General features: G+C 34.1%; 2 protein-coding genes across 7 annotated transcripts; one reads left to right on the top strand and one right to left on the bottom strand.

The window, feature by feature from the left end:
- Nucleotides 1-29,434: 29,434 nt before the first annotated feature.
- Nucleotides 29,435-48,673, top strand: LOC139872050 (uncharacterized). Of its 6 annotated transcripts, none has more exons than XM_071859851.1 (12): nt 29,435-29,550; nt 30,362-30,672; nt 32,055-32,132; nt 32,216-32,739; nt 33,710-34,336; nt 34,426-34,592; nt 39,026-39,195; nt 39,261-39,394; nt 39,493-39,755; nt 39,859-39,940; nt 48,034-48,055; nt 48,269-48,673. In XM_071859851.1, exons 2-12 carry the CDS (start codon nt 30,381-30,383, stop codon nt 48,337-48,339), a joined length of 2,430 nt encoding a protein of 809 aa, XP_071715952.1. In that variant the 5' UTR covers nt 29,435-29,550; nt 30,362-30,380; the 3' UTR covers nt 48,340-48,673. The 6 variants fall into 6 exon arrangements, with proteins under 6 accessions (XP_071715952.1, XP_071715949.1, XP_071715948.1 ...); XM_071859848.1 differs by having other exon boundaries at nt 29,435-29,689; XM_071859847.1 differs by having other exon boundaries at nt 29,435-29,689; nt 30,325-30,672.
- A 1,249-nt stretch (nt 48,674-49,922) lies between these two features.
- LOC139872305 (2-oxoadipate dioxygenase/decarboxylase, chloroplastic/amyloplastic-like) lies at nt 49,923-53,085 on the bottom strand. The gene is made up of 7 exons (XM_071860153.1): nt 52,438-53,085; nt 51,565-51,714; nt 51,254-51,469; nt 50,920-51,041; nt 50,682-50,845; nt 50,411-50,568; nt 49,923-50,301 (listed from the first exon to the last, which is right to left on the bottom strand). The coding sequence occupies exons 1-7, from the start codon at nt 52,579-52,581 to the stop codon at nt 50,206-50,208; spliced, it is 1,050 nt and encodes a 349-aa protein (XP_071716254.1). The 5' UTR covers nt 52,582-53,085; the 3' UTR covers nt 49,923-50,205.
- Between the last annotated feature and the right edge of the window lie 19,004 nt (nt 53,086-72,089).

Raw genomic sequence — 72,089 nt, 5'->3', positions numbered from 1 at the left:
TTAGGTAACGATTCCAACCAATCTTTGGCTTCTCCCTTTAAAGTCCAGGGAAATAACATGAGATATATCTGTTCATCCTCCACTTCTCGGATTTTAAATAGTGTGCAGATCCTATTAAAGGTACGTAGATGTTCATTTGGATCTTCCTTCGGCGCACCACTAAATTGGCATTGATTAGTCACCATGTGTAGAATTTGTCCTTTGATTTCATAATCTGGCGCATTAATGTCTGGATGAGTAATTGCGTGACCTTGGCCAGTGCGTTTAGCTCTCATTCGGTCTTCCATACTTAAAGGTTCCAGATTCTCCATAATTGAATTTGTTGAATCGGTATCACTAGATGATTCTGATTTAATGGTTCGTTCCTCAACAATCTCTGTTTGAATAATTGGTGGCTCCGGAGGAATTGTTAGTGGTTCAGGATCTACGAACCGTTCCTGAATATTCTCCGGATTCTCAATTGTGAGGTTGGGTTCAAAAAATGGATTATCGGAAATTTGAACTGAAGTACTTGGTCTACTGAATGACGATTCTAAAGAAAAATCAACGGCGGTTATATTTGCTAAATGTCTTGATCTAGTTACAGGTGGTGAACGTACAAAAGGTGGTGAACGTCTTGCTCGGTGCATTCACTGAATATCCTATTAGTTTTAAAAAGGAAAGAAAAATTATAATAAGTTATCCAATTAATAGACTTTTCTGATTTTACCTACGTTTCGAATAGCCAAAAGATGCAGCAGAGGGGCAGGATTCGTTTGGTCTCAATATAATTGAGGACTGTTTGGCTCCAATAACCCGGTCCACGTACAAATCCAACTATTACTACGAACCAGAAAATTTTGATGTCTATTAATTTAACCACTTAAAATAAATTTTCGTAATTTTAAGAAATTTAGATAAGAAGTAGAATAAAAATCTATGTCCTAAAAACTAGAATAGCGAGAAATAAGAAAGAAAAAGAGTTCGTCGGAAAAATGTCGAAAAAGAAAAATGGTTGAAAAATAAAAGGTGACGAAAAAATAAAAGAAACTTATAAAACTTAAAAATACTTGACTAACCTAACCTTATTACTACAACTAACTTAAAATTATAATCGCAAATTGAAATTACTAATTGGAATGATAATTGATACATAGGTAAAAGTCGTCTAAAAATATTAAAGCTTACAAGAAAAACTAAATCCCAAATGGAAATAACTTAAAAAGAAACTAAAACTTAAAAAGGCGTCGCAAAATTCTAAAGTACCTAAATCTTAATCTAAGAAAAAGCACTTAAGAAATTCTACGGCAAAGCCTAAAAATCTAGGAGTAAAAATAACTATAGCAAAAACTAAGTTTAAAATTAAATATGAGCGAAAAATACAAATATTACGCTACAACGATTAAAAAGGGACAAAATATAAAAATATACAAAAAGTTGTAAAAAGTACAATTTTTATAAAAATATTATTTTTATATTATTTATTTAATAAAACTACTAATTTTACAATTTAATTAAACTAATTTAACTAAAATATAAATTAAATAAAACTTAAATTAAAAATAAACTTAATTATAATAATAATAATAATTAGGGTTAATAATAATAATAATTAATAATAATCCGTAATAAATGCAGGATTAGGGCTTCCTGTTCGTGTGTCAGGTCCCCTCCGCGACTTGCGGTGTTCAAAGCTTCAAACCCCGCTAGTCGCGGGGTTCAGAATTTCAGATGACAGATTTAATCTTCGACGCGTTTTTCTTTATTTATTTATTTATTTATTTTTTTTTGTTTTCTGTTTTTATATAAATAAAAGATATTTAAATAAAACTTATATTTTTATAAACTAAAATAAAAATAAAGAAACTTATAAAACTTAAATATTTAACAAAATCTTAAAAATACTTATATTTTTGTTTTTCTTTTTATATTTTCGAATATTTAAAACGTATTTTTACAAAAGCGACTTTTAATAGAAGTAAACTAAAAATCTCCTTCTTTTTTTTTATATTAGCGTTGCGCTTCCGGGGTTTAGAAAGTTCCCCGGCAGCGGCGCCAAAAATACTTGATGTGCAGCGGGGCGTATATAAAATAGTTATTAATTTTAGCAGGAAATACTATTAAATACGATACAATTTTACACAAGATATTTATTTATTTAGAGAACGGATATACTTAAACCTTGCTACAACACTTATAGGCAGTGTACCTAATCGTACAGTAGTGTAGTTTTTAGTAAGTTCGGTTCGTTCCACAGGGAATCTTTTTTAAACAAAGCTCAACGCTATATTAATTTACTTTTATAAAAATACAAACATATATATAAGTAATATTATTATTATAAAGGGGGGTTTTTACCGTTTAATGACCGGTTTGTCGATTTTAAAACTTTAGTCGCAGTTAAAACCTAATGTAAAATATTAAATAAATAAAAGACTTAATTTAAAGCGTAAAATAAATAATGATAATGAAATTGCAATAAAAGTGCGATAAAATAAAATTGCGCTAATTAAAAAGTACGATAATTAAAAGTGCGATTAAATAACAATAAATAAAAGTGCGATAATTAGAAGTGCAATTAAATATAAAATAAAGGAAATTAAATATGAAATAAAAGAATTATGCTTATTTAAACTTCCGTAATCATGATGTTTGACGTGTTGATTTTAGTTTTATGCCCATGGGTTAATTGTCCTTTGTCCTGGATTATTTAATATGTCCGTCTGGTTTTTGTCCATAACAGTCCATCAGTCATAAATATAAAGTGCGAGTGTCCTCATCAAATTATTCTTATACCCGAAGTTAAATATTCCAACTAATTGGGGATTCGAATTGTAACAAGGTTTTAATACTTTGTTTAATGAATACACCAGGTTATCGACTGCGTGTAAACCAAGGTTTTACTACTTTGTTAACAATTACACCAATTACCCTTAAATGTAATTCACCCCTGTTTCAACAAGTTTATTAACTATTAATCCATTTCCGTGTCCGGTTAAATGAACGATTATTCGTACATATAAATACCCCGCTCATCGTGTCCGATTGAGTGTATATGGTAATTTATAGGGACGCCCAATTGTAAATCTATATATTAACATTAACAAACTATCATTTAGTTAAACAAATATAAAGCCCATTAATAGCCCATAGTCTAATTTCCACAAGTGTCGTTCTTTTGTCCAAACCCCAATTATGGTACAAAGCCCAATTACCCAATTTTAGTAATTAGCCCAACATCATGATTACTTCGTTTTAAATAAGCATAATAATAACTTAGCTACGAGACATTAATATAAAAAGGTTGAACATAACTTACAATGATTAAAAATAGCGTAGCGTTACACGGACAGAATTTTGACTTACACCCTTACAACATTCGCTAACATACCCTTATTATTAGAATTATAATTAAAATTAAAATATAAATTATAAATATATATATATATAATTTACGTATGAGAAGAAGAAGAAAAAGATGATGAATTGCGATCAGAATTCGGTTGCTTTTATAGGAAAAGTCGACTTTTGGGGCTCCGCGACTCGCGGCATTTTTGGCCTTCAAACTCCGCGAGTCGCGGAGAATGAAATTACAGCTCACAGCTTTGGAGTCTTTCTCTGCCGACGGTTTTTATTTATAAATATAATATATATAATTAATATAATTAATTATATATTATATTATATTTATATACATAGTTAACTTGTAATTTTTAGTCCGTTGCGTCGAGCGTTGAGAGTTGACTCTGGTCCCGGTTCCGGATTTTCGAACGTCCTTGCGTACAATTTTATATTTTGTACTTTGCGTTTTGAATCTTGTACTCTTGTAATTTCGAGACGTTTCTTATCAATAATTGGAACCTCTTTGATTGTCTTTTGTACTTTTGAGCTTTTTGGTCGTTTGCGTCTTCAATTCGTCGAATCTGTCTTTTGTCTTCACCTTTTATTATTTAAACGAATATCACTTGTAAATAGAACAATTGCAACTAAAAGCTTGTCTTTCTTGAGGAATAATGCTATGAAATATATGTTCGTTTTTAGCATTATCACAGATTTATTTCAAGATTCTGGCAGACATTACAGCAAGCATTAGGAACTCGTCTAGACATGAGTACTGCCTATCATCCACAAACTGATGGCCAGAGTGAAAGGACGATACAAACGCTTGAAGACATGCTACGCGCATGTGTTATTGATTTCAGAAATAGTTGGGATCGACATCTACCGTTAGCAGAATTTTTCTACAACAACAGCTACCATTCAAGCATTGAGATGGCGCCATTTGAAGCACTTTATGGTAGAAAGTGCATGTCTCCGATTTGTTGGAGTGAAGTAGGGGATAGACAGATTACGGGTCCGGAGATAATACAAGAAACTACCGAGAAGATCATCCAAATTCAACAACGGTTGAAAACCGCCCAAAGTTGACAAAAGAGCTATGCTGACATTAAAAGAAAAGATATAGAATTTGAAATTGGAGAGATGGTCATGCTTAAAGTTGCACCTTGGAAATGTGTTGTTCGATTTGGTAAACGAGGGAAATTAAATCCAAGGTATATCGGACCATTCAAGATTATTGATCGTGTCAGACCAGTAGCTTACCGACTTGAGTTACCTCAACAACTCGCGGCTGTACATAACACTTTCCACGTCTCGAATTTGAAGAAATGTTTTGCTAAAGAAGATCTCACTATTCCATTAGATGAAATCCAAATCAACAAAAAACTTCAATTCATCGAAGAACCCATCGAAATAATGGATCGTGAGGTTAAAAGACTTAAGCAAAACAAGATACCAACTGTTAAGGTTCGATGGAATGCTCGTAGAGGAACCGAGTTCACCTGGGAACGAGAAGATCAGATGAAAAAAAAATACCCGCATTTATTTCCAGAAGATACGTCAACACCTCCAACTTCTTAAAATTTCGGGACGAAATTTATTTAACTGGTAGGTACTGTAGTGACCCGAACTTTTCCATGTTTATATATATATTAAATGAAATTTTTATTTACATGATTAAGTGTTTCCAACATATTAAGCAATCAAACTTGTTAAGACTTGATTAATTGAAATAGGTTTCATATAGAAAATTGACCACCCAAGTTGACCGGTGATTCATGAACGTTAAAACTTGTAAAAACTATATGATGACATATGTATGTTATATATATAGTTAACATGATATTATGATAAGTAAAAATATCATTAAGTATATTAATAATGAACTACATATGTAAAAACAAGACTACTAACTTAATGATTTTGAAACGAGACATATATGTAACGATTATCGTTGTAACGACATTTAATGTACATATATCATATTAAGAAATATTCGTACATCATAATATCATGATAATATAATAATTTAAAATCTCATTTGATATTATAAACATTGGGTTAACAACATTTAACAAGATCGTTAACCTAAAGGTTTCAAAACAACACTTACATGTAACGACTAACGATGACTTAACAACTCAGTTAAAATGTATATACATGTAGTATTTTAATATGTATTCATACACTTTTGAAAGACTTCAAGACACTTATCAAAATACTTCTACTTAACAAAAATGCTTACAATTACATCCTCGTTCAGTTTCATCAACAATTCTACTCGTATGCACCCGTATTCGTACTCGTACAATACACAGCTTTTAGATGTATGTACTATTGATATATACACTCCAATGATCAGCTCTTAGCAGCCTATGTGAGTCACCTAACACATGTGGGAACCATCATTTGGCAACTAGCATGAAATATCTCATAAAATTACAAAAATATTAGTAATCATTCATGACTTATTTACATGAAAACAAAATTACATATCCTTTATATCTAATCCATACACCAATGACCAAAAACACCTACAAACACTTTCATTCTTCAATTTTCTTCATCTAATTGATCTCTCTCAAGTTCTATCTTCAAGTTCTAAGTGTTCTTCATAAATTCTACAAGTTCTAGTTTCATAAAATCAAGAATAGTTCCAAGTTTGCTAGCTTACTTCCAATCTTGTAGAGTGATCATCCAACCTCAAGAAATCTTTCTTATTTACGATAATATATCTTTCTAATACAAGGTAATACTCATATTCAAACTTTGATTCAATTTCTATAACTATAACAATCTTATTTCGAGTGAAAATCTTACTTGAACTGTTTTTGTGTCATGATTCTGCTTCAAGAACTTTCAAGCCATCCAAGGATCCTTTGAAGCTAGATCCATTTTTCTCATTTCCAGTAGCTTTATCCAGAAAACTTGAGCTAGTAATGATGTTCATAATATCATTCGATTCTTACATATAAAGCTATTTTATTCGAAGGTTTAAACTTGTAATCACTAGAACATAGTTTAGTTAATTCTAAACTTGTTCGCAAACAAAAGTTAATCCTTCTAACTTGACTTTTAAAATCAACTAAACACATGTTCTATATCTATATGATATGCTAACTTAATGATTTAAAACCTGGAAACACGAAAAACACCGTAAAACCGGATTTACGCCGTCGTAGTAACACCGCGGGCTGTTTTGGGTAAGTTAATTAAAAACTATGATAAACTTTGATTTAAAAGTTTTTCTTCTGGTAAAATGATTTTTCTTATGAACATGAAACTATATCCAAAAATCATGGTTAAACTCAAAGTGGAAGTATGTTTTCTAAAATGGTCATCTAGACGTCGTTCTTTCGACTGAAATGACTACCTTTACAAAAATGACTTGTAACTTATATTTCTGACTATAAACCTATACTTTTTCTGTTTAAATTCATAAAATAGAGTTCAATATGAAACCATAGCAATTTTATTCACTCAAAACGGATTTAAAATGAAGAAGTTATGGGTAAAACAAGATTGGATAATTTTTCTTGTTGTAGCAACGTGAAAATTGGTAACAAATCTATATTAATCATATCCTAGCTAACTTATATTGTATTATACATGTATTCTAATATATTATGTAATCTTGGGATACCATAGATACGTATGAAATGTTTTGACATATCATATCGACCCATGTGTATATATTATTTGGAACAACCATAGACACTATATATGCAGTAATGTGGGAGTTAGCTATACAGGGTTGAGGTTGATTCCAAAAATATATATACTTTGAGTTGTGATCTAGCCTGAGACATGTATACACTGGGTCGTGGATTGATTCAAGATAATATATATCAATTTTTTTCTGTACATCTAACGTTGGACAACTAGTTGTAGGTTACTAACGAGGACAGCTGACTTAATAAACTTAAAACATCAAAATGTATTAAAAGTGTTGTAAATATATTTTGAATATACTTTGATATATATGTACATATTTGTTATAGGTTCGTGAATCGACCAGTGGCCAAGTCTTACTTCCCGACGAAGTAAAAATCTGTGAAAGTGAGTTTCATTTGCCTTTTTACCCTTTATATTTTTGGGCTGAGAATACATGCGCAATTTTTATAAATGTTTTACGAAATAGACACAAGTAATCGAAACTACATTATATGGTTGAATTATCGAAATCGAATATGCCCCTTTTTATATAGTCCGGTAATCTAAGAATTAGGGAACAGACACCCTAATTGATGCGAACTCTAAAGATAGATCTATTGGGCCTAACAAACCCCATCCAAAGTACCGGATGCTTTAGTACTTCAAAATTTATATCATATCCGAAGGGTGTCCCGGAATGATGGGGATATTCTTATATATGCATGTTGTTAATGTCGGTTACCAGGTGTTCACCATATGAATGCTTTTTATCTCTATGTATGGGATATATATTGAAATATGAAATCTTGTGGTCTATTGTTACGATTTGATATATATAGGTTAAACCTATAACTCACCAACATTTTTGTTGACGTTTAAAGCATGTTTATTCTCAGGTGAATATTAAGAGCTTCCGCTATTGCATACTAAAATAAGGACATGATTTGGAGTCCATGTTTGTATGATATTATGTAAAAACTGCATTCAAGAAACATATGTCGATGTAATATATTTCTATTGTAAACCATTATGTAATGGTCGTGTGTAAACAGTATATTTTAGATTATCATTATTTGATAATCTACGTAATGCTTTTGAAACCTTTATTGATAAAATAAAGGTTATGGTTGTTTTAAAAATGAATGCAGTCTTTGAAAAACGTCTCATATAGAGGTCAAAACCTCGCAACGAAATCAATTAATATGGAACGTTTATAATCAATATGAACGGGACATTTCAGTTGGTATCTGAGCGTTGGTCTTAGAGAACCAGAATTTTGCATTAGTGTGTGTTATGGAGTTTGTTAGGATGCATTAGTGAGTCTGGACTTCGATCGTGTTTACTTGAAAAATGATTGCTTAACAAATTTTGTTGGAAACTATATATTTTTAACATGTGAATATTATGTGATATATTAATCTCTTAACGCGTTTGATATTAGGTGATAGATGTCTACCTCTAGAACAAGTCCCATTGACTCACCTAATAATAATGAAGAGTCAAATGTAAATTGGAATGATTCGTGGACTGATTCACAAGTTCCCGAAGAGGAACCGGAAGAAGAGTCGGAACTGGAAGAAGAATCAGAACCGGAAGAAGAAATAGAACCAGTGGGGGAAATAATAAAACGGATAAGTAGAAGAAAATCCTCAATCAACCGACCAAAGTTAATTATGGTCAATGGTGTTTCCGCCAAGGAAGCAAAGTATTGGGAGGATTACCAATTCTCCGATGAATCGGATCCCGACAAGGATTCGGATGATGTTATAGAAATTACCCCAACATAATTTAATAAGGAAAAAGAGAACAATAAGGGAAAGGGCATAAAAATAGAGAAATTTGATTCCAAACCCGATGAACTTTATATGTATCGTCAACACCCGTATTTCTTAAGTTGTGACAATAACCCGGGAACCTCTAAACCACCAGGTTTTTCTAAACCAATGTGGAAAACGATGGCTCGTATTAGGGGAACATCATATATCCCTAGAAACTTGGCAAAACGAACCAAAATCGAAGAAGAAGAAACGAGCGAGTCAGAATAAGATAGTTGTATTCGTGTGGTGTAATATATGTAATATAGTGTGCTTATGCTTTATGATATATGTAAAAATTGCTTGTATTAATAAGTATTTTTTTTTATGAATCTAACTCTTGTCTATTTTACAGTATAAAAACACAAAATGGATAGACAACCCAATATTTTAAGAGACCTACCCGGAGACATGATTGATGAAATCTTGTCTTGAGTCGGTTAGAATTCCTCGGCACAACTATTTAAGGCGAGATCAGTTTGTAAGACATTCGAAAAACGTTCCAAGAATGCCTTGATTTATAAAAGGCTTTCGTTCGAAAGATGGGGGATATCACATTGGGAAATCCATAAGTTACGATGTGTTTACTTTGACGCATATATTGAGGGGAACCCAAATGCTATTTTACGCAACGGGTTAAGAAATTATTTTGATTCAATATATCCGAATATAGGACTTCGTGATTTAGAAAAAGCGACTAACATGCAACATAAAGAAGCATGTTATGCTTACGGGTTAGTAATGTTCGCTTCTCACCAAAGTGAGAACAAGAACATCGGGCTACAACTATTAAACAAAACGTTCCCACAAGTGACGGAGTCGGCAATTGGGGTAAGAAATGAGGTTTTTAGGTTATTACGAGACTGTTGGTCATTACGTAACCTTCATCCTTTTGACGACCTTACAACACATTGTCTTACTATCGGTCACAACGGTTATGTTCCACAAAACCAAGGATGGGAAGTGGTATTAGTAAAACCAGAATGCATGACTTGTTTCTGGACGTATGAATTACGTGTCTTTATTGCCTTTGTTGAACGCCTTATTTATTAACTAGAATTATCTTCGCAACTACTTTGTATCAAAGTTTTATGTGTTATATTTCATGCTATATGTAAAAAAAAAAAAAAAAACGGTATTGTAAGTTTGCAAGTTATTGTATAAAGATTAGAATATGATATTTTTTTTTTGTGATTAGTTTTTCATATAGAATTGTAGTAGTTAAAATGGTATGTTAGCTACTAAGTATGAACTTAACGGGTAGGTACTACCCGAATTAAAGATTATAAAATGCTAATATGAAGAAAGAGCTTTTATAAATAAGTTCATATTACGCTACGAAATACTATTGACTACTCTTGATATTCTATATGATTAACTCGTTTCATTTGACTATTTTGAAGGAAATGGCACCGACTACTCGACACACCTTGAATATGAGCGAAGAGGAATTTCGTGCCTTTCTTGCTTCAAACATAGCCGCAGTACAGGCTGCGCTACATACCAACAATAACCTTGGATCTAGCAGTACAGGAAATCGTGTAGGATGCACCTACAAAGAATTCACTGCCTGCAAACCTTTGGAATTTGATGGAACCGAAGGACCGATCGGATTAAAACGGTGGACCAAGAAGGTCGAATCGGTGTTTGCCATAAGTAAGTGTACTGAAGAGGACAAAGTGAAGTACGCTACGCATACCTTCACAGGTTCTGCATTAACATGGTGAAATACCTATCTAGAGCAAGTGGGACAAGATGATGCTTACGCACTACCGTGGTCAGCATTGAAGCACTTGATGAACGAGAAGTACCGTCCCAGAACCGAGGTCAATAAGCTCAAGACAGAACTTAGAGGGTTACGAACCCAAGGATTTGATATTACCACGTACGAAAGACGATTCACAGAATTATGCCTATTGCGTCCGGGAGCGTTCGAAGATGAGGAAGAGAAGATCGACGCGTTTCTGAAAGGATTACCGGAAAGAATCCAAGAAGATATAAGTTCACACGAGCCCGCCTCCAGACAACAGGCATGTAGAATGGCTCACAAACTAGTGAACCAGATTGAAGAAAGAATTAAAGAACAGACTGCTGAAGAGGCCAATGTGAAGCAAGTCAAAAGAACAGAATTGAAGATTATGCGTCTAGACAATTGAAGATTCACGAACAGAATTATACGACGCATGATTTGGAATTAGGCACGGTTGTTTTTGCATTAAAGACTTGGAGGCACTACTTATATGGGGTCAAAAGTATTATATATACCGACCACAAAAGTCTTCAACACATATTTAATCAGAAACAACTGAATATGAGGCAGCGTAGGTGGATTGAATTGTTGAATGATTGCGACTTTGAGATTCGTTACCACCCGGGGAAGGCAAATGTGGTAGCCGACGCCTTAAGCAGAAAGGACAGAGAACCCATTCGTGTAAAATCTATGAATGTAATAATTCACACTAACCTTACTACTCAAATAAAGGAGGCGCAACAAGTGGTTTTAAAAGAGGGAAACTTAAAGGATGAATTACCCAAGGGATTGGAGAAGCATCTTAATATTCGGGAAGACAGAACCCGGTATAGGGCTGAAAGAATTTGGGTACCAAAATTTGGAGATATGAGAGAAATGGTACTTAGAGAAGCTCATAAAACCAGATACTCAATACATCCTGGAACGGGGAAGATGTACAAGGATCTCAAGAAACATTTTTGGTGGCCAGGTATGAAAGCCGATGTTGCTAAATACGTAGGAGAATGTTTGACGTGTTCTAAGGTCAAAGCTGAGCATCAGAAACCATCAGGTCTACTTCAACAACCCGAAATCCCGGAATGGAAATGGGAAAATATTACCATAGATTTCATCACTAAATTTTCATCACTAAATTGCCAAGGACTGCAAGTGGTTTTGATACTATTTGGGTAATAGTTGATCGTCTCACCAAATCAGCACACTTCCTGCCAATAAGAGAAGATGACAAGATGGAGAAGTTAGTACGACTGTATTTGAAGAAAGTCATCTCCAGACATGGAATACCAATCTCTATTATCTCTGATAGGGATGGCAGATTTATTTCAAGATTCTGGCAGACATTACAGCAAGCATTAGGAACTCGTCTAGACATGAGTACTGCCTATCATCCACAAACTGATGGGCAGAGCGAAAGGACAATACAAACGCTTGAAGACATGCTACGAGCATGTGTTATTGATTTTGGAAACAGTTGGGATCGACATCTACCGTTAGCAGAATTTTTTTAGCGACCCGACCAAATCATGTTTGACGGCGCCGACTACTTAGGTCCCGTTACGTGGTCATAAGTCTTTATCATGACGTTTGACCAAAATATGTCGCATTTCTTTTATAAGTAAAAGGATGTTTCAAGTTTACAAATGTAGTTCAAAAGATTAGTTACAATACAAAGTTTAACGTACGAATGAAACCTATGCGACACAATTTAAAGTAGTCAAAAGACGCTCCAACTATGCATGCATACTCGACATCCAAGCAAGTATCAAAAAGAGTGCGGAAGCATGTATCAAGTAGCTTTCAAGGACCTGAGAAAACATATAGAAAACTATCAACGAAAACGTTGGTGAAATCATAGGTGTTTTAGTAAACGTTGCATTTGAACCACAAGATTTAATATAATATGATTATCAAAATCATTTGCATTCCAAAGTTGTTATTTGTTTCGCGGGCACCCAATTATCAAACTTAACTGTTTTGCACCCTTTGCGTAGTGTTAGAACATACACTAGACCCGAAAATATATTTCATCCGCTAACGGTAGCGAACCGTCCGAATGAGGCTCGTCAAGCCCATGTGATCACATAATATAAGTTCACGTTTACACCCTGCAAGTGTAACTAATGATAATTGAATTGAGGATTTTTGTTCAAACCCGTACGTGGAATGTTCGTTTTCGTACTTGTGTTCAATGTATAAAAGTATGATACGTATATGTTTCTCATCCCATAGTTTAAAGCATAAAAGTTGTTTGAAAGATGGGACTATGATCTCACCTTGAGTGCACGTACGAAAAGTACTTCACAAAATAATGTGTGCGAAGGATAGTGCTAGTCTTAACCTAAACAAATAGGTCGTATCAATAACGGTAAACACGATAGGTCAAAGATGTTCAATTAGTCCTATGGCTCGTTACGACTCGATTATGTAGCATGTGAAATCAAATTGTCAAGTTTCATGCAAGATACAAGTATAGAAACAAGTTAGGAAGGTTGCATAATCATTTGGTTAAGTTTGACAAAAAGTCAAACTTTGGTCGGTCAAAGTCGAAGAAAAAGTCAACACGTTCGGGTCGGGTCCCGAACTATTTTTCTGAGGTTTTTAATCATGTATGAGCATGTTAGAACAAGTTACATGTGAATCGGAGGTGCGTAGCATAGCAAACATTATTCAAAAATCGACAAAGTTGGACAGACCACTTTGGCGCGCCGCGCGGGTATATGGCGCGCCGCGCCATTACCTGTGCAGAGAATTCTGGCAGTTTTTAAGTTTTATGCACGAACCTAACTTCAACCAATCACCATTTATGACCTGTAAACAACCAAAGCATGTATCTTATATCATCGGAAAGGTATTTTGACAAGGAAAACAACTAAACACATTTCATCCATCACATTTACTTTTACAACAACCAAAATCACATTCAAAATTCCTCATTAAATGCACTCAAGTTCTAAATGAAATTCGATGATTCGGTAACCAATTTATATGAATGATATGCCGTTTCTAAGGTGATCAAGCATACAATACAACCTAACACTTACAAATAACATTTCATGTCATTCAAAGCATCAAAAGTTCATTTCAAGTTCATCAAACCCTAACCCAAATCCACCAAAACCAATAATCAAGTTTATGAAGTTTTCTAAAAAACAACCTACACATCAAATTGAAGCTAGTGTTACTAGTAACACATTTAATACTTGCACTTTACATAAAAACAACATTTAAGCAACCAAATTACCAAATCAAACACACCAAAGTTCATATTCAAGCTAGTTACTTCAAATAACGAAATCGAGCATATAAATCATATAATCATGTTAGACTTGAGCCATAGACACTAATTAACAACTTTATAAGTTAAAAACATCAAGAACACAAAATCTAGTGATTTTAGAAAGTTACCCAAATGAGATGTAATCGGTATGGAATCGAAGAGGAAGTTGCAAGGATTCCAAATATGTAATTAGTTTAGATTGAAGCTTGCTAGATTTTGATTAGATGATGAATCTTTGAAATGGTGTTTGAGAGAATTTGTGAAAGTATTTGAGAAAAATGGAAAAGAAAAGAAATAATGAATGGATGAGAGTGAAGGGTTGACTAGTTGACCTAGTCACCTCTTTGCTCTCTTGGCAACAATGGTCCCTCTAGTTCGGTTGCGGGTGCGTGAATTACCTAAACGAGATATTTTAAAACGCGTATTAATGAGGGATGTCATAATCATATAACGGACTTTAAATAGTTAAACGGAAAAGTAAACGGAAAAAGGCGGGATGTTACATTACCTACTCCTTAAAAGAAATTTCATCCCGAAATTTTAAGTAGGCGTAGTAGTCGTTGTTTCTTCCTCGGTATCTTGCGTTTCCGGAGCCGGGAATAAATGAGGGTATTTCTTTTGCATTTGATCTTGCCTTTCCCAAGTAAACTCGGGTCCTCTTTTGGCATTCCAACGAACCTTGACAATCGGAATTCGGCTTTGTTTCAATGTCTTGACGGAGGTGTCCACAATTTCAACCGGTTCCTCCACAAAATGAAGTTTGTCATCAATAGTAAGTTCCTCGAGAGGGATGACGATATCGGGTTCGGCAAGACACTTTTTCAAGTTAGATACATGGAAGGTAGGATGAACGGAGTTCAATTGAGGCGGAAGATCTAAACGATAAGCAACGGTTCCAATACGCTCCAAGATTTCGAAAGGACCAATATACCGCGAATTTAGCTTCCCGCGTTTCCCAAAACGGATTACACCCTTCCAAGGTGCGACTTTTAACATGACGTGGTCACCGACTTGAAATTCAAGGTCGTTGTGTCTTTTGTCGGTATAGCACTTTTGACGACTCAGGGCCGTCCGAAGCCTATCTCGGATTTGAACGATCTTCTCGGTGGTTTCGTGAATGAGTTCGGGTCCGGTGATTTGTACGTCGCCTACTTCGGCCCAACAAAGAGGAGAACGGCATTTTCGGCCATATAATGCTTCGAATGGGGCGACTTTTATACTCGCGTGATAACTATTGTTGTAAGAGAACTCGGCGAGAGGTAAGTGCTTGTCCCAAGCTTTTCCAAAATCAACCACGCAAGCTCGTAACATGTCCTCTAAGGTTTGAATTGTACGTTCACTTTGTCCATCGGTTAGAGGATGATATGCGGTGCTCATGTCTAAACGCGTTCCTAACGCTTCTTGCAAGGTACGCCAAAATCTAGAAACAAAACGGCCATCTCGGTCAGAGATAATCGATAAAGGTACACCGTGTCAGGCTACGATCTCCTTGATATAAAGTCGTACAAGTTTCTCCATTTTGTCGGTCTCCTTCATGGTGAGAAAGTGTGCGGATTTGGTGAGACGGTCAACAATAACCCAAATGGTATCATAACCGCCCGTCGTTTTTGGTAGTTTGGTGATAAAATCCATTGTTATTCTTTCCCACTTCCATTGCGGGATTTCGGGTTGTTGAAGTAATCCAAACGGTCTTTGGTGTTCGGCTTTGACTTTGGAACATGTCAAACACTTGGAAACATAAGTAGCTACGTCCCTTTTGATGTTCGGCCACCAATATAGTTGTTTAAGGTCGTGGTACATCTTATTGGCACCGGGGTGAATCGAGTATCGTGACTTATGGGCTTCATCTAAAATAAGGCTTCGTAGGTCCCCATAACTAGGCACCCAAATACTTCCGGTGTAATATCGGAGTCCGGTCTCCCTAATTTCGAATCGAGAGACGAGAATGTTCAAGAGCTCGTGTGAAAGGTTTTCATCCTTGAGAGCCTCATCTTGGGCTACCCGAATTTGGCTATTAAGGTTTGTGTGGATGGTGATGTTTAAGGCTCGGACACGAAGAGGCACCGCTCTTTCTTTTCGACTTAAGGCATCGGCTACTACATTTGCCTTTCTGGGATGGTAACGAAGCTCGCAATCGTAATCGTTTAAGGTTTCAATCCACCTTCGTTATCTCATGTTTAGTTGCTTTTGATCGAAGATGTGTTGGAGACTTTTGTGATCGGTAAAGATAGTACTCTTGGTTCCATAAAGATAGTGTCTCCACATTTTAAGTGCAAAGACAACGGCTTCGAGTTCGAGATCATGTGTCGTGTAGTTTCGTTCATGAATTTTGAGTTGTCGAGAAGCATAAGAAATGACTTTCGTTCGTTGCATCAACACACACCCAAAACCATGTTTCGAGGCGTCGCAATACACAACAAAATCGTCATTGCCTTCGGGAAGTGACAAAATAGGAGCGGTGGTTAGCTTTGTTTTCAAGATTTGAAATGCGGATTCTTGTTCGGTCGCCCAATTGAATTTCTTTCCCTTGTGAGTTAAAGCGGTTAGAGGTCGAGCAACCAAAGAGAAATCCTTGATGAATCTACGGTAGTATCCGACGAGACCCAAGAATTGACGAATGTGAGTAGGAGTAGTGGGAGTCTCCCATTTACTAATGGCTTCGATTTTCGTTGGATCGACTTTAATACCTTGGTCACTTACAACATGACCAAGAAATTGAACTTCCTTCAACCAAAATTCACACTTGGAGAATTTGGCATAGAGTCGTTCTTGTCTTAAAAGTTCAAGCACGAGCCGGAGGTGTTCCTCGTGTTCTTCTTCGCTTTTAGAATAAACCAAAATATCATCGATGAACACGATAATGAATTTGTCAAGATACGGTTTTCACACACGGTTCATAAGATCCATGAACACCGCCGGTGCGTTAGTGAGACCAAATGGCATTACAAGAAATTCATAACTACCATAACGAGTTCGAAAAGCGGTTTTGGAGACATCTTCCCCCTTAACCCTTAATTGATGATAACCCGAGCGGAGATCGATTTTTGAATATACACAAGACCCTTGTAGTTGATCAAAGAGGTCATCGATGCGAGGAAGAGGATATCGGTTTTTAACCGTCAATTTGTTTAGTTCACGATAATCAATGCACATTCGTAGGGATCCGTCTTTCTTTTTAACAAACAAAATCGGAGCGTCCCAAGGTGAATGGCTAGGTTGGATAAAACCACGATCAAGTAGTTCTTGGATTTGACTTTGCAATTCTTGCATTTCGGATGGAGCGAGTCTATATGGTGCACGTGCTACAGGTGCGGCTCCCGGAATAAGATAGATTTGGAATTCAACCGGTCGATGAGGTGGAAGACCCGGCAATTCGTCGGGAAATACATCGGAATAGTCACTAACAATTGGCACATCATCGATGTGCTTCTCATCGGACTCGAATTTCTTAACGTGAGCAAGGATCGCAAAACAACCCTTACGGAGTAGTTTTCTAACTTTAATACACGAAAGGAGGTTGAGTCCGGTGCAACTCTTATCGCCATAGACGATCAAAGGTTCACCATTCTCGATAGGAATTTGGATTGTGTTAAGATCACAAAGGATGTGAGATTTCGTTTTGGCTAGCCAATTCATACCGATTAATACATCGAAGCTTCCTAGTTCCATGGGTATCAAGTCAATTTCAAACTCATTACCCAAAATGTTTAACGTACACCCCCGGTAATATGTGTCAGCACTCAATAGTTTTCCGTTGGCCACTTCAATGGTATAAGTGGTATCTAGTGGGAGTGGTGGAGTATTAAAAGAATGAGTCAAAGTCTTGGATACAAAACTCTTATCGGCACCCGAATCGAATAAACAAGTAACATAAGTGTTGTTGAGGAGAAATGTACCCGTGACTAATTCATTATCATCTCGGACTTCCTCGGTGTTGATGTTGAAAGCTCGGCCGCGTGTGTTGGGGTTGGCTTTCTTCTTCGGACATGCATTTCTAAAATGTCTCGTTTGGCCACATTCATAACAAGTACCCAGTTTTGGTGCATTGGGCACCTTTTGAGCGACGGGGGCGGCACTTCTACAATCGTTGGCCACATGACCACCCCTTTGGCACCGGTGGCAAAATAGATTGCTACATTCACCATAGTGGTGCTTGTGGCATTTGTTGCAAAAGGGTTTATTTCCGCCCTAACTTTTCTTGGCGTCGGAGGTGTAAGGCTTCTTAGTAAAGTTGTTGTTGCTTGATTGGGAGGGTTCCCACTTTCTTTTGTTGCCGCCCGATTTATCCTCGGCCTTAGGTGCCGGAACTACGATTTCGTCAACCGTTTCGATCAATTGGCGAGCCATGTTCAATGCTTGTTGTAGGTTAGCGGGTTTGGATGACATCACCCCTTGTTTGATGCTCTTTGGAAGACCATACATATAAAGTTCGACCCTTTGAGATTCGGGGTTCACGAGGTTGGGACACATCAAGGATAGTTCGGCGAATCGTTGATTATAGGCCTTGAGATCGTTTCCGACCGCCTCTAAGGTTCTTAGCTCTTGTTCGAGCTTTCGGGTTTCTTCGCGAGGGAAATATTCGATGACCATCTTTTCCCTTAAATCGGCCCAAGAGAGGGCGTGAGCTTCATCGGTATCCACCGATTGTACATAAGTATTCCACCATGTAAGAGCGACACCGGCGAAGGTGTGAGTGGAGTATTTGACCTTGTCTTGGTCTCGACAACCGCTTATGCTAAAGACGGCTTCCGTTTGCTCAAACCATCGGGTGAGCACGACCGGTCCCCCGGTTCCATCAAAAGTGTGAGGTTTGCACCCCATGAAGGATTTGTAGGAGCACCCTTCGTTTGAGTTACCGGCTCCATTGTTGTTGTTGTTGTGGTTGTTGTTATTGTTGGAGGAGTGATCGGCCATGGCCGCTTCCACGGCGGTGGCTATCATTCGTTGTAGAGCTTGTTCGGGAGTCTCATGGCGTGGCACACGACGAGGAGGCATTGTTCCTTCAAAATACAAGAATACCGTTGATTAGTATTCTTAATAATACTAACCATGATATGGAATAAGGATAGAGAAAAAAATTTCCTTGACTCGCCTTAAATTCTTTATGTCATAATGTCTGAATGTTCATATGAGTCACTGTAATATAATCCCGAAATTATATTACCCTAATTCATATGTTCATTCGACACTAATTCATATAGTCAAGGTGGCGCGTCAATTAAATTAAGTAACGTGAGATTAAGATTGAATAAGAATTTGATGTGATAGACGAGTTCGAGTAAAATGCACAAGTAGTCAAGTAATTCCTACTTCAAGTCTATATGCCGGTTGTAGTCTAGACTCACCAATGTACCCTATGACTCGGGGTTGACACCAATGAACTCTAAATCCCTACAACCAACGCTCTGATACCATCTGTAGCGACCCGACCAAATCATGTTTGACGGCGCCGACTACTTAGGTCCCGTTACGTGGTCATAAGTCTTTATCATGACGTTTGACCAAAATATGTCGCATTTATTTCATAAGTAAAAGGATGTTTCAAGTTTACAAATGTAGTTCAAAAGATTAGTTACAATACAAAGTTTAACGTACGAATGAAACCTATGCGACACAATTTAAAGTAGTCAAAAGACGCTCCAACTATGCATGCATACTCGACATCCAAGTAAGTATCAAAAATAGTGCGGAAGCATGTATCAAGTAGCTTTCAAGGACCTGAGAAAACATATAGAAAACTGTCAACGAAAACGTTGGTGAAATCATAGGTGTTTTAGTAAACGTTGCATTTGAACCACAAGATTTAATATAATATGATTATCAAAATCATTTGCATTCCAAAGTTGTTATTTGTTTCGCGGGCACCCAATTATCAAACTTAACTATTTTGCACCCTTTGCGTAGTGTTAGAACATACACTGGACCCGAAAATATATTTCATCCGCTAACAGTAGCGAACCGTCCGAATGAGGCTCGTCAAGCCCATGTGATCACATAATATAAGTTCACGTTTACACCCTGCAAGTGTAACTAATGATAATTGAATTGAGGATTTTTGTTCAAACCCGTACGTGAAATGTTCGTTTTCGTAATTGTGTTCAATGTATAAAAGTATGATACGTATATGTTTCTCATCCCATAGTTTAAAGCATAAAAGTTGTTTAAAAGATGGGACTATGATCTCACCTTGAGTGCACGTACGAAAAGTACTTCACAAAATAACGTGTGCGAAGGATAGTGCTGGTCTTGACCTAAACAAATAGGTCGTATCAATAACGGTAAACACGATAGGTCAAAGATGTTCAATTAGTCCTATGGCTCGTTACGACTCGATTATGTAGCATGTGAAATCAAATTGTCAAGTTTCATGCAAGATACAAGTATAGAAACAAGTTAGGAAGGTTGCATAATCATTTGGTTAAGTTTGACAAAAAGTCAAACTTTGGTCGGTCAAAGTCAACGAAAAAGTCAACACGTTCGGGTCGGGTCCCGAACTATTTTTCTGAGGTTTTTAATCATGTATGAGCATGTTAGAACAAGTTACGTGTGAATCGGAGGTGAGTAGCATAGCAAACATTATTCAAAAATCGACAAAGTTGGACAGACCACTTTGGCGCGCCGCGCGGGTATATGGCGCGCCGCGCCATTACCTGTGCAGAGAATTCTGGCAGTTATTAAGTTTTATGCACGAACCTAACTTCAACCAATCACCGTTTATGACCCGCAAACAACCAAAGCATGTATCTTATATCATCGGAAAGGTATTTTGACAAGGAAAATAACTAAACACATTTCATCCATCACATTTACTTTTACAACAACCAAAATCACATTCAAAATTCCTCATTAAATGCACTCAAGTTCATAAATGAAATTCGATGATTCGGCAACCAATTTATATGAATGATATGCCGTTTCTAGGGTGATCAAGCATACAATACAACCTAACACTTACAAATAACATTTCATGTCATTCAAAGCATCAAAAGTTCATTTCAAGTTCATCAAACCCTAACCCAAATCCACCAAAACCAATAATCAAGTTTATGAAGTTTTCTAAAACAACCTACACATCAAATTGAAGCTAGTGTTACTAGTAACACATTTAATACTTGCACTTTACCATAAAAACAACATTTAAGCAACCAAATTACCAAATCAAACATACCAAAGTTCATATTCAAGCTAGTTACTTCAAATAACGAAATCGAGCATATAAATCATATAATCATGTTAGACTTGAGCCATAGACACTAATTAACAACTTTATAAGTTAAAAACATCAAGAACACAAAATCTAGTGATTTTAGAAAGTTACCCAAACGAGATGTAATCGGTATGGAATCGAAGAGGAAGTTGCAAGGATTCCAAATATGTAATTAGTTTAGATTGAAGCTTGCTAGATTTTGATTAGATGATAAATCTTTGAAATGGTGTTTGAGAGAATTTGTGAAAGTATTTGAGAAAAATGGAAAAGAAAAGAAATAATGAATGGATGAGAGTGAAGGGTTGACTAGTTGACCTAGTCACCTCTTTGCTCTCTTGGCAACAATGGTCCCTCTAGTTCGGTTGCGGGTGCGTGAATTACCTAAACGAGATATTTTAAAACGCGTATTAACGAGGGATGTCATAATCATATAACGGACTTTAAATAGTTAAACGGAAAAGTAAACGGAAAAAGGCGGGATGTTACAATTTTCCTACAACAACAGCTACCATTCAAGCATTGAGATGGCGCCGTTTGAAGCACTTTATGGTAGAAAGTGCATGTCTCCGATTTGTTGGAGTGAAGTGGGGGATAGATAGATTACGGGTCCGGAGATAATACAAGAAACTACCGAGAAGATTATCCAAATTCAACAATGGTTGAAAACCGCCCAAAGTTAACAAAAGAGCTACGCTGACATTAAAAGAAAAGATATAGAATTTGAAATTAGAGAGATGGTAATGCTTAAGGTTGCACCTTGGAAAGGCGTTGTTCGATTTGGTAAACGAGGGAAATTAAATCCAAGGTATATTGGACCATTCAAGATTATTGATCGTGTCGGACCAGTAGCTTACCGACTTGAGTTACCTCAACAACTCGTGGCTGTACATAACACTTTCCACGTCTCGAATTTGAAGAAATGTTTTTCTAAAGAAGATCTCACTATTCTGTTAGACGAAATCCAAATCAACGAAAAACTTCAATTCATCGAAGAACCCGTCGAAATAATGGATCATGAGGTTAAAAGACTTAAACAAAACAAGATACCAATTGTTAAGGTTCGATGGAATGCTCGTAGAGGACCCGAGTTCACCTGGGAACGAAAAGATCAGATGAAGAAGAAATACTAGCACTTATTTCCAGAAGATACGTCAACACCTCCAACTGCTTAAAATTTCGGGATGAAATTTATTTAACGGGTAGGTACTGTAGTGACCCGAACTTTTCCATGTTTATATATATATTAAATGAAATTGTTATTTACATGATTAAGTGTTTCCAACATGTTAAGCAATCAAACTTGTTAAGAATTGATTAATTGAAATAGGTTTCATATAGACAATTGACCACCCAAGTTGACCGGTGATTCACGAACGTTAAAACTTGTAAAGACTTTATGATGATATATATATATATATATATATATATATATATATATATATATATATATATATATATATATATAGTTAACTTGATATTATGATAAGTAAGTATCTCATTAGGTATTTTAACAATGAGTTATATACATAAAATTGAGTTTATTGAATTAAGAAACTCGAAGCGATATATATAACGATTATCGTTATAACAACGTCTTACTAAATACATATGAATCATATTAAGATATTGATACACTATGTTTAATCATGATAAATGATAAGTAAACATGTCATTAAGTGTATTAACAATGAACTACATATGTAAAAACAAGACTACTAACTTAATGATTTCGAAACGAGACATATATGTAACGATTATCGTTGTAACAACATTTAACACTATATATATATATATATATATATATATATATCATACTAAGATATATTAATATATCATAATATCATGATAATGTAATAATTTAACATCTCTTTAGATATAATAAACAATGAGTTAACAATATTTAACACGATCGTTAACTTAAAGGTTTCAAATCAACATTTACATGTAACGGCTAACGATAACTTAACGACTCAGTTAAAATGTATATACATGTAGTGTTTTAATATGTATTCATACACTTTTGAAAGACTTCAAGACACTTATCAAAATACTTCTACTTAACAAAAATGCTTACAATTACATCCTCGTTCAGTTTCATCAACAATTCTACTCGTATGCACCCGTATTCGTACTCGTACAATACACAGCTTTTAGATGTATGTACTATTGGTATATACAATCCAATGATCAGATCTTAGCAGCCCATGTGAGTCACCTAACACATGTGGGAACCATCATTTGGCAACTAGCATGAAATATCTCATAAAATTACAAAAATATTAGTAATCATTCATGACTTATTTACATGTAAACAAAATTACACATCCTTTATATCTAATCCATATACCAACTACCAAAAACACCTACAAATACTTTCATTCTTCAATTTTCTTCATCTAATTGATCTCTCTCAAGTTCTATCTTCAAGTTCTAAGTGTTCTTCATAAATTCTACAAGTTCTAGTTTCATAAAATCAAGAATAGTTCCAAGTTTGCTAGCTTACTTCCAATCTTGTAGAGTGATCATCCAACCTCAAGAAATCTTTCTTATTTACAATAAGATATCTTTCTAATACAAGGTAATACTCATATTCAAATTTTGATTCAATTTCTATAACTATAACAATCTTATTTCAAGTGGAAATCTTACTTGAACTTGTTTTCGTGTCATGATTCTGCTTCAAGAACTTTCAAGCCATCCAAGGATCCTTTGAAGCTAGATCCATTTTTCTCATTTCCAGTAGCTTTATCCACAAAACTTTAGGTAGTAATGATGTTCATAACATCATTCGATTCATACATATAAAGCTATCTTATTCGAAGGTTTAAACTTGAAATCACTAGAACATAGTTTAGTTAATTCTGAACTTGTTCGCAAACAAAAGTTAATCATTTTAAATTAACTTTTAAAATCAACTAAACACATGTTCTATATCTATATGATATGCTAACTTAATGATTTAAAACCTGGAAACACGAAAAACACCGTAAAACCGGACATACGCCGTCGTAGTAACACCGCGGGCTGTTTTGGGTTTAATAATTAAAAACTATGATAAACTTTGATTTAAAAGTTGTTCTTCTAGGAAAATGATTTTTCTTATGAACATAAAACTATATCCAAAAATCATGGTTAAACTCAAAGTGGAAGTATGTTTTTCAAAATGGTCATCAAGACGTCGTTCTTTCGACTGAAATGACTACCTCTTACAAAAATGACTTGTAACTTATATTTCCAAATATAAACCTATAATTTTTCTGTTTAGATTAATAAAATAGAGTTCAATATGAAACCATAGCAATTTGATTCACTCAAAACGGATTTAAAACGAAGAAGTTATGGGTAAAACAAGATTGGATATTTTTTTGATTGTTGTAGCTACGGAAAATATTGTAACAATTCTATACAAATCATATCCTAGCTAACTTATATTGTATTATACATGTATTCTAATATATTATGTAATTTTGGGATACCATAGACACGTATGCAAATGTTTTGACATATCATATCGACCCATCTATATATATTATTTGGAACAACCATAGACACTCTATATGCAGTAATGTTGGAGTTAGCTATACAGGGTTGAGGTTGATTCCAAAAATATATATACTTTGAGTTGTGATCTAGCCTGAGACGTGTATACACTGGGTCGTGGATTGATTCGAGATAATATATATCAATTTATTTCTGTACATCTAACTTTGGACAACTAGTTGTAGGTTACTAACGAGGACAGCTGACTTAATAAACTTAAAACATCAAAATGTATTAAAAATGTTGTAAATATATTTTGAAAATACTTTGATATATATGTACATATTTGTTATAGGTTCGTGAATTGACCAGTGGCCAAGTCTTACTTCCCAACGAAGTAAAAATCTGTGAAAGTGAGTTATAGTCCCACTTTTAAAATCTAATATTTTGGGATGAGAATATATGCAGTTTTATAAATGTTTTACGAAATAGACACAAGTAAATGAAACTACATTATATGGGTGAATGATCGAAGCCGAATATGCTCCTTTTGTTTGGTAACCTAAGAATTAGTAAACCGATCTACTAATTGACGTGAATCCTAAAGATAGATCTATTGGGCCTAATGAACCCCATCCAAAGTACGGAATGCTTTAGTACTTCGATGTTGTTTTTATCATGTCCGAAGGATTTCCCGGAATGATAGGGGATATTCTTATATGCATCTAGTTAATGTCGGTTACCAGGTGTTCACCATATGAATGATTTTTATCTCTATGTATGGGATGTATATTGAAATATGAAATCTTGTGGTCTATTATTATGATTTGATAATATATAGGTTAAACCTATAACTCACCAACATTTTTGTTGACGTTTTAAGCATGTTTATTCTCAGGTGATTATTAAGAGCTTCCGCTGTTGCATACTAAAATAAGGACAAGATTTGGAGTCCATGCTTGTATGATATTATGTAAAAACTGCATTCAAGAAACTTATTTTTGATGTAATATATTCTTATTGTAAACCATTATGTAATGGTCGTGTATAAACGGTATATTTTAGATTATCATTATTTGATAATCTACATAATGCTTTTTAAACCTTTATAGATAAAATAAAGGTTATGGTTGTTTTAAAAATGAATGCAGTCTTTGAAAAACGTCTCATATAGAGGTCAAAACCTCGCGACGAAATCAATTAATATGAACGTTTATAATCAATATGAACGGGACTTTTTAGCTTGCACGTACGAAGTTTATATGCTTGGTGACTACACTAGCATGGTCTAGGACCGACAATAAACTAGGGGTCTAGTTAGATGTTTCACTACGAAAGAGTCCTCAGACGGAATCCAAGGCTCGGTGGACTTACTACAACCGGTGTTCCTCAGTCAAACTTACGTTGTATCTGATAGACTTCTCTTACCAAGGGGTGACACAGATAGTGTGCTCTAAATCGAGGTTCGCGGCTTCCCAATAATAGAGCTGATAACTATGTTCTATTAGTTGGAAAAGCGATTGAGTTTAAAGTATAATCGGAAAGCATTTTAATAACATACACAACCCATAATAGTATTTCGGCATTATAACTGACTACATCATAGCATACACTAAAGATAACTATTCGCTAATCATGGTAACAATATCAATTATAATGAAAGACATTATATAAAGACAAAGGATAGAAGTATCAGTAGATTAAACGATTTCCGAATACAAAAGTGACAACTTCAAACTCCAGACCGCTCCTAATACAATCTTTGGTATTCTTCTCCGGATACCAGGTTTCCCGCACGGAGTCGAAGACCTTGAAAGTATGACTAATATTGTAGAGAGAGAGAAGTGAATTGAAGTGTGTGTAAAAATTGATGACAAATGGCCTTTAAATAGAAGTGAATTTTGCCTGCATACGGCTGGCAGACCGTATGGCCTGCCCGTATGGCATGGTAGCCCGTTTATTGTGCCCAAATATATGGTAGGCCGTTTCCCTTTGTGGCAGGCCATATGGCCTGCCCTGTTCTGCTGTTTTTGCTGGATCGTAACTTGATTTTCGGGGTCGTAACTCGTCTTTCACCGTTTTCGCTCTAGAATCTTCGTTTTATCTCCGATTCTTTTGATTCTTTTTTCACCGACTTCGTAATCACTTGATCTCCACTTTTATCCGACAAAGCGAGTATTTTGGCGATAAAGCTTACAACTTTATTATTTTTGGGCTTCAATACCGGGGTGAAAACGTGACTTTTTAGCCGATATCAGTCGAGTAATACAGAAAAACGTTGATGATGAATGAAGGAGGCTAGGGCTATATTTATAATAAAACCCTAACCCTAGTTTACTTGTTAATTCCTTTCTAGATTCTTCCGAATAACATCCATAAAACAAATGTCTGATATATATATATATATATATATATATATATATATATATATATATATATATATATATATATAAAACATAATAATTCTGAATTATATTATTAAATATAATCCCACCTTTTGCTGTTTGGTTGTTCAATTCATTACCCTAACCGCTTGTGCTAGATCCCTTGGCATTGTTCGTGCCAAAATAAACCTTGCAATACTTTTTCAAGTGTCCAGATTTACCACACTTCCAGCAAGTCAATTTAGACTTCTTGTTCGGATTAGCTTTGTTAATACCTTGATGCTTACGTTTGCCCCTTTTGTCATTATTACAAGTGAACCTTTTATGTTTTACCATATTGACAACAGACGTACCAGCAACTTCGTTGCTCTTTGGCTTGTCATTATCCTACAACCTGAGACCTTCATCAATACGCAGATGACTACCCAACTCAACAAGAGTTCCTTCTTTTTATGTTTCAAAGAATGTTTAGATTCTTTTCAGGAATGAGGTAGTTTGTTAATGATGCTTGAGAATTGAATAGACTCATCATATGCATCTTGTGTTGTGTGAATTGACCAAGTATACCAATGAGCTCATTGTATTGTTCCAAGATCGGTCTAGAATCGACCATCTTATAATTATTAAAATTACTTACTAGGAACTTTTCACTAGAAGCATCCTCAGACATATACTTGGTTTCCAAACAGTCCGATAGTTCTTTAACAGATTCAACATTCTGATAAATATCAAAAAAGAGAATCAGCCATACCATTGAGGATTAAACCTCAGGCGATGTAGTCATCGTTGTCCCACTTGCTCCTTTGACAAATCTGTTTAACAGTAGCATCATCACCATGATCTTCAAGAATTGGTGTGCTAAGTACATACAACACACTCATACTGCCTAGAAGGAATTGCATCTTCTTCTGCCATATCCAAAAATCAATTCCTTCACATTTATCAAGTTTGACGAAATTCGTCGTTATATGCTTCATCGTAGCCGCCATCGATTATAACAGATAATTACTTTCGATTGTTGAAGGTTTTACATTTTTCGTGTAGGGTAAAATAACCGATAGTCAGATAAATAACTGAACCGTGGTATCACTTTCCGAAAGTAATTATATGGGTTACACGGATATTACCTTGGGATAAGACAAAGATTACGTTGTTGTTTTTAGCAGAAAACAAGAACCTATTGTTAGGTTTACGTATTTTGTGTTTCTCATAAATAATTCGTCTATGTATTTATAGGCATCCGTAATTATGAGAGAATATATATTTGAATCAATTGGCCGATTGAATCTCCATAAATATCTCTCATATTATTCAAAGTGGTTAAGATAGTAATTTTTTCCATAAACAAGAATTATCCTTTTCACAAATATAGCATAAGTGCTTACAGGATTAATCCTTCCGTATTTACTAAAACTTGAACAGCACGCTAAAACTTAAAATTCGTGCTAAGTGTTTTTCTTGCTGCCTAGGGAGCACCAAAACACTTTGAATTTTAACAAGTCTTTTTTCTATGCTGCCTCTAAGGGCCTTTCCATGCTTCCTCTTGTGCTGCCTCTTAAGAACTAGCATTGCAAAAGGGTTAGCACTGTAGAAGGACCAGCATTGCAAAAGGAGTAGCATTGTAGAATGACTAGTACTACAGAAGGACCAACATTGCAAAAGGAACAGCATTGCAAAAACTTACACCTAGTCAAATTTCAAGTAGACCAAGTCATGATAGTAAACAATGAAAAATCACTTTTAGGTCCAGGTAATCTATCACTTAATTGGTGTATACTCCGTACCTCCTAACTCATTTACAAATGTAGACTAAATCCCTCAATTATACTAAATTTCTAAAGACGAGGTACATTGTAACAATATAAATTAGTATTGTTAAGGTAAAAAAGTTATACATTTAGTAAGAAACTAGTTTTGGAACCCTCGCTTCGCGCAGGGGATTCGGTTTTTAATATATTTTATTGTGTTTAGTTACGGAGCCTGCGAGTGAAAAATCAACGTATATGAAAAATACCCTAAATATTTAGCGTTTTTTTAAAAAGTGTATGTTTTGCGTATAGATAGTGACATTGTGTTCGTAAAATTATTTCGAGTTTAACTCGTTGCGAGTGAGAAGATATGACCCGTTGAATATTTGAGTGAATTTTATTTAAGATATTTTATGAAAATTTTGATTTGACACTTTAACCCCCTGTTTTGGGGGCCGATGTTGATTTTTGAACAAAGTGTGGGGAGGCGTGTGTGATGTTAGTTAAAAGAAAGGGAAAAAAATGAAAAGACGAAAACGCTCCTAATACTATTCATTAGATATTAGATAATATAGTAATATTCTGAAAGGCATAGTACATTCATGATGTTTTCCTTTGCATCCTACATCATATCATATTCATATAATAAATATAAATATTAAATATTAAATATTAAATAATAATAACAAAAATAAATAAAATAGAAGAAAATAAATTGCTGCGTACGAAATCATGAGATTGGTGAATAGGAGAGCGGATATCTCACTTTTGTAACCGGGGGCAGTCTGTTGGCATAATTAAGATTAAGATTAAGATATAAGAAGATAAGATTTAGGTAGGTTAATACTACTACGACTGTAATGTAATGTAATTTCCCACTCCCTGGAAATTCAGATCCAGAACCGAGGTTCAGATAAGGTAAAGTAGCTGTAACCCACCCTAGAACAAAAATCAAACCACTTTGATTTCCTGAACCCTAGATTGCATATCAAATCAATCAATTTCACATTTGTACTTGATCGACACCGTCGTCTTCCTTGTATCAGATCAGATAAAGGTCACTTTTATCATATCTTTTACACATTTCTCATCACATCACATCACATCACATCACCCTCGCTTATTTTTATTTTATTTGAGTAAGAAGTTTTGTTAGATCACAATATCCAATCCTTGTTACATGTAACATCGCAATTTGAAAATAAACTACGTACGTGAATCATTGTTAGTTGCAATAAGTCTTACTAAGTTCCTACATCATGATGTATATAAACAATCAAATGCGTTTTAAATGTATGGTATGGTAACCTGGAATGAATCGATTCTACAAGTAACTAGTAAGAGTTGATTGAAGTTGCAAGTACAATAAGCTAATGTCATGAAGGATGCACAAGTGCAAGGGGTCCCCTGTTAGCTATTGCTTAATAACTATAGTAGTGCTATTAATCAAATGTTTGTATTCCTTTTTTTCAAATATCTTGTAGATAGAAATGAGCTACTAATAATTGTTTAATGTGTCAAGTAAACGTGATCTGGTGAAGACAATAAACTACCATCATGATAGCTGCAACAATAGTTATATTTAGCTTGATTGACAAATCTAGCCTAGTTGTAAATATTAGTATAGAAAAATATATATTGACTTAAAATTCTACAGGTTCAACTATTAACATTCTATAGGTTCAACTATAGGGATATATTGAAGACGAATTGAATGATTATTTCTCAGATAAGCCCTTGGCAAGGCGATGAATTTTCTGGGTCTGCGGTCCCAATCAACTGCACCACACGCTCTTCCACCACATTCGCCACTGCAAGCTCAACCAGAACTAAACAACAGGAAGCCAAGTGCAACATTAGAGGATCTTGTAGCTGAAGACTCGTTTCCATTAGCGTCTCTGGCTGATACTTTTGATGGAAGAGGTGAAGCTGGAAGTGAAAATGGTGCATTTGGGGTCCTAAGTACGAAAAATGGATCACCTGTTGTGGATAAACACATAGACGTCTGTGAAGAAGAAGGATGGATCACCATTCCATGCAGTACCTTCTCTTCTATTCTATAAGTAGTTTTCTATTTTCATTTATTTATGAAGCACGAGTATGTACATGATGGCATGGTTTCTTTTACATTAAGGCACACGTGTTCATCATTTTTTATTGATCAGCGTGATCCTTAATATTCAATGCACTTTTATTTCGTTTATATTCTTTGTTTCTTGTGTCTCCTCAAAGGAAAGGTATGACACTTAGTGCAATAAGTAGCTTCATGCGTCTGTTAAAGAGTTGAGCCTTATGATATTGAGCTATGACTTTATAACTTAGGTAAAGCCTTTTATATGTTTTGTAGATGTCCTTTTTTTTTTTTTTTTAAGGTAGAACACTTTTATCTTATGGATCTTGGCATATTTGATGCTGTTAAGAGCTGAACATGTATCTTTACTAGTGTTGTTTGATCTGGTAACATAATGCTAAATGTCAAATGTTTCGCTACCCGTGCTCTTGGTATCACCGACATTATTAATATACTTTGCTTATATTACCTGCCTAAAAGTCACTTTATGCTGCATCCATAAGTGAACTTAGAATTTTGGTGAGTTACCTTTGGTAATTTGCACCTACTCTCTCTCTGCACCAATGACTCTAGATAATCTCAATTTTGAAATATCCTTTAGAAGCTGTTTATGGAAAACAAAGTTTTTATGAATGCTTGTTTGCTATACCTTTTATGTTTGTTAATGCTATTATGATTAGCATGGTTGTAAAAATCGGAAAAATCTGCCGAGAACTCGGCGATGACTCGTTTCCAGGAGGCTGCCGAGTTCTCGTTTCAAAAAATCGGTCAACTTCCGATTTTATCGGTCAACGACCGATAAATTGAGTTTCTCGGTCAAATCTCTGTCAAATTTGTTTGTAGCTATATATTATTTTATGTATCATAAAAATTATCTTAAAAGTCTAATATTTATATATATATATTCGAAAATATATATTTATATTAGTAAGTCAACGTTAGTCAACAACCGAGTTCTCCCCGAGTTCTCCGAGAGCTCCCAAAAATTGTCCCGCCGAGATTAAGTTATAAAGTTTATTATGAATTATGACAAGAGTATGGTTAGTTGATTACCATTGAGGAGCTCTTGTCAGTATAAGGTTTTGTTTCTGCGTAGACAGAATACTGATTGATATATAGTTCTCAAGATCACAAAAGAATGGGAACTGAAACCTTTTGAGTTGTGAAATTATAACAACATACTGATGTATTTGAAATTTTAGATGCTCTATACAAACTACTGTAACCCTATACGATAGTTCTATATTCTAATACTCACCAAAGACACTATTATGGTTCGTAAATTTGTAATGTTGTTACTAGATGCACCATGTTTGAACTATACTGTAATCGGCTCCCATAACTTTTGCAGAGGAACTTCCCGAGAGTTGGAATGAAGAACCAGATATGCTATCTTTTAAATCTTTCGATCGTTCTTTTGTCTTTCCAGGTAGCTCTTCTTGCTTAAATCTTCTTTCTTGTTTTGAATCGCTTCTTATGCATTTGTAATAGTAATTTTCTTTACGTTTTCAGGAGAACAAGTTCATATACTAGCATGCTTGTCTGCATATAAGCAGGACACCGAAATTATTACACCCTTCAAGGTTGCTGCAATGATGAGTAAGAATGCCAAAAAGCAAAACGGTGAAGTCGTACATGAAGCACCTGTTCTCAAGGCTTTTTCGACTCCTAGTGCTAAAGATTCATTTGAAAATGCTGGCAGAAAGACTGACCCAACGAAGGATATTTTCACCGGTGAATCACTTCTCAGAATGGAAGATCACAGAAGGCAGACGGAAATGTTGTTGCAACGATTTAGGAACTCCCATTTTTTTGCGCGAACTGCTGAGGCAGATGAGCCGCTTTGGTCCAAAAGAAAACCCCAGGAAACATTTCGAGAATCAACTGAAATGATTGGAGGAAGATCGAGTGCATATGATAATAATAAGTCCCTTCCAAACACTTCGGTTGATAGAGGAAGTCTTGATGCTAGTACTTCAGGTGGAGTGGCAAGAAATGGGTTTACGTGTAGCTCACTTGCTAATGGAGATATAGTGGTATGTTTCTGAAATGGCATCTTTATAGTCGTATTATTTATCTGGTAGTGTGCGAGGATTAGAGTTATAAAAAGCGATAGGCGTTGGTTAGTTAATTAGTTCAGTGTCGTAAAACTCCCCGATTACTTCGTTTTAGGAACCGGCTGATAGGATTTTCCAAAATCCGAGTACTTAATTGGTCAACATCGGTCAATGGGTCAAAATCGGATTTAGTGGGTCAAAGTCAGATATAGTCGGTCAAAGTTAATATCGGTCAACATTTTAATATGAATTAAAATTAAAATTTTAGAGTTCTTTAACAGATGAATTATGTTTATGTTTTTAGAGAATTATGTTAACATTTATGTTTATGGATTTCTTGTATATCTACACATATTATTTTGAAATTGATTATTTAATTGTATAGAAATTCTAATCCGATTACTTCCCGAGTTGTCGATTACACCCTTAAAAGCAATGTTGGAGAATTAGGAACTTAGGGAGAACTCGGTCGGACATTTTTTAGGAGTTCTTGGCAACTCAGGCAGAACTCGATGTTGACTGAGTTGCTGAGTTTTTGATCGAGTTGCCTAGTTGGCTGAGAAATTCGGCCGTTGACCTTGTAACTCGGCCGTTGACCCAGTAACTCGGCCGTTGACCCAGTAATTGAGCGAGTTGGGCACCGAGAACTCGGCTGGTGATCTAAACCGAAAACTCCCCGAGAACTCGGCCGAGTTGGTCGAGTTTTTTACAACACTGCTCTAAAGTCTTGATCGCTGAGTAGCGATTTTTGCAACCATGTTAGTTATATAATGGTCCTTTGTTTAAGAACTGTCCATCATCAATGTTACTTGTCATAACAAGTATTGTCGTCAGGTTCTCTATATCAACCTCGATTACTTTTCCGTGTATTAATCTTTAAATCTTTATTAATTAGAAAGATTCACAGTTTACTGATTTGCATTTAATTTTCTTCTTTGGAAGGATGCAGGTGCTTTTACAAGTAAACATTGGTGTTGACTGTTTGAAAGACCCAGTCTTAGAAATTACTCAATATGAAAAATATCAGGAGAAAATTTTGACTAACGGGACCACGAAAGATCAAAGTTACTCACATCAAGACCCTTGTGGGGATCTGTTAAAGTGGTTGCTTCCTTTGGAAAATTCGTTACCTATTCCATCTCGTTCTGTATCTCCTGCACAGTTGAGCTCCAGTTCAAGTGTAAAGACCACACCGACAAAAACGAGTCCCACAGTCGGCTCATCTGGCTCTCCCATATTTTCGTTTGGTCACTTCAGAAGTTATTCAATGTCCGCAGTTCCTCCAAGCAACGTACCACCCGTTTCGCCCATTACTAGTGCTACACCAAGCTTTGTTGATCTGGACGGTCAGGATCACTTCTCATCTGCAACAGACGAAAAAGGTGAAATGGGAGGACTTTTGTCTTTCCGAGGTGTGCCGTTGGAGCAGGAAAGGTTTTCAGTTCGGTGTGGACTAGAAGGCATTTACATTCCAGGTAGACGATGGAGGCGTAAAGTTGAAATAATACAGCCTGTTGAGATCTTTTCTTTTGCTGCTGATTGTAACACCGAAGACCTTCTTTGTGTTCAGATAAAGGTTCTAGTTTATGAACTAAAATGTGTGATGTTTAAGCATGCTTTAGGTATTTGTGATTAACTAATTCTTTTCATCTTATTGTGATGTAGAATGTTTGTCCTGCACACGTACCAGATATTGTGATATATTTGGATACAATAACAATTATACACGAGGAGGCTTCCAAAGGTGGACCCCCTTGTGGACCCCCTTTGTCTTTACCAATTGCATGTATTGAAGCAGGCAATGACCACAGGTTGCCAGATTTAGACCTCAGGTTAGGATACTCTCCTCTCATGTTTTTTATTTATAATCTGTATGTGTTATACCCATGATAGCTGTTATGACTTAAGGTAGACTTTTTTGCTCCGTTGGTCCTTCAATTATACACGAAATTGCAATCCGAGTCCCTCAAGTTTTTTTTTGGATTTTCGAGTCCTTAAAATTGCAAAATTTTGCAATCCGAGTCCCTCCGTCAGTTTGCCGTCTAAATTAGACGTTAGCCCTTGACATGTGACATGCATGTGAGGGTAAAATCGTCTTTTTACTCTTTTCTTCGACTTTTTTGCTCTGTTGGTCCTTCGTTTATAGACAAAATTGCAATTCGAGTCCCTCAATTTTATTTTTTTATTTTTTTAATTTTTTATATTTTTATTTTTTTTTAAAGGCCAAGCATAATATATTCCTAACATCATCATCATCATCGATCGTTATCATCATCATCATATTCCTAACATCATCATCATTGAAACCGTATCCATCATCATTATCATTATCATAATAGTATCATCATCATCTTAACATCATTCATCATCATTTTCATTTTCTTATCGTCATCACACATCCATCATCATCATCATCATCTATTATACATCATCATCATCATACGGTTCATCATAATACATAACCATATCATACGCGTATCATCATTCTAACATAAAATCACGATCATCATCCTCCTTTCTCACTTGAATCATCATCACGTTATCACCATTATCACGGTCCATCATCATCATCATATTCTCATCCCATTCACCACATCCGTATCATCTTCATCATTATGTATCATCAATCATTAATTTCGTTCATCATCATCGAAAAGAAAAAAAAAATATAAAGCGATGGTGTTTGGTTTCGTTTGGCTCGAACAGAAATAGAAAAAGAGCAGCAGAAACCACTCGATGTTGCAGCTAAAATAGAAACAATAATCGCAGCAGTAGTCTTCGATAGAATAATAGAAACAAATGGTTGTGGTTTTAGATGGATGTTCGAGTTGTACTACACCAGAAACAGAAAAAGAAACAGCAGATATAGCAGCAGTAATCTAGCAGCGGCAGTGGGTTCGACAGACTGAACAGAAAACAGAAGTAAGTGACGTTTAATAGCTGTGAACGAGTAGTAAAAAGGGTTCGTGGTGGTTGGAATAAAAACAGAAAAAAAAATAGCAAGTTCTGTTGGTGTGTTGATGGATTTTTCGAACAGGAACATGAAACAGGAAAGACAAGTAGCAGCAGGAACGAGCAGTACAGCAGGTGGTGGTGATTAGTTTAATGAAGGTGGTGTTTTCGCTGGTTCGAACGAGCAGCAGTAGCGAGTTGCAATTTGGTGGTGATGGTTGGTTCATTATGTTGGGGTGGCGGTTATGCTTGGCCTTTCAAAAAAAAAAAAAAATAAGTAAATAAAAAATTGAGGGACTCGGATTGCAATTTTGTCTATAAACGAAGGACCAACGGAGCAAAAAAGTCGAAGAAAAGAGTAAAAAGACGATTTTACCCTCACATGCATGGCACATGTCAAGGGTTAACGGCTAATTTAGACGGAAAACTGACGGAGGGACTCGGATTGCAAAATTTTGCAATTTTAAGGACTCGAAAATCCAAAAAAAAACTTGAGGGACTCGGATTGCAATTTCGTGTATAATTAAAGGACCAACGGAGCAAAAAAGTCCTTACGGTATGTTAAATGTAAGATCTAGTACATTTTCTTTACACAAATACTCACAATCTTAGTCTTACTCACATTAAAGCATCCTAGAAAAGTTAGCTACTTATGCGAAAAATTCACTATATTGTTTTTCTTCTTCATAATACTGATGTGACCTGGACTCTTATTACGCTTGTCTTCTTAGTAGTTACTTACAACTTACAATAATAGTCCTAAGATTCCATTCAATGATACAAAATCATTTTTATCATAACAGGATCACTTTATTATCTTATCATGGCAAGTGTAGATTAGTTTTAGTGTAAATAGGGCTTTAGAGTTGCTATAATATATCTGATTGGACTATTGGAGAGTTCGTTTACTTTTAAAAGTACCGTTCAACTCCAAGGTGATTGGGTCACTACCTATTGCTTTTTGTAGCATTAACATTATATAATTCTAACTATATTACTTCTTTAAATTACAACTCTTTTGAGGAGTTAATAATGGAAGTCCTCGATAAAGATATCGAAAAGCTAATTGGTCATATATATTCAAAAGACAACGATTTGGGAAATCAAATACAGGCAACGTAGGATATCGTTGGAAATTACGCAGGAATTTCGATGAAACACCTTTGTTTAAGGGGCACTTTTTTTGGATAGATAATGTTGGTGTTCCTGCTAGGCAGGCCCGTTATTGATCTTTTTGATAATAAAGTTGCAGCTGAATGTGGCCAAAGTATTTTGCATGATCATAAAATGTTTTTGCTTAGTAGCTAAAGATGGTTTTTATTTTGCAAAAAATAGCCCAGATAATTGGGAATTCAAGTATCCATGGCCGGGTTTGTAAAACGAATAATTCACAGGCGTTGTGTTTCAGTCCTTTGGTGGTTGTTTTTAGTTGTAAAAATTTGGTGTTTTGATTCGCATCCTGTGAACCTTGGTGTATCATTTGGCTTTTTTGCCTTGGAGTAATAATACATAACATATTTTGCCTTTAAAAAAAAAAATTATTCCTGTTTTCTGCAAAATATTATCATAATATCATATATTATAATTATGAATTATAAATTATGAGAGCGTTAGTATCATTAAATATGACAGTTAATGTGCCCAGCCTCTCTTTCTTATTTATTTTTATTTTAAGTATGTTAGTTTGTATATAAAATGTACCGAGTATAATATATCTGATTGGACTATTGGAGAGTTGCTATAATATATCTGATTGGACTATTGGAGAGTTGGTTTTCGGCTCTTTGTCTTCCAGCAAGAGAGTTTTGTCCACGGGGCCCGAACCCCTTCCTCGACCACCAAACTGCCCATGACCTCGGCCCCTACCCCGGGTGTCTTGGCCATTCCCTGGACCTCGACCAAAGCCGTTTTCCCTTTTCTTTCTTGAGTCCCATTCTTCATAGACAGCAAAAGTTGGTCATGGCTTTTATTTGTAGTCTTTAGACCGGTTCGTTCTTCATAAGCTTTTAGCCTACCCACAACTTCCTGGAAATTAACCCTTTTGAGATCAACCAGTTTGGCTGCCATATTTAAGAATTTTTCATGGTATGGCAGTTAATATTTTTCTCACCAATGTGGTTTCCTCGATGACGGTTCCAAGTGCAGCTGATTTTGAGGCAATTCCAGAAAGTTTGGCTGCAAAATCATCTATTTTTTCGCTATCCTTCATCCTTGCTGCTTCGATTTCAGCTTTAAGAGTCTGAAGTCTAGCCTCCATTACTCGTTCAATTCCAAGGTTTCCTTTGCTATCTTTCATCCTTGCTGCTTCAAATTCAGCTTTATTGCATCCCAGATTTCGTTCGCATGGATGCAGCTTGCAACTTGAAGAATTAAGTCTTCATGTAAAGACTGATACAGATAATCGATTGCGGCATTATCCTTTTTCTGATTGACATCAGTTCCAGGTTCAATCGATTCCCAAATTCCATGCGCCTTAAAAATCGTTTTGATCCTAAGCGACCGGATGGGATAATTGGTCGCAGTTAGGCTAGTGCACTGGAATGTAAGATGGTTGGTATCCTTGATTGTAGTAGAGTTAGTGATAATTTCTGTGTCCGCCATGAATCTGGTCTACGATCGGAGCTCGTCTTTTTCCCTGTCTTTGAATCTGGTGATTGATTTAGTCCTTTTGATCAACAACACGATCCTTTTTGTAACGCAGCTCTTATACCAATTGAAGAAATTGGTAGCAGATCATGAAAAGAGAATAGTAAAAATTTGAGAACAAGAACGTATTGGAAATGCTTCTCCAATTGATAGTAAAACTCTTAATCAATCCATCGATTACAGAAAAAACAATCCGTATTTGTAGTTGCAAAACCTTGTCCATCAAGTTAACCAAATCTAGAATAATGTAGGATAATCTCGAATCCATCTGAGATATAATTTCCTAAATAGAAAACCAACTTTACAAAACAAACATCTAACTATTACTTTATGTCAATATTGGTCCAACAACTTTGAGGTTCTACAGTTCTTTTAATTGTGAAGTAGTGACTTGATGATATTTTTTGGTTGCCTGTGCAACGGTACCGTTATTGTGTATGCTTCTTTAAATATGTATAAACCGACAAATTGAGTTATGTACATCTTGATTCTATCGTTTGGTAGTTATCATATTATTGCAGCTTGGTTATCATGTTGAAACTGTATATATTAGATTACTTAAAGAGTAATGAATGAACAGTGATGCATATTATTTGTCAGTTATTAATAGTAAAATAAATCTTCAACTTTATGGCGTTTGTTTATAATTTTTCTTTTGACTTCACAGAAGAGGGGAGGAACACTCGTTCATTCTGAAACCAGCAACATCATTGTGGAGAAACAACAAGGTTCAAAGTGATAGAAATTCTCGATCCTCAAGTGTTCATTTTCCCTCTAATGTTGTAATGCAGGGTGATAAGTATGCAGTTTTGGTATCATGTCGATGCAACTATACTGGTAATCAACTTATTGGTTCTTAATATAAACCATAGATATTATCATATACGATTATTTGGATGCAGAATCTAGGCTGTTCTTTAAGGAGCCAACAAGTTGGCGACCGCGCATGCCAAGGGATCTTTTGATCTCTGTTGCATCTCAAATGTCACAAACCACTCTTGCTTTAGACGACAGAGTTCCTCAATTACCTGTTCAGGTTTCAATTAAGTCATAATCAATACAATACAACTTGTAATTACGATAAACTTAAATAAATGGAAAAGCTCATGAAAAAAAAAATTCACTTATGGTCAGGTTTTAACACTCGAGGCTTCAAATTTAACATATGAAGATCTAACACTTACACTACTTGCTCCAGCCTCATTCACTTCTCTCCCTTCTGTAGTGTCGTTAAACTCTACACCTGCATCACCCGTGAATTCGTTCGATAGTGATAATAAACACGGTATTGCACTCAATGGTCCTGAAACTGAGCAGACAATATGCATCGCTGATGTACTTCCGAAAAGTGATCTGGGATGTACTCACTTGTGGTTGCAAAGTAGAGTTCCTCTAGGGTAAAATTTATTCATCTTGTTTCTAGTGAGTTTAGTTTGAGATCTACGTGATCATGATTTATGGAACTGGCATTGTAATTTATGTGTTTGTTTGTTGGACCAGGTGTGTTCCTTGTCGATCTACAGCCACCATCAAGCTTGAACTACTTCCCCTTACTGATGGCATAATAACTCTAGATTCTTTATGTTGGGATTTAACAAGTTTCATGATACTTAAAACCATTTAAGAATCAATTAAAAGCGGAAGCATGTAATTACCATTTTAGAACATGTTAATCTTTAACCAATTAAAGTTAAATCCCAATTAGGATCAAGTTGAGAAATAAGCTTACAAACTACAAGCAAGAATAAGATGTATATACCTTCTCCTAGCTTGTTAGTAGATGATGATGAAGATGATGATGAATGGAGCTCCAAAACTATGAAACCTCAAGTAGTTATACCCCAAACTTGTGCACCAACACCCTAGCTTTGGTTAGGATTTAATTACACTTGAATGTTGCTTGCAAAATCAAACTTTGAATCCCTTTTAGCTACCAAAAGGCCACGGCACAGCAGCTGAGTATTAAGAGGATTATACAGTTTTTTTTGTAAGTTTAAATGTGTATATGCAAGCTCACTTTGAGTCAAGGTCCTTGGTAAACTAATATGCATGTCCCTTGGCACTTGTGTTGTCTTAAAATCCACAAAAAACAAGCATGGGTGTGGTATCTTGGAGACCCAAATTCTGCACACCTCATGTGTATTTTATTACAAGTTTTATTTTATAAAACTTATATTTATTTTATAAAACTTGTATAAAATAAGTATGTATTTGTTATTTGTAATTATTTCATAAACCATTTTATGAAATACAACATAATTATTTAAACCTATAAATAATTAAATCCACAACACATATAAATTATCCAAATAATTTTTCTCAAGTGATCATAATTTAGAAAACCGATTTTTCTAAAGTTCAAGTGTCGTGTATTCATTTAACAATCCAACCGTTAAAATGAATACATATAAGGTGTCGGTAAGTTTGTTATTGGGTATGACCCGACTTGGATCATAACATGTTAGCCACATTAATTTAATATGTCTCTCGGGCATACGAAATACTTTCAATCTCCCACTTGCACGAGAAACATAAGAAATTAATGCAAGTGATGGATACAGCCTAACACACCGTCCATCACCCCTAATATGTTATGACTTTGTGCCATTCAATAACATCATCCCTTTCGAGTTCCCATCTCGAATATGATTAGGTGAATCTTTCATAATATCCTTTCATCCTAGATGTCATGTCAAATCCAGGAGATACAGAGTGATCACTCTCTTATAGATTTAACTTTTCAGGCCTTAGACATCTGACTCTCAACGAATAAGAGGGACAAATTCCATCTTGACTACATACGTCCTAGATATACACTTTGTAATATACCTGAGTTCTTCCTTATGTACTACCATGTTTCAGAATAGCGAAGGAAAGAATCAAGGCACAGTACTTGGTGAATATCTGAACCCAATATGTATCTCAGGTCAGAGGATACAATGATATTCGCCTTTACTCAAGATTACATGTGATCAACCACAAAGGCTCTATACAGTAATTCTTGAGAGCGGGTCTTCCAATATTTGTTTCCCACAAATATCTATGAACCTTGGTTGCATCCTTGCCCCACATTCAACCTATGAATGTATACCAATCCGAGTTCATAATAGTCTGAACCTCACACTTGTTCCCACAAATGTGATCGACTATGGAAATTTAGAATAATTGCTTATTCATGGATGAAATATGCAAAATAGGAACATAACTCAGATAAATTAACACCATAGTTATATTAATGAGTTTGAATAATTTCGTTCCGGTACAATACATAAAATAGATCATATCCAATCACTAGAATATCGAAGCCCTAATGCACAAACATGTCCCTCATGTTTTGGCCCATGTAAAAGCTTCGTGAGTGGATCCGCAACATTATGATCTGTGTGAACTTTGCGAATACATATCTTTCCTTTTTCAACTTCATCCCTTATGTAGTTGAATCTCCGCTCAATGTGACGAGTCTTTTGATGGGCACGAGGTTCCTTGATTTGAGCAATCGCACCCTCGTTGTCACAAAAGATCTCAAGAGGGTCCTGAATGGAAGGGACCACTCCTAAGTCGTCTATGAATTTCTTCATCCATGCAGCTTCCTGAGCTGCCAGTGAGGCGGCAATGTACTCCGACTCTGTAGTGGATAACGCAACAACCTCCTGTTTCGAACTCTTCCAAGAGACCGCACCACCATTTAACATGAAGACATAACCGGATTGTGATCGAGAGTCATCTCGATCAGTTTGGAAACTCGCGTCCACGTAACCTTTTACGGCGAGTTCCTCCTCACCAGACCCGTATATTAGAAACATATCCTTAGTCCTCCTAAGGTATTTCAGTATACTTTTAACGGCAATCCAATGACTGTTTCCTGGGTTATTCTGGTATCTACTTGTCAAGCTTAGAGCGCATGACACATCCGGTCTAGTACATATCATCGCATACATGATAGACCCAATTGCAGATGCGTATGGGACTTTCTTCATTCTATCTTGTTCATCTTTCGTGGTAGGACACTGAGATGAATTGAGAACGGTTCCTCTTTGAATAGGTACCAAACCTTTCTTAGAGTTTTCCATCTTGAACCTTTTCAAGATTTTATCAATGTATGTACTTTGACTTAAACCTATCAATCTCTTGGATCTATTCCTATAGATCCCTATCCCCAATATGTATTGTGCATCTCCAAGATCCTTAATGGAGAAGCAACTCTTTAGCCAAGTTTTGACTTCTTGCATTGTGGTAATATCATTTCCAAATAATAATATATCATCCACATATAGTACAAGGAACATAATAGTGCTCCCACTAGCTTTCTTATATACACAAGCTTCATCACCATTTTTAATGAAGCCAAATTTTTCGGCTTCCTCATTAAAACGATGATTCCACATTCTAGATGCTTGTTTCAATCCGTAGATTGACTTCTTTAACTTGCATACACTTTTAGGATATTTTGGATCAACAAAACCTTCAGGCTGGACCATATAGACATCTTCCATAAGATATCCATTTAGGAAAGCGGTTTTGACATCCATTTGCCATATATCATAGTCGTAGTGAGCAGCAATGGCAAATAATATCCTAATAGACTTTAGCATTGCAACAGGCGAGAAAGTTTCATCATAATCAACCCCTTGAGTTTGAGTGAAACCTTTTGCAACAAGTCTAGCTTTATATGTATCCAAGTTTCCATGTATGTCGGTTTTCATTTTGAAAAGCCATTTGCAATCAACTAGCTTAGAGCTAGGAGGTTGCTCAACAAGTTCCCACACTTGGTTTTCATACATGGATTGCATCTCGGCGTTCATGGCTTCCTGCCATTTATCTTTATCAATCCTTGATAAAGCATCTTCGTAGTTTATCGGTTCATCCAATTCAACCGTGTAGCATCCATCCACGAGAAAACCATATCTCTCAGGAGGATTACTAATCCTACTAGATCTTCGAACGTCTTGTGTACTTTGATCATCCACTTGATCATTTTCAACATCCTCATGTTGAGTACTAGTGTCAACCATTTGTGTATCATCAACTTGATCTTGTACCTCTACAAGATCTATTTTCCTTTCACCATCACCTTCCATTAGGAATTTGGTTTCAAGGAATTCCGCCTTTCGAGCAACAAATACATTTTGCTCGGTCGGATCATAGAAATAGTATCCCATATCATCCTTGGGATAACCTATGAAGATACACTTTGTGGATCGAGCATGTAACTTATTAGCTACATGGCGCTTAGGATAAGCTTCACATCCCCATACTTTCAAGTATGAAAGAGAAGGAGGTTTTCCAAACCACATCTCATGAGGAGTTCGTTCCACTTTCTTGGTTGGGGCCATATTTAAAATACGAACCGCGGAGCTTAGACAATAACCCCAAAATGATAGAGGCAACGAGCTTCTTGCCATCATAGATCGAACCATATCCATTAGGGTTCGGTTCCTCCTTTCGGAAACTCCATTAAGTTGGGGTGTTCCGGGTGGAGTAAGTTGTGAGATAATCCCACAACTCCTAAGATGATCTTGGAATGCATCGCTTAGGTATTCACCTCCTCTATCGGTACGAAGTACCTTAATTGTCCTATTGAGTTGATTTTGTACTTCGTTTTGATATTCTTTGAATGCTTCAAAAGTTTCGTCCTTATGTCTTAACAAGTAGACATATCCAAAACGACTGAAGTCATCAATGAAAGTAACGAAGTATCTTTCACCATTCCTAGCTATGGGTTTAAAGGGTCCACATACATCCGAATGTATTAATCCCAATAAATCTTTAGCCCTTTCATAAGTTCCTTTGAAAGGTGCTTTAGTCATCTTGCCTTGTAAACAAGATTCACATACATCAAACGAGTCCATCTCATTTGATTTCAAGAGTCCATTCTTTTGAAGTGTATGCATTCGGTTCTTGTTTATGTGACCAAGGCGACAATGCCATAAGTAGGAATCACTCAAATCCCTTTTGATTTTCTTGGTGCTAGTATGGTATATAGAGCTCGATGATGTGTCATCATGAACCAATTCATAAATTCCATTTGAAGGCGAACCCTTGAAATAGAATACATTATCTTTAGAAACATGAATATCATCATCAATAAAATTAACAACGTAACCACATTGTTTTAAGCGAGAAATAGAAATAATGTTTCTACACAAATCCGGAGCATACAAAACATTTTCTAAAATAAGTTCCAATCCGCTTGGAAGCTTCAAAATAAAATCTCCTTGAGCTTTAACATGCACCTTTGCACCATTGCCCATATAGAGACTTGATGTTCCCGCCTTATGTTCACTTCTTTTGAACCCCTGCAAAGAATTGCAAATATGAGTTCCACATCCCGTGTCTAATACCCATGTATTAGAAGAAGTAATACTAAGCTCTATATATACCATATACATATTACCTGAGGTTTGCCCTGCATCCCTCTTGTCCTTCAACTCCTTAAGATAGACCGGACAGTTTCGTTTCCAATGACCCATCTCACCGCAACCGAAACATGGGTCTTCTTTGGGGTTTGCCTTCTCGGCTACCTTTTTCTTCTTAGCCTTGTTGATGGTTGGGGTAACCATCTTCCCTTTCCCTTTGCCTTGATGGGCGGGTCCTTTTCTCTTGCCCACCTTTGGCTTAGAGGTGTTACCTTTTGACCCACCTTGATCGATTGCTAACACGGGTAAAGCCCTTTTACCCATGCTAGTTTCCGCCGTTCTAAGCATACCGTGAAGCTCACCTATGCTTTTATCCATCCCATTCATATTGTAATTAATTACAAATTGATCAAACCTTTTTGATAGGGAGTTAAGGATAAGATCGGTGGCTAACTCATTTGATATGTTTAGGTTAAGACGGTTAGCACGATCGATAAGGCTTTTCATCTTAAGTACATAAGATGAAACCGATTGGGTATCGTCCATACGACAAGCATGTAGCGCCCGAACTGTTTCGAAACGCTCGACACGCGCTTGTTGGAGGAACATCTCCTTCAATTGCGTTATCATGTCGTATGCACTATGATGCTCGAAATCCTTTTGGAGTTCGGGTATCATAGTCCCAAGCATTAAGCATGAGACTTGAAGGGAGTCGTGGCAATACTTATCGTAAGAGGCCATTGCCTCCACATCATTCTCATCCGGTTGATCGGGAATGGGGTCCTCAAGCACATACATTTTATCCTCTTGTTTGAGGACAATCCGAAGATTGCGGAACCAATCCATAAAGTTTGTATGGTTGAGTTTGTCTTTCTCTAAGAGAGACCTTAATGATAGGTGGTTTAGGTTAAGTGGTGCGTTTTGAATGTTGTTGTTGTTATTGGCGGCCATCTACAAAATTAACAAAGTTCGTTTAAGTATCGATTTTAATATAACATTCAATACCCTTTAAATCAAATTGAATTATTAAATTCTAGAATCCAACGGTAAACCAAATTTCGGTTAGGTGACCTTTATCCCGCAATTTGATTTAGCTAGGTAGTCAATAAATGACAATTGCAATCCATTTGCAACTTCTAGAGTATGGGATCATGCAATCCTTTTGCATGGCATATTTATCCCATCAACGCCTATTTGTTCTTCATGCTTCGGTGACCCTAAGTTCATGATTCCCAAATCAAGTCGTCCTACTTGTATAGACTTGTAAATTTAACATACATGTGGTTAGGTGACCTTTATCCCACAAGCATGCGAAATTTACCTTAATCACATTAGTTTGTTCATAATGGTTAGGTGACCTTTATCCCATCATGAGTTCCCTAATACTTTTAAGTGTCACACAATAGGATGGCGTTTAACTTGTTTACCTTGTTAATGAAAGGGATTTTGAGTTTTTGTTAATTCTAGTTTGAGAAAACTTTTATACCATACACCAACATGCATTTAGTGCATGGTACTTATGAAAAACCATTTTCATGTCTTGTAATTAAGCCAATTACTTAATATAAACCATTTTATATGTATGATCCTTATCATGTCCTTAATAACCGTTTATTAATGTCCTTTTAGCCGTTTTTAATTTAACCATTTAAATTTGACGTTTTGCATGTCGTTAATAATGTCAATTTTTACCAATTTAAATTGCCATTTTAGTTTGTTGTTAACTTGTGTGATTAACTTGTAGCATACAAACATACAATCCACATAATCATACAAAACAACCACGCATGCAAAATCATATGTTCACAATCAAGCCATTTTTGGTAGACATTTGTTTAGCCGAAAACAAATGCCACCGGATAAGGGGTAATTACATAAAGTAGGAGATTTCAAATCTCCCACTTAACCTTGCATCCAAATGCTTCTTCATGTGTTCTTCAAGTCTTCATCATTCTTCATCATTTTACAAAATATATCCTAATACATTTTGTCTAAAAAATGAAATACAACCTAATCTATTTTACATACCAAATATAAAATAAATTACATAACCAAAATAATAAATATTACAACCAAATGAATAATTATTACATGCCTTTTGAATGAATGATAATACATACCAAATGAATCATAAATCAACCAAACAAACATTCATTCAACCACAAGGTCTTGGCTATGATTGTGAACATCAAAATATCACCAAATATTAACCAAATGGCAAACCCAAAACCATTTTGGAACACCCATAAATTCGGCCAAAAGACCAACCCACCCAAATCCATTAATTTTTGCATTTTTCTTTCATGCATGTACATAAAATGCAAAATATAGTGGGTTTAATAAATCATCTCGAAGCATATTTCAACAACTTCGGCTCTAGATACCATTGTTGGGATTTAACAAGTTTCATGATACTTAAAACCATTTAAGAATCAATTAAAAGCGGAAGCATGTAATTACCATTTTAGAACATGTTAATCTTTAACCAATTAAAGTTAAATCCCAATTAGGATCAAGTTGAGAAATAAGCTTACAAACTACAAGCAAGAATAAGATGTATATACCTTCTCCTAGCTTGTTAGTAGATGATGATGAAGATGATGATGAATGGAGCTCCAAAACTATGAAACCTCAAGTAGTTATACCCCAAACTTGTGCACCAACACCCTAGCTTTGGTTAGGATTTAATTACACTTGAATGTTGCTTGCAAAATCAAACTTTGAATCCCTTTTAGCTACCAAAAGGCCACGGCACAGCAGCTGAGTATTAAGAGGATTATACAGTTTTTTTTGTAAGTTTAAATGTGTATATGCAAGCTCACTTTGAGTCAAGGTCCTTGGTAAACTAATATGCATGTCCCTTGGCACTTGTGTTGTCTTAAAATCCACAAAAAACAAGCATGGGTGTGGTATCTTGGAGACCCAAATTCTGCACACCTCATGTGTATTTTATTACAAGTTTTATTTTATAAAACTTATATTTATTTTATAAAACTTGTATAAAATAAGTATGTATTTGTTATTTGTAATTATTTCATAAACCATTTTATGAAATACAACATAATTATTTAAACCTATAAATAATTAAATCCACAACACATATAAATTATCCAAATAATTTTTCTCAAGTGATCATAATTTAGAAAACCGATTTTTCTAAAGTTCAAGTGTCGTGTATTCATTTAACAATCCAACCGTTAAAATGAATACATATAAGGTGTCGGTAAGTTTGTTATTGGGTATGACCCGACTTGGATCATAACATGTTAGCCACATTAATTTAATATGTCTCTCGGGCATACGAAATACTTTCACTTTACAGATTAGTGTTAAGGAGAAAGGTATACTCAACGTCACTTATGATCGTGTACATACATATGCATATATACATATACGTACATATATATACACACATTATATTTATATATATATAACAATAACAATAGCCAATCCCACGAAAGTGAGGTATGGGGATACACACACACACACACACACACACACACACGAATTGGAAAAACAGGAGATGGTGATGGTGGTTGATTCTTTGACAACAGGTTTGACCTATGTCCCAGAGCAGTCCTTAATGATAAACGCAACTTCCAGCATAAGTAGCGGAATCATCTAGGTACAGGAGGATGCATATATACAACTTGATGCTAACCTGGGAATATACCACCTAAGAAAAACGTGGCATGGTGCTGCGTTAGCCGTTAGATTCCTCGACAGAATTGTTTGTTGCTCATTCAGAACAGAATCAGTATGTAGTGTTTTTGTAAGATTTGAATTTTATATATATGTATGTAGCTGATGACCAAAAGAACCAGCAGGAAATACCTAGATGGATTGGTGTGTGAATTTACAGAACAATACTTGTACATTGCTTAGCAACATCTTATGTCAGTTGTGTATTTTTTTATTTTTTTATGAATCAACAACTTGAAAATTATAATTGTCATATTGGATCTTGATTCCTTTTTGAGTTAAATTTTCTTCCGGCGTACATTTTAAGCCCACAACAACACACCATGTAAGAAGATCTGAGATGGTATTGTAATCTTGGTATTTATGTCATCCATTTCCTTTTCTTTTTTTTTTTAAATTTATTTAGGGTATACTTGGGTATCTGACTCTCTTTGTGAGTCGACTAAGCATAGGGTCACTATTTGTTTTGCGGGTAGTTCGGAGTCATCACGGGTGAACTTATGTGGGTATGACATTTACTTTGAAAGGTAGTCTAATAACTCAACCACCACTCTTGCGGTTTTTAATGTTATTCAATTATTATCTTCATGTCTACTAATTTTCTGATAAATATTTTACTTGCTCTTTGTCACGATGCCGTTGTGGTTGGCATAAAATGATAACAAAAATTCAATCGAGATATTTTATTAATCTTGCCATAATTTCTAAATCTTGCATATGACATTGCTTTAATTATGTATGAAAGGATTGTTATTGTTATCTTTTTCTTACATTAGAAGTTTAATTTATATTAAGTTTTTTAAAATCAATCACATAATTTTACATACTTGTATACCCCGAGCTCAAGACATTGCCCTTTCAATTACTCAAAAGCTCGTAACTGAGTTGTATTAGCTTGGTTCCTGAGTGTTGGAGTTACAGAAGGGCCATAAAATATGTTGCACAATTCACCAAAATTACAAGAAGTCATACCAGCTGGTGTATTTTTTCTTGTAATTCTTTAAGTAATACAATGAAATGATTATTCATTTATATTCTAATAACAGATTTTGTTGGTTTGTTGGGACTCAGGATGATGGCGTATGAATGTTTAAGAGATTTCCTTTTCTTGTTATTCATTACTTACAAAATATGTTAAAAATGTATATAAATGAGGTTGATCCTATTGAGATTGGCTGGAGAAGGGGAATAACAAGGTGAATAATTTGTTAACAAGATAGCCTAATCGGGTTATCCCGTGACCGACCCTTTTCTTGATCGCCCCATAGTAAAGTTTGAATCTGAGGCCTCCTGTGGTCAGGAAAAGAGTCAGAAGCGAAATAAGCATGTTATACAACGTAACAGGGGAAACATCATCTTTTTGAATGATAGATTTCATGTCAAGTTCTCTTAAACGTAGGTGCAGTGCGCACACTCACATACCCGACAGTTAACGAGCGAGGGTTTGGGGCAACACGTTTGAAGGGGACTGGGGCAGCACCCAGAAACATAAGCATCAATGCATCATACATAAAACTTGTTTACAATTACAGGCCAACTCAACCAAAGATTTTTCCAGTTCAATACATATTTTATGTTATAAAAAGAGACATTCTGGTCTCCACTCAAAACATACCCTAGAATAACAATAAAAGTCAATTATCAACAGCACAAATTTAAGTTTTATTATATTTTATTCGAAAGACAAACTCAAACACCCATTATCACGAATATCCACAAATATTTACAAATAATCCCACCCCCTAGGGCTTGAACCAACAACCCCTGTTATATTTATTTAATTATTAAATCAAGCTGATTTACTAAGTTGAATATTTGAGGTGCTTTCAAATATCTTGTCAGCATTCCCCACCTCAAATCCATCTCTTCTATGAACTTCATCAACCTACACAATACACATATCATATCAATCAAATCAAATTCAAATAAAAATAAATACATAAATCATCTTACTACTGAAAACAAATACCATAAACAAACTAATTAAGGCTAACCTCCTCTTCAGGTAAGTCTTTAAATTGCGGCAACACAAGCCGTTGCGCAAACTCAATATATGAAGCAGGAACTTGTGAATCTTTGAATCCATCAGAAAACTCAAACTCTCTAGAGTCTGCAACTGTTGAACTTTGCAGAAGTAGACCATCTGGGCTCACTGCCACAAACCAAACCCAAATTATATTAACAACTTCTGTATTTTACTCAATCACATCAAGTTTGTTATTTCTCCTCCTCCTATTATATAAATTAGGGGGAAAAAAGACTAACCTTTGAGAACACCCCCTTCAGTGTTCAGCTTGAAACCGTTCTCCTGAATGAAGCGGTTAAGATTGTCGATATTGTTCAAAGGAGGTTTGAGCCTATGGGTTGAAATGGTCACATGATTCAAAGTGTACCCATTGACCAGAGTCCAGGCAGCATACTCGCTTTCTCTACATTAATCATACTATGAGTTTTGTTGTATAAACAAACAAGGCAAAAATAAATGCACGGAGCGTAAACTAACCTAGCTAACATTTGAAACTCCGCATGTGATGGCTTCGGCCACGTTAAACAACCAATGGCACTTGCAAGAGCACTGTGCTTATGCCCACAACCAGACAGCCCCGTGTAATTGTGAATAATTTCCTATTAAAAAAACAAAATGATTAATAATTTAAGGATTTTTCTAGTGACAGCCCTTGGGCTATCGTTAACATGCAAAAAAAGACATGTACATCTCAATAACCGCCATTAAAAAGTCAATATCAACCACTATGTATGTATGACATATTAATGCATCTTAACGACAGCCACTAGAATACTAAAGTTGATGATTAGCCATTATGATTTAGCCAAACCTGAGATTGTTGACTCAGTTGATCCACCAAAAGTTCAGATATAAAAACGCGTGGCAACGGTCCATAAACACCACTGCCACCATCGGGATTAACATTTTTGGGAGGTGAAAACCAGTGAGCTTTTAACTTCTTTTGTGGAAACCTAAGCTCATCCATTTGAGTATAACCACAATCTAAGAACAATTGTGCAATTGACTCGATCCCTTGATTGTTGACCTGCACGTATATTATCATCAAACACAAGCTACTGATCAGTAATGCATTTTATTTTAATGATGACTGCAGGATTTGGATTAGAAAATAATTATTACCCCAAACGTGCGGTATGCAAGATGATCGTAGCAAATTCGATCAACATTGGTAGAACGGACAAGTTCCAAGATGGCCTTTGCAGTCGGGTTACGATTTAAATAGACTTGTTCCATGTTTGTAAGCACACTCCTTAAGAATGAATCATCACCCTGAAACAACAATTGCTCCATTCATATTATAATCATATCATATTCATTTCTATTCATAAATAAAAAAAAAAAATAGGTTATCACATTTTGCCAACACACTTGTTTAGATTAAAACAAGGTAATTAGATCTTTTTTTGGGGGAAAAACAGAAATTAAAATTAAAAGGATGCGAAGATCAAGTTGCCCTATTAATTGAAACTACAAAAAACAACTACTAAAACATAACCAATGTAACTATAGAAATCGTCCTAAATCTTTCGTCTTTGTGAATCTTGAGTGATATTTGAAGAAAACAAATACAAATGGATCTAAACAATAAACCACTACAAATTGAAACTCCATCCACTATAACTGCTGCTTAAACAATAAACCACTACCCATTAAAACATGCCACCCACGGCAACAAAACAGCTGCAACCCCTAAAACTACTGCTTAAACAACAAGCAGCACCCAAAAAATAAACATCCAAAAGCTAATACAAAAAAAAAAAAAAAAAAATAGCCGCCACATATACGCACAAACATGCCAATTAGAAAGTATTCCATCCATAGAAACACATAATGGCTTAAGCTTAAGCTTTTGGAGTAGCTTATTTTCAGAGCTAATAGCTTTAGCTTATAGCTAAAGCTTCATTTTTGGGGTTGATCAATTACCGTAAATTTATTAATAATAATAAAGGAAGATAAAGCGCAGCTAGAACACAAATAAATATGGTTAATTACCATAGATGAAGACGATGATCCATTTCCATTATGAGGAGAAGCTGATGAACATTTGGAGCGATTCATGCGTGAGCTGTTGTAAGGTAAAGGGGTTGATGATGATGATGATCGTAAAATTAGAGACGGTGTTCTAAACGTCATCATCTTGCTTTCTTCTTCTTCTTCTTCTTCTTGTTTTTGCAAATTAAACAAATAAAAAAAGGTGTTTGGTCACAGAGGCGGATTCAGTGTGTTAGAGTGGGGGGCCGCACCGGTGGATTTCGAAATTTTAGTACAAATTTTTTCGGTTTTTCGATTTTGTCCTAGTTGGAATTTTTTTCCCCCAAACCCTTTATATTTTTTTGCTCTAAATCCTTCATATTTTGCCCAAAAATCTTCGTATTTTGCTCAAAAACCTCTAAATTTTGTTCAAAAAACTATATATTTTGCACCACAACCTCTATATTTTGTCAAAAAAAAAAAAATCCTTACGTTTTAAAAAAAATTCGTCCCCGGTGAAAAAATTTTCTGGATCCGTCACTGTTTGGTCACTTGACTAGAATCTGCTTCTTCTTCTTCTGACGTATGATGTATTTATTTATTTATTTATACATTTATTTATACATATGAGGAGGAGAAGGAAGTACGTGTTGAGATATAGACATCGACGTCAGCTTGCGTTATCTAACGTATTACGCATCCATCTCTTTCTTTTCTTCCTTCTACGGATCTACTGCACTTGCACGGGCCAATATTTAATTAAAAATATTTTAATTTAATTATATAAATAAAATTAAAATAAAAAATTACAATATAATTTTTTTTAAAAATTAAATTATTATTATTATTATTATTATTATTATTATTATTATTATTATTATTATACATAAAACAATGTAAAATTGTTAAAGTGTTATAAAAGTAATAATTGGATGATAATTTTATTATTATTATAGATATTGCATAGTATATTTTTTTGAATATAAATAGGTGTGTTGAGTTAGAGTTTATGGTATGTATTTTTTGGTTAACAAAAACACTCTCTCTCTCTAGATTCCAAATGCCACCAAACTCTCATTGTACATTTTTCTATAAATAAAAAACCAATTACTCAAAAAAAAAAAAAAAAAAAAAAAAAAAAAATCTTGTCCTTTATATTACTCATACGCGTTTTGATATAGTGACTTTATTCGTTAACGTCAACTAACGACGTTACAACGGTCATATATACATAACGGTTGTTAACGTCAACTGACGACGTTACAATAACTATATTTTTCAAATATAAAATAAACATCTCCGTTTTCACATTTTCACAAATCAATCTTCATTTTTCAGATTACTACTCTCAAAAAGTTTTTGTAAAAATGATTCACACAAGGATGATTTTTCCTATTGTATTGGTCATATTAACTATCATCATTGTTGCTAATATACCACCGGGTGAACCTATATTCTATCCTGCCCTTGTGGTTTTATTATTTGTAATCATACCATTATTCTGTTGTTTGCTACTTATGAATTTAAAATGATTCTAATTTCATTTTATTATTTGTCTATGAATAGAAGTTGATTATGATTATGATTTATGTTATTCATCTTTTTGATAATAGAAAATGTCGAATTTGAAAAGGCTTAAATTTGCTCATTTAGAACAAGTGGGAACAACTACTTAACATGGGTTATGAATGTAGAAAAACATCTCGAATCAAACGGTATTTTAGAAACCCTGAATGAAAATAACAATTATTCCGAACAAGAGAAAGCAATAGTAAGTATTTTTCTTAGCAAACATATTGACGAGTCCTTAGAATCTACATATTATATGATCGAAAATCCAAGTGTATTATGGAAAATACTCAAAGATAGATACGATATTAATTATCAAAAAAAAAAATAATAATAATAATAACGGTGATCCATGAAAGAATAAAATTAAAGATATTAGTAGACGCTCTTATAAGAATTCCGTAGATTCTTATTAATGATCTGGTAACGTGGATCATCAGTCTAGTATTTCTTGAATACATGAACATCTTGTTTAGCTCTACAAATAAGTCCCAAAAGAAAAGAAAACGAGAGTGAATCTGTTGACAAATCTTGATTAAATTAACCCTGAGCTACCTTGAGACTTGAATGGTTTGAATTTTCTAAGATGCCTAGTTTTTTTTATGTATCACTCATAAATAAATGGTTTTAGACCATAACGCATATGTTTTATTAAGTGTTATCTTTTATGTACTTCAGATTATAACTTGTTTGCATGTAATATAATTTGATTATCTTGTTGAAATATAACTCATTATTTGCTTATCTTATTTGAAGTTTTAGTATGAATCCTGCAGAAATACAACATCAATTAAATGGTAAAGTCCTATGTATTGCAGATAGTAGTAACATACACACTATGATCAAATCTAAGAAATATTTCATTGATTTAAATCAAATGAGGGAATTATAAATACTATATCAGCTCTTGCAAACTTGATATAAGAAACGAAAAAGGCAAAATTTCATATTACCAAATGGTACGAATTTTTTGGTAAACAATGTCTTGTTTTCTCCCAAATCAAAGAGAAATTTGTTAAGTTTCTCTGATATATATCATAATGGATATGATTATCAGTCAATGATAATCGAAAATGAGAAATATCTATGTAACACCGAAAAGCGCATAGGATTAAAAGCGCATATGATAAAAAGCGCATATGATGAAAAGCGCAGCGCATATGATTAAAAGCGCATATGATAAAAAGCGCATATGATGAAAAGCGCATCGCATATAATTAAAAGCGCATATAATGAAAAGTGCATATGACGAAAAGCGCAGCACATATGATTAAAAGCACATATGGTGAAAATGATATATGATGAAAAGCACATATGGTGATTAATGAAAATCACATATGGTGATTAATGAAAAGCACATATAGTGATTAATGAAAAGCACATATAGTGATTAACGAAAAACACATATGGTGATTAATGAAAATCACATATGGCGATTAATGAAAAGCACATTGAGAAATAATCACCAATGTTTCTTGAAAGAATTCAAGGGTATATATATGGACCAATTCATCCATCATGTGGACCATTTTTCTAATAGACGCATCTAACGCATGGTCTCATGTTTGTGTGTTATCAAGCCATAATATGGCATTTGCAAAGTTTCTTGCACAAATTATTAAATTAAGAACACATTATTCTGATTACACCATTAAAAGGATGAGACTTGATAATGCTGGTGAGTTAACATCTCAAGCTTTTAATGATTATTATATGTCTACAAGGATTGTTGTTGAACATCCAGTTGCTCATGTGCATACACAAAATTGGTTTAGCTGAATCAATAGATAAACGCTTACAGCTAATAACTAGACAATTAGAAATGAGTACAAAACTCTCAATATTTATATGGGGACATGTAAATTTACATGATGTGACATTAATTCGCATTAAATCAAGTGCAAGTTATAAATATTCTCCATTACCAACTTAATTTTGGTGGAGACCAAATATTTTCCATCTTAGAACATTTGGTTGTGCAGTGTATTTTTAATTGAACAACCACAACAAATGGTTCCTCAAAGAAGGATTGAAATATATGTTAGATATGAAACATCTTCAATCATAAGATATATTGAACCCATGACGGGTGATGTTTTTACATCAAGTTTTGTCGATTGTCACTTTAATTAAACATTGTTCCCTATATTAGGGGGAGAAATGAAATATAAATAAAATGATGTTTCATGGTGTGAACATCAATTAAGGAATATTGATCATCGCACAAAAGAATGCGAAAAGAAAGTTCAAATATAATGTATAACGACCCTCATTTTTTCCATTCTATATTTTTCCAATATTAAAAGCCCAAACAATATAATTAAAACTTAATGATTAAACTTTAATCAACAATTGTTAAGTGTTAAGAGTTAGAAAACATATTAATTAACTTTGTACAAAAATTGACAAGTTAATAAAAGATGAAAATAATAAACTGTTAGTCGACACTCACTGCTAATTAAAATTTTTGCATTTATGTAATATTATAACTAATAACCTATAAGTAATAAATAAAAAGTGACATTTATATAAATAATAAAACAATTGGGAACTAAATATATACAAGTCATGAATTAGTAAAAAGAAAATAATACTTATCATGTAGTAAATGTAAAAATAATAATAATAATAATAGTAATAATAATGAGACTAAAAAAAAATCTTACATCCTTATGTTGACTAAAAATAAAGTGTAAACTAGTACATCCTTATGTTGACTAATTATAAACTAGTACCACCTATTGTTGACTAAAAATTATAAAACAAAATAAAATCATTAATTAGAACATCCTTATGTTGACTAACACTCTAATACTTGCACTATATAAACACCTAGTTTCTCATTCACAAATCACACCAAAATCCTCTCTCAAAAACAATCTCTCCCTCTCCCTCTCTTGTGGTATTCGGATCTTCAAGCTTGTTCTTCGTGTTCTTCAAGAATCTTCAAGGAGTTCTTCAAGATTTTCAAGGCTTTGATCTTCCATCTTCATCGTGTTCATCTTTTCTTTGTTAATTATCTTGAATCTTCAAAGGTATAACATAAACCCTAAACTATTTACATAAACTTTGATCTTTGATAATTCATATTCATATTATAAACTTGTTATTCATAAGTATATACATAAACACACCTAGATTTATATATACATATATACATGTAAAAAAAAATATTTATATATATATATATATATATACATATATATACGAATTATATATACATATACATATTAAAACCTTAAACCCTAATTACACCTAAACTATAATTCTTAAACCCTAATTAATTAAACTCTAAACATTTATGAAACCCTAGGACATTAATTACTAAACCCTAGTTATTAATTACTACTTTAATTAACTAACCCTAATTAATGAAACCCTAATACTACTTATACTAGTACTTAACATGTATACACTATTACTATTACTAGCACCTATAACCTACTAATTATATTGTAGCACAAAAACATTTTGGGATATGTATTAGAGATGTATAGATCTTCGAACTTTCTTGACGAATGGTTTCTACGAGATTCTAGGCAGAGGGTTTGGATTTCCGATTTAAAGGGTCCTATGGCTCAAGCCCCTAGATCTAAATTAGCCATTCGAAGGGAAAGGGGTGATTGGAAGCTTATCTAATACGGCAAGTATCCTAAAATGGAAACACTCATAAAAGTAGAAACTCTCTAGTCATAGAAACTTAGTAAAATAAGAAACTTTCTAAAAATAGAAACTTTATAAAAATAGTAACTTACTAGGAATAGAAACTTAGTAAAACAAACTATACTTAAACACATACTTAAACTTAAACATGGGCAAAACACTTAACTACTCTTAAATGTCAATAGGTTGACTTTCCTGCTCACTCGTTCAACTCTCTATTCCGAGGAATAACTCTCTCTACTTACTAAGGTGAATTTCATAGCCCCACTTTTTACTATTTCATTACTGTTTTGAAACTATGGGGTGAGACACATGCTTGCTTTTAAATTTTTAACATGCAATATTTTAATAACTGTTTTACAATATTTATCTACGTGAATTCATAGCCCCACTTTTTACTATTTCATTACTGTTTTGAAACTATGGGGTGAGACACATGCTTGCTTTTAAATTTTTAACATGCAATATTTTAATAACTGTTTTACAATATTTATATACGTGAATTTCATAGCCCCACTTTTTACTATTTCATTACTGTTTTGAAACTATGGGGTGAGACACATGCTTGCTTTTAAATTTTTAACATGCAATATTGTAATAACTGTTTTACAATATTTATATACGTGAATTTCATAGCCCCACTTTTTACTATTTCATTACTGTTTTGAAACTATGGGGTGAGACACATGCTTGCTTTTAAATTTTTAACATGCAATATTTTAATAACTGTTTTACAATATTTATCTACGTGAATTCATAGCCCCATTTTTTACTGTTTCATAACTGTTTTATAACTTTTGGGGTGAGAATACATGCACAACTTTTATAACTGTTTTACACGTATTAACTATTAAACTGTGATATGTTGGGCTATGACCAGCAAGCCCCCAACCGATAAGTATAAACGATAACTTATTACGGGGTAAACTTGAAAGTCTAGTCTAAATATCAGTACTTACACGTATCAACTATTAAACTATGATATGTTGGGCTATGACCAGCAAGCCCTCAACCGACAAGTATAAACGATAACTTGACACGGGGTAAACTTGAAAGTCTAGTCTAAATATCATTACCAACTGTTAAAACTATGCTATACCCGGCTATGTCCGACTAAGTCCCTACAGTGATATTTTTAATTGCTGCGGCATGCTTAATTATTGGGGGTAGGCCTATCGGGAGTAACGTCCCCGATACATTTGACTCAGTCTTTGTATTACTTGATAATGAAATTTAAACCGACAAGGACAGACACAACTTGTCATGGGGCAAACTTGAACGTTTAGTCTAAATATCACGCACTGGCATAACTTTTGGATCTGCGAGATCTACTTTTTGATCCTGCGGGAGATCAACTTTACAACTAAATCTTGTGGTCTAAAAACAACGATAACTACTTTTGTTAAACCTATGAACTTCACTCAACCTTTTTGGTTGACACTTTAGCATGTTTTGTCTCAGGTGCTGTTTGATTCAAGCTTTCTTATCTACTACTTATGTGATGCTACTTGGACTTAGGATCAAGAGATATCACATTTATTACTTCTGCATATGAACAATTACTTTATCGTTATTTCCATTATTGTAACGACATTTCATTTTCCGCTGCGTACTCAATAAAGTTAAATTTTCTCATTTAGTATTGTTCTCGTATTATAATATGTTGGTTTATTTGATATTAGTAACGTTTCTTCCAGACCCTATTGGGAGGACGTTACAGATTGGTATCAGAGCATAACCAGGCTGTTATAGAGAACCAGGATTGCAATTTTATGTGTGCCTTACTTGCTAGCTAGGGTGCCTTAGCAATCTAGGAAACTATAACCTTTCCTGCCTTACACTTAAAGCACTTAGGATTGCCTTATAATCTTAACAATCATGCTTTACCAAACTTGACTTAAAGATTCTAATCAAAGTCTCTTTCCTAATGTAGGACTACAACTTTTCTTGACCATAGTGCCTTTAATTGTTGCCTTTAACTGTTAAATGCTACACTATACTTTATAAACTTTAATTATCTTAGAATGACGAGCTAATCTAAGAACTCTGCTCACTTTCCTGAGTACTATCCAATTACACCACCGCATCTAAATGCGACACAATGATTTCAGAAATTCTTGACATTCATAAGTCATCTATCATGGTTATGTGTATTACATATGTATTACATGAAATATTATCCATGATTTTGAAACTCTTATAATTGTTACTACTCACACACAAACGTATATAACTCCCTGTTATATCACGTACCTATATGCCTTATGCCTTTATGCATCGGTTTATGAATCGAAAAATGTCATTGGGTTATCACAGTATACGAATTGAAAGTCTTTAATCAAAAGATTATTAGATTACATACTTATCACTTTATGATCTCGACACGTCATACTGCCATTATTAAAGTATAGACACATCATATCTTATTATATCTTATCGTATCTATCCCAATAGATTTTGTCTAACACTTTTCCTAAATTCCCTCCGTAAATTACGGAAATCTTTTTGCTATATACACGTATTCGAGGAGACGAATATATCATCCAGTATTCAACACTAATCTCATATCAAAAACCCTAATTCCAAACACATAATATGGATTCCTCGAACTCTTCGAGCTCCAATGGCAGCGTAACCGGAATGAACCAACCAATCAGCCATCATCTATTTTGGATGAATTGGGGATGGGTTCGTAGTAAACTTAATCAATGGAGACAAGAAGAAGGTGATCCCTTCCACCAACCGAATTCACCTCTTGGTGAAGAACCTGAAGCACTTACTGGCGAACCCGTTCGGAACACTATTTTCACCCTCATTTCCAGGATATCCAGTCACGAATATATAATATCTAAAATTTTAGATCTTATTCATCCACTTGTCCGAACCGCCAATCATTCCGGAATAATAGAAGAAGTCAACGAGCTTCGCGCTCGAGTAGTGGCTCTGGAGAATATGGTGCGAAACCTACGAACACCAGCAGCAGCACCAGCAGCATAAACAGTACCACCAGTACCATCAGCATCACCACCAACATCACCACCAACATCACCAGCTTCACCAACGACAACATCCGCATTCCACGCCTCAACATCGCACTCAGTACCTCAAACATCAACATCATACGCCCCATAGATACCAAGGAATATTATTAATAATGAGTTAAGATGTATTGACTCATTCTTCCTGAAGAATTACATATGTATACTTTATATATATGGATTGGAACAATAATAAATCTTTTCGTACTAAGCTATTACGTGTGAATCTTAACTAGTATGTACTACATGGTTAATTCATATCACAATATGCTATGATGTACATCTTTTGTTAATAACTTAACAATCGTTAATCATTGCTTCAATACAATAAACTCCATTTCGTAATAAACCAAGTGTATTACTCAAATATATGATTGATTGTATACTTTAATTTTCGATGTACTCGAAACTTTCTAGAAAATATCATTAGTGCCTTATGAATTTCACAAGAATTCCAAGAGCACCAACATCATATACCGAAGTATATCAATAACAATGAACGATGAAGTATTAATTCATAACTTCATTAGCGAAATATTTCACGACAATTATGAAATCTCTAAGGTTTTGGAGATTATTTATTCTCGTTTCAACAGCAAATCAAATGAGTTTAATATTATATTAGCTCATTAAAACCATGATTACATCTGAAGAATACATATATGAACGTATATCTTCTCTTTTGTACAAACTGTTAATTGTAAAAAATATTTTAACGGGTAGGTAAAACCCGAGAGATATTCATATCTCATATAAATATGTTACATTGTACATTCTTCCATTCTGATTCAGCAGTTGTTAACTATACTACTTACATTCACATGATATATGTATATGTTCACCAAAGAAAAACCATTTTCATACAAATTCAGTTACATACTCTGATTTTGACATATCGAAACTTAAGTAAAGCTTTAGCAAGTGTTATCTTCCTAAAGATCACTACATTCATGAATTATATTCATTCGTATTCTATGATGAATTATCAAATCAAACCACCGAACTTACCATTCCTTACTTTTGAAAATCACAACATTTCTTCGTCAACCGTTAGATCCATTGATGGATGCATCTTACGCTTAAACACTTCAAATTTAAAATTCTTGAAAACACCCTTTGAATCTTGACGATCGCAATCAGCGTTTAATCATCTAAAAATGAAATTTCTTGAAACCATTTCGGATTGATAACCGATGATTCAAATATGGCTGCATTAAATGCAGAGGAAACAGAAAAATTGTAGATGGTCTTAAGGGCCAACAGTTTGATAATAAAGAATGGTACGTTGGAAAAGCTCAAAAGAAAATTTGGAACTGAAAAACGGATTGAGCTAACCATGGAGGAGACCAAGGACAAACACAAGGGTCAAACCCTATATTCAAAGAATCCAGGTAATTTTGGATCCGGTGAAATCTTTAGAGAATATCTTGCTCCGAAGTCATGTTAAAAGCTTGCGGAAAATTTTTCTTCATCAACTTTCGAACTTAGAAATTCCAAAATATCATCATAAATATCCTCTATATTTTGAAAGATATCTTCATAACGATTCATGTCCGCAATTAAGTATCTCTTTGCGATATCTTTATAAAGGAAACTGTTTTAGTTTCTATATTCTGTAAAATTCGAGTTTAAATTATAAATGCTTTGAAGAAGTGTTGGGAATTGAAGCATGAGTTAGTATAATATAATGACGTCAGGCCAACGTGATTATATTACAGTAAGTCATGCTAAGTTTTTAATGGAAGATGATGATTCATAGATTTTATAATCATCATTTTCCATGTTACACGACTCTTACATTCTATTTAACCTCTAAATATATCAAGAACATATTTTTCTTGATGATTCGGTCTTTTCCGGATATTCTGGTAATATGACAAATCAAATCGTGCTATTACATTTCCTTTCTACTTTATATATTATGATCATTCGAAACTTCATACCTATGAATTCTGGACCATTACTCGCTTGACTTGAAGTCGGGAAGAAGAAACAAAAGCATAAAGCTCCGACATATAAGGGAAAATATAAAGCCCGATAACGACTCTGAAATTACAAACCGTGTATATCAATGCGTATAGAAATATAAAGACACGGGATAATTAAAAACACTATAACCCCAAGAGCATAGTAGAAGTAAACAGATTCCTCTGGCGGTAAAAGAAAAAGAAGAATGACTGCATAGATGGTCAATATAATAACCAGGATCAGAACTGGATTAAGCATTTTCTTAATCTTTTGAAAGTTTGAATTGAGAAAGAAAGTATAGAAGTGGTGAAGATAATGAAACGAAAGAAGCTAATTTATAGCAAAATTCCAAACACATCAATCGAGGCAAATCACCGCATTTAATCAAACAAATCTCAAAATTTCGTAAATACCGGAGAATCAAATCTTATAGATTACGAAGATTTCCTTTAATTCCTTGAATTCCGGAAATCAATCGTGACTACGTCAAAAGTTAAGGCGAACATTTAATTTTCTCATTTCACTCTTTTATGATAGCTTCATTTATACTCTTCCTATAAACGAATCGTTTTATCCATATTATTCAATAGTGATAAAACTTTATTTTTCAACTTATATTCATCATTAAAATATTCTTGTTGTAAACAATGAAGATCTCTATCAAATTTCATGACTGTGATTTTCACGAACTCCTCTTTGTTTGTCTGCCCTAATATTGTGGCATAAAATGCTCAAGGTTTTAAATGAGCTCAGTACTATTCATAACACATTTCATGTATCCAATTTACTGAAATGACTTGTATAACATCATCATTTTGAATGATTTTCGCATTAATGATAAAATGCACTTCGTTGAATAACCTATAGAAATCATGGAAGGAGAGGTCAAACAAACGCGTAAAAGCAATATACCTATCGTTAAAGTCCGTTGGAATTCGCGTAGAGGCCCCGAATATACCTGGGAACGCAAAGACCATATGAAACGGAAATATCCCCATCTCTTCTCAACTGCTGATGCAAATGAGGAAACTACCTAAAAACTTCGGGACGAAGTTTTCAATAACGGGGAGGTACTATAACGACCCTCATTTTTTCCATTCTATATTTTTCCAATATTAAAAGCCCAAACAATATAATTAAAACTTAATGATTAAACTTTAATCAACAATTGTTAAGTGTTAAGAGTTAGAAAACATATTAATTAACTTTGTACAAAAATTGACAAGTTAATAAAAGATGAAAATAATAAACTGTTAGTCGACACTCACTGCTAATTAAAATTTTTGCATTTATGTAATATTATAACTAATAACCTATAAGTAATAAATAAAAAGTGACATTTATATAAATAATAAAACAATTGGGAACTAAATATATACAAGTCATGAATTAGTAAAAAGAAAATAATACTTATCATGTAGTAAATGTAAAAATAATAATAATAATAATAGTAATAATAATGAGACTAAAAAAAAATCTTACATCCTTATGTTGACTAAAAATAAAGTGTAAACTAGTACATCCTTATGTTGACTAATTATAAACTAGTACCACCTATTGTTGACTAAAAATTATAAAACAAAATAAAATCATTAATTAGAACATCCTTATGTTGACTAACACTCTAATACTTGCACTATATAAACACCTAGTTTCTCATTCACAAATCACACCAAAATCCTCTCTCAAAAACAATCTCTCCCTCTCCCTCTCTTGTGGTATTCGGATCTTCAAGCTTGTTCTTCGTGTTCTTCAAGAATCTTCAAGGAGTTCTTCAAGATTTTCAAGGCTTTGATCTTCCATCTTCATCGTGTTCATCTTTTCTTTGTTAATTATCTTGAATCTTCAAAGGTATAACATAAACCCTAAACTATTTACATAAACTTTGATCTTTGATAATTCATATTCATATTATAAACTTGTTATTCATAAGTATATACATAAACACACCTAGATTTATATATACATATATACATGTAAAAAAAAATATTTATATATATATATATATATATATACATATATATACGAATTATATATACATATACATATTAAAACCTTAAACCCTAATTACACCTAAACTATAATTCTTAAACCCTAATTAATTAAACTCTAAACATTTATGAAACCCTAGGACATTAATTACTAAACCCTAGTTATTAATTACTACTTTAATTAACTAACCCTAATTAATGAAACCCTAATACTACTTATACTAGTACTTAACATGTATACACTATTACTATTACTAGCACCTATAACCTACTAATTATATTGTAGCACAAAAACATTTTGGGATATGTATTAGAGATGTATAGATCTTCGAACTTTCTTGACGAATGGTTTCTACGAGATTCTAGGCAGAGGGTTTGGATTTCCGATTTAAAGGGTCCTATGGCTCAAGCCCCTAGATCTAAATTAGCCATTCGAAGGGAAAGGGGTGATTGGAAGCTTATCTAATACGGCAAGTATCCTAAAATGGAAACACTCATAAAAGTAGAAACTCTCTAGTCATAGAAACTTAGTAAAATAAGAAACTTTCTAAAAATAGAAACTTTATAAAAATAGTAACTTACTAGGAATAGAAACTTAGTAAAACAAACTATACTTAAACACATACTTAAACTTAAACATGGGCAAAACACTTAACTACTCTTAAATGTCAATAGGTTGACTTTCCTGCTCACTCGTTCAACTCTCTATTCCGAGGAATAACTCTCTCTACTTACTAAGGTGAATTTCATAGCCCCACTTTTTACTATTTCATTACTGTTTTGAAACTATGGGGTGAGACACATGCTTGCTTTTAAATTTTTAACATGCAATATTTTAATAACTGTTTTACAATATTTATCTACGTGAATTCATAGCCCCACTTTTTACTATTTCATTACTGTTTTGAAACTATGGGGTGAGACACATGCTTGCTTTTAAATTTTTAACATGCAATATTTTAATAACTGTTTTACAATATTTATATACGTGAATTTCATAGCCCCACTTTTTACTATTTCATTACTGTTTTGAAACTATGGGGTGAGACACATGCTTGCTTTTAAATTTTTAACATGCAATATTGTAATAACTGTTTTACAATATTTATATACGTGAATTTCATAGCCCCACTTTTTACTATTTCATTACTGTTTTGAAACTATGGGGTGAGACACATGCTTGCTTTTAAATTTTTAACATGCAATATTTTAATAACTGTTTTACAATATTTATCTACGTGAATTCATAGCCCCATTTTTTACTGTTTCATAACTGTTTTATAACTTTTGGGGTGAGAATACATGCACAACTTTTATAACTGTTTTACACGTATTAACTATTAAACTGTGATATGTTGGGCTATGACCAGCAAGCCCCCAACCGATAAGTATAAACGATAACTTATTACGGGGTAAACTTGAAAGTCTAGTCTAAATATCAGTACTTACACGTATCAACTATTAAACTATGATATGTTGGGCTATGACCAGCAAGCCCTCAACCGACAAGTATAAACGATAACTTGACACGGGGTAAACTTGAAAGTCTAGTCTAAATATCATTACCAACTGTTAAAACTATGCTATACCCGGCTATGTCCGACTAAGTCCCTACAGTGATATTTTTAATTGCTGCGGCATGCTTAATTATTGGGGGTAGGCCTATCGGGAGTAACGTCCCCGATACATTTGACTCAGTCTTTGTATTACTTGATAATGAAATTTAAACCGACAAGGACAGACACAACTTGTCATGGGGCAAACTTGAACGTTTAGTCTAAATATCACGCACTGGCATAACTTTTGGATCTGCGAGATCTACTTTTTGATCCTGCGGGAGATCAACTTTACAACTAAATCTTGTGGTCTAAAAACAACGATAACTACTTTTGTTAAACCTATGAACTTCACTCAACCTTTTTGGTTGACACTTTAGCATGTTTTGTCTCAGGTGCTGTTTGATTCAAGCTTTCTTATCTACTACTTATGTGATGCTACTTGGACTTAGGATCAAGAGATATCACATTTATTACTTCTGCATATGAACAATTACTTTATCGTTATTTCCATTATTGTAACGACATTTCATTTTCCGCTGCGTACTCAATAAAGTTAAATTTTCTCATTTAGTATTGTTCTCGTATTATAATATGTTGGTTTATTTGATATTAGTAACGTTTCTTCCAGACCCTATTGGGAGGACGTTACATAATGCATATGCAAGAACTTGCAAATTAATTACTTTATGCATTTAAAGATACAAAAAATAAGTGACTAAATCATATATACCAGCAGTAAATGCTTCAGCTAGAATTGAAATTACAAAAGCTAGCAATAATGTCACTCATGAGTCTTTGCTACGGCAGAAACGTGGGAGACCAATTGGTTCCAAAGATAAAAATCCTCGAAAAAGAAAATCAGCTGATAATGAGGTAAAAGAAAGTGTTCAACAAGAACCACAAATCAATACTCCTTCTGCAGAGGATATTGATAAATGTAAATACATAAATTGCAATAAATTATGCAATATTATGAAACTGAAATGAAATGAAAAATCTTGATGAGATATTTTCATATAATGTTACAATGACATCATGAATAAAGATGATGATCTGGAACCAAAATCTGTCATTGAATATCAAAATAGACGTGATTGAACTCAACGGAAAGGAGCAATACGAGCTGAATTAGAATCGCTCAATAAAAGAAAAGTTTTTGGATCAATCGTTATCACTTTTAAAGATGTGAATCAATGGGATACAAATGAATTTTTATCCGAAAAGAAATGTGCAAATGAAGTTACAAGGCAAAACTAGACTTGTAACTCAAGATTTTCCACAAAGACCAGAAATGAATTAGGAGAAAAACTTATCCTCCTATAATGAATATAATTACTTATTAGATACTTAATCAACCTGGTAGTTATTTAAATGCATCTCATGGATGTTGTTACTACTTATCTGTATGGATCACTTAATAGTGATATATATATGAATATACCTGAAGGGTTAAGGTATCATAAGCATCTAATGCAAAATCCAAGGGAATATATTCCATTAAATCACAAAGATTTCTAAATGGGTTTATATAATCGGGACGTATGTGGTATAATCGATTAAATTACTACTTGATAAGAAAAGGGTATACATATAAACTTATTTGCATGTGTGTTTTATAAAAACAATGTTCGGATATGTGATCATAGCTGTTTATATCAATTATCTTAAATAAAGAAATCTATGAAGCCATTCAACTTCTAAAGAAAAATTTTAAAATAAAAAAAAATCAAGTATTACATTGATTTACATATTGAGCATATAACTAATGACTTACTTATACATCAAACAACTTATACCGAAAAGATTTTAAAATATTTTAATATGGACAAGACAAAAACTATTAAGTACTCATATGGTTGTTAGATCTTAATATTGATACTAATCCATTTCATCCTCTAGAAGATCATGAAGATCTTCTTGGTTCAGAAGTTCCATATTTTAGTGCAATTGGGGCTCTTATATATCTTACAAATTATACAAGATCTGACATTTCTTTTGCAGTTAATTTGTTGACAAGGTTCAGCTCAGCCCCTACCAAAAGACATTGGAATAGGATCAAACAAATAGTTTGATACCTTCGGGGAACTACTGATTTATAATTATTTTATTCTAACGAATCAAAACAAGATTTGGTTGGTTATGCAGATGCAGGTTATTTATCTGATCCACATAAAGCTAAATCTCAAAATGGATATGTATTCCTAAATGGAGGTACCGCAATATCATGGTGTTCTCAAAAACAAACACTTGTTGCAACATCATCAAATCATGCCGAAGTAATTGCATTACATGAAGCCAGTCGGGAATGTTTTTGGTTGAGATCAATGACACAACTCATTACTGATTCTTGTGGACTAGAACGCAATAAAAGTTCAACAACTATCTATGAAGATAATGTAGCTTGCATAACACAGATGAAAGAAGGGTATATCAAAAGTGACCGAACAAAACACATACCCCCTAGATTCTTCTCATACACTCAAAATCTCATTAAGGACAACCAGATTGAAATGAGATATGTTCAGTCCAGCAAAAACTCCGCTGACCTTTTCACCAAAGCACTTCCAACTGCTATTTTCAGAACACATGTTCATAATATTGGCATGAGGCATGTTCAGAAGATGTAACAACTCAGGCGTTGCCTACTTGAGGGGGAGTCAACTCTATGCTGCACTCTTTTTTCCTTAGCTAAAGTTTTATCCCAAAGGGTTTTCTTTAGCAAGGTTTTTAACGAGGCAGTACTAGTTATTCACTAATAAAATTATCATCCAAGGGGGAGTGTTATAAAAGTAATAATTGGATGATAATTTTATTATTATTATAGATATTGCATAGTATATTTTTTTGAGTATAAATAGGTGTGTTGAGTTAGAGTTTATGGTATGTATTTTTTGGTTAACAAAAACACTCTCTCTCTCTAGATTCCAAATGCCACCAAACTCTCATTGTACATTTTTCTATAAATAAAAAACCAATTACTCATACCTTTTGTTCAACCTTTGTTTTCTCCGTTTTACAGTATCTCTATCTCTATATACCTTCTACAGTCAAGAACCACTAAAGGTAGTTATAAGCCTACTGAATTATAACATAAAGAACTATGTTATGATTATGATAATAATAATAAGTAACATAATGGATTAAAAAGAATAAATAGTAAAGATAATATATTTTATGAAGAAAAAGAATAAATAGATTGGCTTAGAGTCGGCCAGTCCAATTAAAAAAAGAATTATTATTAATTATTCTAATTTTTTATATTTGTTTTACTAACATAAGCCACAGTGTCACTATACATTAAGAAACTTTCAAATTTTGATCATGAAAGGACGAAAGGCAAGTGACGGTGACCCCTGTATTACCAGTTTACCACTACCACTACTTATTTTTGGAAATCAAATACATAAACTAATTAAGGATAACTATTAGACATGACACCATCTACCCTTCGAACCAAACAAACAACGCAGACTACTTAAGTACACATTATTTTTTTTTTTTAAAGAATATTTACCCGGTAATTATAAATAACTTAGATTTGTGGTCCGCGCTTCGCGGAAGATTATTGTCATTTTAACGCTACTATATCGTTAGACATTTTTCGGCCTGAAAGTCATCAAAATGTTGTCCACTCTTTCCAGACCATTTACGCAATGGTCGGCAACTGTTATGGTAATATTCTACTATATTTTTAGGCTTCTATTTGTTGCTAGAAAACCCATTAAATAAACACCTACGATAGGGTTGTATTAGAAAATTGGAATTAGATTTTTATGTATTTGCAAAAAAATAAAAAAAAAATAATAATAATAATAAAAAAATATGTATTTGAAAAAAAAAAAAACTGCTACAGTGCTACAGTACTGCTACAGTATAATAGTGAAAAAGGAGTACTTGGCGGATCCGTATTGGTTCGTCATTTACGTGAATTAGTATATATACAAGAGTTGGGGGTCGCGCGTTGCTGCTCAATATTTTCTGCATTTTTTACAACGATCATATTATTGTTTTATCATTTTTTTGTTTGCAATAACATATAACATAAATATAGACACTTTGTTGCTGTTTTAACGTATAAAGACACACGATTTACATGACATAGTGTTACATGCTTACAAACCTAATAGTAGTTCATAATTTAGAGAGTCATACATTGTTATTACCAGTGTTGTAAATTGAAATGTCTCGTTCATATTGATTATAAACGTTCCATATTAATTGATATCGTCGCGAGGTTTTGACCTCTATATGAGACGTTTTTCAAAGACTGCATTCATTTTTAAAACAACCATAACCTTTATTTTGTAGTGACCCGAACTTTTCCATGTTTATATATATTAATTGAGATTGATATTTACATGACTAAATGTTTCCAACGTGTTAAGCAATCAAACTTGTTAAGACTTGATTAAATGAAATAAGTTTCATATAGACAATTGATCACCCAAGTTGACCGGCGATTCACGAACGTTACAAAATTGTAAAAAAACTACATGTTGTGGTATATATAGACATATATATATGGTTGACATGAGATTATGATGAGTAAGTATCTCACTAAGTATATTAACAATGTGTGATATACATAAGAAATGAGATTACTAAGTTAAGAAACTCGAAATGATATATATAACGATTATCGTTATGATAACTCTACTAAATATATATGTATCATATTAAGATATTGATACACTATATTTAACATGATAAAATGATATTTAAATATATCATTAAGTGTGTTAACAATGAACTACATATGTAAAAACAAGACTACTAACTCAAGAATTACGAAACGAGACTTATATGTAACGATTATCGTTGTAACGATATTTTAATGTATATATCATATTAAGAGATATTCATACATCATAATATCATGATAATATAATAATTTAACATCTCATTTGATATAATAAACATTGGGTTAATAACATTAATTTAGATCGTTAACTTAAAGGTTTCAAAACAACACTTACATGTAACGACTAACGAAGACTTAACGACTCCATTAGAATGTATATACATGTTGTGTTTTGATATGTATTCTTACACTTTTGAAAGACTTCAAGACACATATCAAAGTACTTCTACTTAACAAAAATGCTTACAATTACATCCTCGTTCAGTTTCATCAACAATTCTACTCGTATGCACCCGTATTCGTACTCGTACAATACACAGCTTTTAGATGTATGTATTATTGGTATATACACTCCAATGATCAGCTCTTAGCAGCCCATGTGAGTCACCTAACACATGTGGGAACCATCATTTGGCAACTAGCATGAAATATCTCATAAAATTACAAAAATATTAGTAATCATTCATGACTTATTTACATGAAAACAAAATTACATATCATTTATATCTAATCCATATACCAACGACCAAAAACACCTACAAACACTTTCATTCTTCAATTTTCTTCATCTAATTGATCTCTCTCAAGTTCCATCTTCAAGTTCTAAGTGTTCTTCATAAATTTCATAAGTATAGTTTCATAAAAATCAAGAATACTTCCAAGTTTGCAAGTCTACTTCCAAGTTTTCTAATCCATTCCAAGTAATCATCTAAGATCAAGGAACCTTTGTTATTTACAGTAGGTTATCTTTCTAATTCAAGGTAATATTCATATTCAAACTTTGATTCAATTTCTACAACTATAACAATCTTATTTCGAGTGAAAATCTTACTTGAACTGTTTTCGTGTCATGATTCTGCTTCAAGAACTTTCAAGCCATCCAAGGATCCTTTGAAGCTAGATCCATTTTTCTCATTTCCAGTAGTTTTATCCAGAAAACTTGAGGTAGTAATGATGTTGATAACATCATTCGATTCATACATATAAAGCTATCTTATTCGAAGGTTTAAACTTGTAATCACTA

This window comes from Rutidosis leptorrhynchoides, chromosome 10 (genome assembly GCF_046630445.1).
Source record: "Rutidosis leptorrhynchoides isolate AG116_Rl617_1_P2 chromosome 10, CSIRO_AGI_Rlap_v1, whole genome shotgun sequence".
Classification (NCBI taxonomy): Eukaryota; Viridiplantae; Streptophyta; class Magnoliopsida; order Asterales; family Asteraceae; genus Rutidosis; species Rutidosis leptorrhynchoides.
This window is presented reverse-complemented; position numbering and strand designations above follow the sequence as displayed.

Bases quoted from the DNA above. Each gene is read 5' to 3' on its own strand.
- LOC139872050 (XM_071859851.1), top strand. From the start codon at position 30,381: ATGAATTTTCTGGGTCTGCGGTCCCAATCAACTGCACCACACGCTCTT. The intron at 39,395-39,492 runs GTTTCAATTAAG...ACTTATGGTCAG, and splicing joins TTCCTCAATTACCTGTTCAG to GTTTTAACACTCGAGGCTTC. The intron at 48,056-48,268 runs GTATACTCAACG...CTTTGACAACAG, and splicing joins GATTAGTGTTAAGGAGAAAG to GTTTGACCTATGTCCCAGAG.
- LOC139872305 (XM_071860153.1), bottom strand. From the start codon at position 52,581: ATGATGACGTTTAGAACACCGTCTCTAATTTTACGATCATCATCATCA. The intron at 51,470-51,564 runs GTAATAATTATT...ATATACGTGCAG, and splicing joins TTGCATACCGCACGTTTGGG to GTCAACAATCAAGGGATCGA. The intron at 50,846-50,919 runs GTTAGTTTACGC...TGATTAATGTAG, and splicing joins GAGTTTCAAATGTTAGCTAG to AGAAAGCGAGTATGCTGCCT.